This window comes from Zonotrichia leucophrys, chromosome 17 (genome assembly GCF_028769735.1).
Source record: "Zonotrichia leucophrys gambelii isolate GWCS_2022_RI chromosome 17, RI_Zleu_2.0, whole genome shotgun sequence".
Lineage (NCBI taxonomy): Eukaryota > Metazoa > Chordata > Aves > Passeriformes > Passerellidae > Zonotrichia > Zonotrichia leucophrys.
In genome coordinates, this window is record NC_088186.1 from 2,702,576 (window position 1) to 2,770,618 (window position 68,043).

The 68,043-nt window shown below is 54.3% G+C and overlaps 3 protein-coding genes and 1 long non-coding RNA gene across 10 annotated transcripts; 2 read left to right on the forward strand and 2 right to left on the reverse strand.

The window, feature by feature from the left end:
* The first annotated feature begins 27,022 nt into the window (after positions 1 to 27,022).
* Positions 27,023 to 42,399, forward strand: EGFL7 (EGF like domain multiple 7). 7 transcript variants are annotated; one of them, XM_064727501.1, is made up of 10 exons: positions 27,023 to 27,161; positions 30,091 to 30,159; positions 34,630 to 34,798; positions 36,200 to 36,316; positions 37,243 to 37,355; positions 37,935 to 38,030; positions 39,165 to 39,329; positions 40,071 to 40,135; positions 40,369 to 40,525; positions 42,114 to 42,399. In XM_064727501.1, exons 3-10 carry the CDS (start codon positions 34,719 to 34,721, stop codon positions 42,134 to 42,136), a joined length of 816 nt encoding a protein of 271 aa, XP_064583571.1. In that variant the 5' UTR covers positions 27,023 to 27,161; positions 30,091 to 30,159; positions 34,630 to 34,718; the 3' UTR covers positions 42,137 to 42,399. The 7 variants fall into 7 exon arrangements, with proteins under 7 accessions (XP_064583571.1, XP_064583578.1, XP_064583576.1 ...); XM_064727508.1 differs by lacking the exons at positions 27,023 to 27,161; positions 30,091 to 30,159 and adding an exon at positions 30,329 to 30,705; XM_064727506.1 differs by lacking the exons at positions 27,023 to 27,161; positions 30,091 to 30,159 and adding an exon at positions 31,045 to 31,177.
* LOC135454901 (uncharacterized) lies at positions 27,155 to 32,435 on the reverse strand. Its single transcript, XR_010442219.1, has 3 exons — positions 32,303 to 32,435; positions 28,711 to 28,848; positions 27,155 to 27,461 (listed from the first exon to the last, which is right to left on the reverse strand). It is a non-coding gene; the product is annotated as an uncharacterized LOC135454901 (long non-coding RNA).
* A 456-nt stretch (positions 42,400 to 42,855) lies between the features above and the next one.
* Positions 42,856 to 51,182, reverse strand: AGPAT2 (1-acylglycerol-3-phosphate O-acyltransferase 2). Its single transcript, XM_064727500.1, has 6 exons — positions 50,927 to 51,182; positions 47,332 to 47,465; positions 46,759 to 46,934; positions 46,518 to 46,613; positions 44,959 to 45,031; positions 42,856 to 44,502 (listed from the first exon to the last, which is right to left on the reverse strand). Exons 1-6 carry the CDS (start codon positions 51,112 to 51,114, stop codon positions 44,351 to 44,353), a joined length of 819 nt encoding a protein of 272 aa, XP_064583570.1. The 5' UTR covers positions 51,115 to 51,182; the 3' UTR covers positions 42,856 to 44,350.
* Positions 51,183 to 61,407: 10,225 nt separating this feature from the next.
* Positions 61,408 to 67,915, forward strand: DIPK1B (divergent protein kinase domain 1B). Its single transcript, XM_064727647.1, has 5 exons — positions 61,408 to 61,614; positions 63,841 to 63,975; positions 65,147 to 65,254; positions 65,380 to 65,556; positions 66,138 to 67,915. Exons 1-5 carry the CDS (start codon positions 61,552 to 61,554, stop codon positions 66,948 to 66,950), a joined length of 1,296 nt encoding a protein of 431 aa, XP_064583717.1. The 5' UTR covers positions 61,408 to 61,551; the 3' UTR covers positions 66,951 to 67,915.
* Positions 67,916 to 68,043: the final 128 nt, after the last annotated feature.

A 68,043-nucleotide genomic window follows, 5' to 3' on the forward strand; every position in this document is an offset into this window, starting at 1 on the left:
GAGGGGCTGTGCTGCTGCTCTGCTGGAGCTGCCTGCCTCACACAATATGGTTTTAATCACGTGCAGTTTATCCTTTTATAAATTGCAGATAAGGATTAACTGCTTTATGGAGTCCCTGTAAAACACAGTCCATTAATGGGAGTGAACTGAGGTTTGGGCGCCTGGATTCAGCCTGCCAGGCCAGGCCATGGGCTGCCAGGTGTTTCCTGACCTCCTCCTGCGTGTCTGCAGCAGATAACACCTCTCCTCAGGGCTTCTTCCCCGGTTTATGGTGCAGATAAGGGAGTTTTGGGGTGTTCAAGGAGAAGTGGCTGCCAGGTGATGCCATGCTGAGAGTAGGTGGCTCAGACTTGGGATGGACATGGGATCTGTGTGAGAACAGCTTCTCCCAGCTGGTTTTGGGGCCATCCTACTTCAGCACTGGGGCCTGGGGATCTCCTGAGAGCCTCCAGACTGATGGAAACGGCAGCTGCCCCGAGCACAGGGAACAGGGAAGTGACACCGGGCAGGGAGACGCGGCCCCAGCCAGGAACAACAAAGAGCAGGACACAAACACATCCAGAGCAGGACACAAACACATCCCTGCACCACCCACCTGCCTCTCCAAGGGCTGCACACAGCAAAGCCCGGCTGGGAAACTGCTCCCAAAGCGAAGAAATCCCAAAGTTTGCAGCCTGCACAGCGGGAAAGAGGCACAAAATATTTCTGACTGCGCTGAAATGGTGACAGAGGCTGCAGGAAGCATCCCATGGGGAACCCACCAAAGGGCAGCAGCCACTTCTCCTTCTCTGCCAGCCCCGAGTGAGCTGAGACAGAGGGGCAGGAGGTGCTGAAGGGCTCGGAGGGCCCAAGGGCTGCACACAGCAAAGCCCGGCTGGGAAACTTCTCCCAAAGTGAAGAAATCCCAAAGTTTGCAGCCTGCACAGCGGGGAAGAGGCACAAAATATTTCTGACTGTGCTGAAATGGTGATGGAGACTGCAGAAACCATCCCACCAAAGGCAGCAGCTACTTCTCCCTCTCTGCCAGCCCTGAGTGAGCTGAGACAGAGGGGCCGGAGGTGTTGAAGGGCTCGGAGGGCCCAAGGGCTGCACACAGCAAAGCCCAGCTGGGAAACTTCTCCCCAAGTGAAGAAATCCCAAAGTTTGTAGCCTGCACAGCAGAGAAAATAATAGTTAGTCCAAAAAATTGTGACTGTGCTGAAATGGTGATGGAGACTGCAAGAATCATCCCATGGGGAACCCACCAAAGGCTGCAGCCACTTCTCCCTCCCTGCCAGCCCCGAGAGAGCCGGGACAGAGGGGCAGGAGGTGCTGAAGGGCTCGGAGGTGACTCAGGTGTGACTCAGGGCACAGCCACGCCGCGCTTCGCCCCAGCCTGCGCTCGCCGCTGGCGCTGGGGGTGATGCGGAGCCGCTGGAGCCGAGCCGCGATCCGAGTGTGGGAAAAGCGCAATCGCTGCGAACAATCGCGGGCAGAGCCGGCAGCAGCACGCAGCGAGCCAGAGAGGAATTCGGAGACACATTCCAGCGGGAATGACAGAGGAGGGGCTGCGAGCTGCGCCGGGAGAGCAAAAAAAAACATGCTCCGATTTGTTTGGGTTTTCTTTATTCCCTCTCTGCAGAGCTGTCCCGCCCTGCCTGGCTTTCGAGTAAAGCGCTGGGTGCTGCAGGCACGGAGGGAGCCCGGGGTGGGGACAGGGACACCCATCCATCCCCTGGCTGGCACGCATGCCGTGACTCAGTTTCCCCCGAAACAACAGCAACACATCTCTGCGCCTTGGAGACCGGCGAGGCTTTGCCTTGGAGGGGACCAGCTCGGGGACGGGGACAGGTCTGTGTGTGCCTCACAGCCAGCAGTGGTGGCAGCTCCAGCTGCAGGCAGGCCTGGAGACCCTTTGGTTTTGGTTACAATGCATTATAGACTTTTCTTTTGGTTACATTGCATTATATACTTTTCTTTGCTGAGCATCTTAATACAGTAGAACCAATCTATACCTTAACTTTTATCTATAGCCCATCATAATACAATTACCATATTCATGTTACTGTTCTCCAGTCACTCAAAGTCAGTACCTTACAGTTTAAGCTAGAAGTTGTTTTTCAGTTTTCTTGCAGTGGAAAATTCTGAGACCTTTTTTCTACATGCAGCATTTGCTGACTTGTTTGCCTGTGCTCTCTTTCTGCTAAACATCTTATTTAGGGTAGGTTTATCTTTTGCTCTAAGTCATAAAAACTCTTTCTAACTAAGACACATTTTGCCTTCTTGGTTATCCAGTGAGACTGGCTCAGCAGTTCTTTTCTTCTATATATTTTCTTTTCTTCTATATGAAAACTTACTTCCATCTCTATTCCTTCATCAGACTACATTCAAAAATCTTCCTGTTAAGCACACATATCTGTGAGACTCTTGTCAAACTTTCATCCTTCCCAACACACACAGGGCCACATCCACATACTCAGTGCCCATCTCCACCCCAGCAGCATCCCCAGCAGCATCTTCCTCCTCCCCGCGGTGGGCAGAGGCTCCTGCCGGGCACAAGGAGCAATAATTGTCAGGGTGTCAGGCTGCCCTGGGCCCTGCTTCACTCCTTGCTGCCGGCACAGCAGCCGGCCGGGAGCTAAAAGCGCTCAATTGTTGGCTGATGCTTTTCTTTGAAGCGCTCATTCATCCTCCAAGGTCTGTATTGATTGGGGACTCCAGGAAAGCATCTGCCCTTCCCTGCCTTCATCAATGACTTTCCCACATTAATCCACCTCGTCCCTTGATAACCACACTAATTACTCTCGGCTAGGTTGACTCTGGCAGGGCACTGGGAGGAGGAACCTGCACAGCCTGGCTGTGCCTTAAAGCTGCAGCTCAGTGCAGAGCCAGCCCCACGCTGGAGGGAACTGGTCATACTGGGAGTGTGAGCACACCCAAGGGCAGCACACCAGCTGTGGGGAGAAGGGTTTGCTTTTCATTTCTGAGGCTTCTGGACCTGCCAGGGAATCCCTGGTGATTTTTCCGGGATGGTGATGCCGGTGGGATGCACACCCACCCACCCTGGGGCTCCAGGGGCGCTCTCTCTGTGCTGCAGGGTTTTAGACCACCACAGGAGGTTCACACTCTCAGCCCGGGGTGGTCTAGGCACGAGATGAGATCTTTTCCATGCCTCCATCTGGGTTTCCTTGAGAGGGAAGAGAGGGACAGAGTTCCTTGACCTCACCACACTCAGGCTGAGCTGTGGCTCAGGAGCAGCCCCGTGGGAAGGAGCTGGATGGAGGGAATCCCACATCCAGTGAGGAAATGATTCCTGATATCCAACCTGAACCTCCTCGGGTGCAACCTGGGGTCCTCCCAGCAGGAATGGTGCTGAAAGGGGAGGAAAAAACCCTCCTGCAGTAAGGAGAGAGAGAAAACCCTCCTGCATGGTCATGGTGGCAATGGGGACACGGGTGGCAGGGGGACATGGGGGGCTCTGCTGGGCCCCCACAGGGGGACAGGACACCCCAGGCTGGCCCCCAGAGTGCCCCTGCACCATTCCTGAGGTGGAGCCGCCATCTAGTGACACAGGGATGGGCTCCCCCCACATGTCCCCATGGCAGTGGTGGCCCTGGCTCCGTGTCCCCGTCCCCACCATCCCCAGCTGCTCAGGCATGGGGGCACAAAGCCAGAGCCAGGTGAAGAAGCAGGATTGGGGTCCCTTCTCCTCACTCTTTCAGGGTGAGGCAGTGCCTAAACCCCAAAGCGCAAAACAGTGTTGGGTTATTAATTTATTTAATAATAGAACCATTAAGGTTGGAAAGGCCTCAAGGATCATGGGTAGCACAGCACCAACCTGTTCACCTGTCCCCAACATCCCACACACCTTTTGGACCCTTCCCAAGCAGCCTCTTCCCCCCTGGACCAGCAGGGATTGCAGCAGGGAGACCCCAACCCTTTGGATGCCCACCCCTGTCCTGTGAGCAGTGACAGCCAAACCTTTCCTGTCCCCTCCCATGGCATTCTGAGGCCTCCCCACCTCAAGCTGCTCCTTCAGCACATTCAGCCCCATCATCATATCCTTAAACTCCCCCCACCATCCTCTTTCTGCCTCAAACCCCAAACAAAGGCAGTGGCCGTCCCGTCTCTTGTCCCTCTGCCATTCTCCTCCCGCTGGCTGCCGAGAAAAGGGATTCAGCCGTGCCCGGTGCTTGTGAAAAGCCCCCGCCTGCCTCGCGTTTCATGAAGGAAAATCTCCTTGGGAGAGCAGCCAAACGTTCCCAGCCTCCTGCTGGGTGTTTCAGACGGGAGAGCTGGGGATGGAGGGCAGCCCCGCGCTTGGGGGAGTGTGGGGGGACAGGGATGGGCTGTGCACGGCCACCCCAGAGTGTGCAGGGACACAGACCAGGGGGCACTGCGGGGTTTGGGGGACAGGGATGGGCTGTGCACGGCCACCCCAGAGTGTGCAGGGACACGGGGACAGGGGGCACTGCGGGGTTTGGGGGACAGGGATGGGCTGTGCACGCACCCCAGAGTGTGCAGGACACCGGGACAGGGGGCACTGTGGGGTTTGGGGGACAGGGATGGGCGTGCACGGCCACCCCAGAGTGTGCAGGGACACCGGGCCAGGGGGCACGCGGGGTTTGGGGGACGGGATGGGCTGTGCAACGGCCACCCCAGAGTGTGCAGGGACACCAGGCAGGGGGCACTGTGGGGTTTGGGGGACAGGGATGGCTGTGCACGGCCACCCCAGAGTGTGCAGGGACACCGACCAGGGGGCACTGCGGGGTTTGGGGGGACAGGGATGGGCTGTGCACGGCCACCCCAGAGTGTGCAGGGACACGGGGCACTGTGGGGTTTGGGGGACAGGGATGGGCTCTGTCACCTCTCAGGGCAGGGATTTGGCTGGGGCTGGGGCTGCTGAGATCCCACACATCCCTCGGGACAGGATGTGGGGACATGGGGCTGGGTGCCATCCCTCTCCTCTCGTCCCTGCAGTTCCTCCATTATCCCCATCCTTTTCATCTCCTTTTCCTTTCTCTCTGGGTGCTGGGTGTAATATTGGTGTTAATGTTAATGTTAATGTTAGTATTAAAATTAATATTAATGATGTCATTATTAATTTTATTATATATAATCAACTATTATAATATTATATTATATTATTTCATATTATTTTAATATAAAATAAATTATATATTTATATAGTTCATTAATTATATTATATTATATTATTAAATCATTGTATTTTAAAATTATTATATTATATTTAATTTAATTATAATAAAATTATATGTTTATTAATAATAATAATAATAAAAAATAAAAAAAATATAAAAAATAATAATAATAATAATAAAGTCTCTGCCCCTCCACTGCTGTCCCTGCCATCCCTCTCCTCCCTGCAATTCCTCCATTATCTCCATCCTTTTAATCTCCTTTTCCTTTACCTTTGGCTGGGTGCTGGGTATAATATTAATAACGTTATTTTTAATTATATTATATTTAATTAACTATTATATTATTCTATTATTTTATTATTATGTTATTTTATAATGTATTGGGTTTAATATATGATAAATTATATAGTATATATTTATAAGTTATACTATATTATTAATGAATATATTGTTATATTACATTTATGTTATAATAGAAAATTATATTATTAATTATAGATAATAATAATAATAATAATAATAATAATAATAATAATGAAGACTCTGCCCCTCCAGTGCTGTCCCTGCCATCCCTCTCCTCCCTGCAATTCCTCCTTTATCCCCCTCCTTTTCATCTCCTTCTCCTTTCTCTTTCCTCCCGCTCTTCTTCCCACACTCCCCCTCTGAGCCCCTCTCCTGGACCACACATCCCCACGCACTGCAGACCTTTCAGACCCAGCAGCTCTTTCAAAAGCATCCAAGAGGCCCCGGGGGCTCCAGCCCACCAAATCAAACTCAAATTTGCAGCTTATATGCAAACATGATGTGTGTGGAGGCCGGGGCTCTGCTGGCACACACGGAGAGTAAACAGAAACACATGGCTGAGCCTGGAGCTTTGGGGAGGGATTTTAACCAGAATTGGGGAGGGATTTTAACCAGCAGTGCCCAAAGGGGGTGAGTCACATCCATTCAGCTCCAGGGGCACTGCCAGGCTCAGTTCCCACGCCGTGTCCATGGCCAGGCTGCTCTTGAGGGCTCAGAGGGAGAATCTGGGGGGAGCCAGAGGTTTCTGCTCTGCAGCTGAACCGAAAACCACAAGGGCAAAGTCAGACAGGCTCAGACCCAAAGGGAGAATCTCTGCCATGTTTCCTTTTCTGGTTCGTCGTGCAAATGCTGTGTTGCACACGAAATTAAAACCTTCCTTTCCTTCTTGGGGCTGTTCAATATCCTTTAAAGGCCTTTTCTCTTTCTTTTGAGGCTGGGAGCAATTTCTCAGGGAGAACGCTGCTCACCAGAAGCACGTTTCATATCTGACAATGATGAGACAAAAAACATTGAGCAGCTCAAGAATTAAACTTGTTGCTGGCAAGGCTTGGTGCAAAGTACTTCAATGTTTTTATTGCATCCATCCTTCCTCCTCTTTCCCTGTGAAGCTGCTGCCTCAATTTGAGGCATGCCAGCAGACAGCTTCACACATTTTCCAACTTTGAACCTCTTATTTGTGAAACCAAAGAAACTCTTCTCTTGCAGAGCTCAGCTCCTGCTAGCGTGGCTCTCCCACTCCACCTTCCTGTCGCCTGCTGCTACTCCTTGCTTGATGCATTTTCTCATCTAAAGGTTTCCTAAAACGTGCTTTTGAGGCTTAAGAAATGTAAATGTAAATAATAAAAATGTCAGTAATAATAATAAAATAATTAATTTCCCCTGCCACCCTGGGGGCTTCCTTACAGCTCTGCCTCCAAAGTGGATTTAGCCGGAGCCTTGGATGAGAAAGATGCAAGGAAAAGCTCGCAGGGACGCCAGAGGAGGGCAGAAGGAGGCAGAGGGACAGAGCATGGCTCCTGTGCTCAGCCCAGTGTCCCAGCTGTGTCTGAGCCCTGCCTGGCCTGCGGGGACAGGGGGTGGCTCTGCTGTCACATCCTCACAGCCCAGGGATGCCTTTGGGGAAGGGATTCAGCACAGAAGGAAAGGGAGATAAGGGATGACTCCTTTCCCCTGCACATCAAAGGGTTTGGGTTTATCTCCAGGTCCTGCCTGGTTGGGGCTCCTTTCAGCCAGGCTGGGAGGGGATGGGCTCAGCTCTGCCTCACTCGGGGACCTGGCCAAAATCTGGGCACTGGGCAGCCCTGGCAAGATTTCTGTGCCCCTCAGGTGTCCCTGAGCCCGGCCTGGGAGCTGCTGCTGCCCTGAGGTGAGGGGGAAGTGTCACAGACATCTTTTATGAAAAATCCTTTCCTTAGGATTTTACTCCTGAGAAGCTGAGAGGCCTCAGGAACAAAATGTAAACATTGATTGTCTGCTGCTGTGGAATGCAACAGGTGCATCTGTGATTGGTCTCATGTGGGTGTTTCTAATTAATGGCCAATCACAGTGAGCTGGCTCTGACAGAGAGCCCGAGCCACAAACCTTTGTTATTATTCTTTGCTATTCTATTCTCAGCCAGCCTTCTGATGAAACCTTTTCTTCTATTCTTTTAGTACAGTTTTAATGTAAAATATATCATAAAATAATAAATCAAGCCTTCTGAAACATGGAGTCAGATCCTCGTCTCTTCCCCTATCCACAAACCCCTGTGAGCACGGTCACAGGGAAGGGACAGCAGGGAGCTGTGGCTCCAGGTGAGTTTGAGGTTGGAGGTGAAGCTCCTTCCTGCCATTCCAGACGGGATCGTGGGAAGAGCTGGGGGCTGTGGCAGCAGGAGATGGATGGGCTCAGGGTGGAGGGGGGAGCTCGGCCCATTAGGAGAGGATGAAGCACAGCAGGGAGGTTAAAAGTCAACATTTCCCTTTCCCAGCTCCTCCAGGTCACAGGGAGCTGCCCAAGGTTATCACCTGGGGAAGGCAGTGAGGGCTGGGGTGCTGGGACAGGGGGCTCAGCCCCACTCAGGGACAGCCCCATGGGGCTGTGGGGACAGCTACAGGACAGACACCCTCTCCCCAGCCTGGGGAAGGGCACACACAGCTCAGGGACACAGAAATACTGAGGGGGGACAGCAGGGAACACTCGGGGGGCTCAGGATGGGCTCTGAGCACAGCCCATGGGGTTGTGCTGTCCTGCTCCTGCTGTCCCCACTGCTGCACCAGTGCAGGCACAAATTGTGCCCTGAGCCCTCTGCGTCCTGCCCGAGCTTTGCTGCGTGTGGGATTCACATTCTCTGAACCAGAGAGGAGCAGCGAGAGAAGCAGAGAAAGGAATGATCTAAACAATTCTTATCTCATTCCCTGCTCCTGTGTTGTGCCAAAGTAGAATGGAAGATGGAGATTGTTTACCCAGAGTGATGGTGTTTTGTTTCCTTGGCCTGTCAGGGCCAGGTGTGTGTGTGTGTGTGTGTGTTTGTGTGTGGGGACTGTGGGCTGACAGTCACGAGATTCTGGACAATTGTGTGCAGTTGGGTGCTTGGGCAGATTCAGTTAAGATGTAATGTAATATAATGTAGAATAATATAGTATTTAATAAATAAATAATATTATATATTTATTACTATTCTCTATAAAATTATTTAATTATTATTTATTATTATATTAAATATATATTTCATATAATAATTATTAAATATATAATATTGCTATAATAATTATAATTATAATTATAATTATATGTGTAATTAATATAATATAATATAATATAATATAAATTATCTATATTATATATAATTATTAATATATATAATATCATATATTATAATTATATTGTTATAACATTGTTATAATTTATAAATTTATTATTATCGTTATTCATATAATATATATTAATTATTTGTTATTGTAATAAATACTATATATTTATTACAATAATTATAGAATATATAATAGCGTATATTTATTATTATATATTATTATAATATAATAAATATTATATAATAAAGTAATTTATTAGCCATCTGATATCCATGGAATGAATCCTCCTCATCATTCCTCCCTGCCATGGGGTTCAGCTTGTTTACTGTAGCTGGGTGTGAGATGGGGCCCAGACTCTGCTGCAGCGGCTGTGGTTTGATGTCATTAATGTGACAAGCTGGATTAATTAAGTGTGTTTGCAGGCATTCCTGCCTTTCCCAGGGCTTTCACTTCAAAGGGAGGCAAACCCCGAGAGCATCTCCCTGCTGAAACACCTCTGGGAGCCTTGTCAGGGCTTTGTGGGAGCATCCAAACCCTTCCTGCTTCCAAACCTGAGCCCACACAGCCTTGGGGACAGGGCTGGGGCCTGGCTCCCTCCCCTGTGGGTGCTCCCCACTGCCCACGGCACTTTGTGTGCCCCCAGCTCTGCCCCAACACCCCAGGCAGCAGCTCCTGGCTGTGACCTGTGAGTCTGGAAACTCCAGCAGGACAAAGTGACTTCTTTTGAATCCCCAGAAGAAGTTTCACGCTCCTGCTGGGTTTGTCCTCACGAGGTTTTGGAGTGTTTGGTAGCAAAGTGAGGCTGTTCCAGAGCTCCCCTTGCATCTGTTTCCTTTGCCTGTGTGTCCGGCAGAGCCTTTTGCCCCAGTTTGCTGATTTTGTGACCATGGCCTTCAAACTCCCTCTGGAGAGGACAGCAGCTGCGAGAGGAGCGCTCACCTGCACTGGGAGGGAGGAAAAGTGTTTTAAAGCTGGGGGAAATGCTGCTTTTTATGTCGAAATAGCACCTGGGAGCATGTGGCCATGGCCCAAGGAGCCTCCAGGCCTCCAGCCTGGCAATGGCAAAGAGAGAGGTGACAGTGGTGACAAATGCCTGTGCTGCCTCTCCAGCACATCAGGGATGATTTGTTCCCAATTTGATGCTGTCCCCAGGATGAACAAGGAGAGGGGACAGGTGACACGTCCCTTCAGCAGGGAGCTGGCAGCATCAAGGGCAAGATTTGATATTAAAGAAGCAAAAGTTGGAACAGGGAGTGCTCAGCTCTCCCCTCCCTTCCCCTGGCAGCTCAGTCCTTATTCAGCCCCACTCCCTTTTCCTTCTGGGATAAACCAGGAACGGCTGGATTGGGTTTCCTTCACTTTGCCATTGATGTGACCACCCCACAGAGGGGGAAGATCCCAATGTGTCCATGCTGGGCTGAGAATCAGCTCCTCTCCAGGAACACTCTGGAAAATTCACTTCCCAGGGCCTCTGCATGGGGAGGAAAGCGGAGGCACCGTGGTGGCTCCAATTACAATGTATTTAACATTTCTGAGCTCAGGGGGCCTCACTGCCTCACAAGTGGGTCAGCCCTGAGCTGCAGTGCCAAAGTGGCTCCAGGATTAAGTGTGGTGTAACTGGAGCCCTGTGCTGGGAAGGGGGATTTGTGTGCCTGTGATTGCACCGAGCTCCCTGACCTGTGCACAGGGCTCAGCCCTGGGTGGCACCGTGTCTGTTCTGGGGGCTGAGCCCTTCTGCAGAGCTTTTGATGATGTCCCCGAGGTGCTGCTGGGTGGTCTGGCCTAGCACTGTTAGATGAGAAGATCTCCACTAGCAAAGCCTCGAAATAAATGGTTATCACAGCTCCTTCTGGCAAGAAAGATCACAAATGTTGGATTTTTCCAAAGAAAGTTGGATCTGGCTGATGCTGGCTGTACTGGTACCCACTGCCCTTGTCCTTGCCCCATCCCCAAAGCTCTGCTCATGTTTTTGTCCCCACTGCAATAATGTCTGTGTGGGGTTCCCTGTGGTGCAGCTGCTGGGGAGACCTGGGTTTGTTTCTGGAGGGATTTCTGACTTTTGGCACTCCTGCTACAGAAAAATGAATCAAAACCAGAGCTGAAGTACCGTGTCACCCCAAGAAAAGCAGAGTGAAACACCCATCATCCTGGTGTGATCAACACTGACTTTACACTTTGAAATGTTGAAAAGCTGGGAAATGAGCAGCATCGTTTCCCAGCAGGGATGAGAGGTGGTGGCTCTGACAGGCAACAATGACCCAGGCTGGGCCGTTTCCTTGAATGTGTGTCCATGGTGCTCTGCACAGCCTGGAGCAGCAGTTCCTGCCCTCACAGACACCCCACCTTCCCCTGGTTGGCATTTTGGGAAGCCCAGCCCGTGCCATTGTGCCAGGAAGGGATTTTGAGAATTTCTTTCCAGCTGTGGAGGGAAAACAAAACCCTTGAGCTTTGAAATCTGGGGGAAGTGCAAGTGAGAAAACAACTGCAGCCTGTATTTCCTTGCTCAGAGAGGAGAAAAAAAGGGGTTGTAATCAAAGACTCAGCTCTGCTGGGCTTTGCTTTGTCCTGTGGCTCTGCTTTCCCTCCGAGATATCAGATCCTGTCCCCTGAGGCTGCTGGCAGCTGTGCCAGCCGGGGAGGCATGGTGTGACCATGGTGTATGTGCAGATGGACACAGTGACACGCACACAGACACATTGACATGCACACAGACACACAGACACACAGACAGACAGACATACACACAGAGCAGCTGCAGGCTCAGGGCTCCAGGGGCAGCCCCAAGCCAGCCTCGGGCTGCAGCAGAGGCATTTCACATCCTTCCTAGCACAGCCCCAGGGGTCAAGGACTGCAGGGAAGCGTGAGCTGCTGCAGCAGGAAAACAGGAAGCTCTGGTGGCACGGATTTGTGTCACTGAGCAGCCCCAGGGAGCTGTGGGGCCGGGGGTGGCTGCATCACCACACATGGGGTGTCCCTGTCCCTCCTGCTTTAGCCAGGGTGTCCCTGCAAGGACAGGGTGACACGAGGTGTGCCATCCCCCCTGGCATGCCTGCATCCATCCCAGGGGCTCAGGGCACTGTGGGGACCACCAGGGAATGGGTTAGGGTGCTGCTGTGATGGGGAGCAGCACGTGGCTGTGTCAGCCCTGCTCAAAGTCATCTGCAAAAATGCCAGGTATAAACCATGCTTGTGTTCCTGGGGAACAATGCCGCGTGCATATTTGGGGCTGGAAGAGCATCCTGGAGAGCCTGGGAGCCCTTGGAAAGCTCAGGATTGGCAGCTGGGTGTTGTTGGAATGGGCCCCTGGCTGGGTAATAATTAGCATTGACTCCATAATTTACAGAAGGTTCATCAATAATAATCTTTATTAAGAAACACATTGCTTTTATAGACAGTTACGATACAGGTGGACCTAATTGGTCCTTGAATCCAAACACCATGACCACCACTGGCAAATTAAGAAACCACGCTTTGGAAAACCAATCTCCACAGCATATTGCACATGTTCACAATACCAGGTGCAGCAAGTGAAGACAAGGATTGTTTCTCGTTTTTTTTTCTGATCTTCTCAAAGCTTTTTCATGAATGATGGAAAGGGAAAATTATCTGTTCCCTGGGAGAGTTATCTGTTCCCTGGGAAAGCGATCTGCTGCTCTCTGTGGCTGGGAAGGTGGAATGGACACTTGGTCGAAGGAGGAATTCTGCCCATCTCTGTGGTCACCAATTGTTGAGGGTCCCCAGAATGAGGTGAGAGATGAGAATTGACTCCAAGTTCTCTGAAGGCTGATTTATTATATTATGATATTATATTAAAAGAAAATTATATACTAAAGAAAGAGAAAGGAGTCATTAGAAGGCCAGACAAGAATGATAATAAAAACCTGTGACTGACCAGAGAGTCCAACACAGCTGGACTGGGATTGGCCATTAATTAAAAACAATTCACATGGAACCAATCAAAGATGCACCTGTTGGTATGCAACTTCCAGACCACATTCTAAGCAATCACATAATTACTGTTTACATTTCTTTTCTGAGGCTTCACAGCTTTTCAAGAGAAAAATGTCAGAAAATATCATGGTGCCACATATCCAGCTCGTGCTGGCTCACGGGCACCGCAGCTCCTTTTGCTCCTTTTGCCAGGTGAGCTGCAAAGGCTGGGCAGGACCTTTGGGGGCTGCTGGCTGCCTTGTGCCCCCTCTGCAGTGCCCACACGGGGCCCTGCTCCTGTTTCCTGCCCGGGCAGGGCGGGTGATTGATGATGGATGGCTGCCCCAGCACGGCGCTCTGGGCGTGCCAGGCGGAAATGTCTGCTCCGAGAGATTGGATAACCCCTGGCCTGCTTCCCTCCCAGCCTTCAAACGGCCACGGCTCCCAGAAGCACCATATCCTCTTCCTCCCTCCCTCCCTCCCTGGGCTGCACTTTGGTGGCTGATCTTTATTTCTTTTTTTTTTAATTTTTCGTTGGTTGGTTGCTGCACAATCTGTAATCGGTTTGTTGTAATCGATGGAGATGATGGATATCCCATTCCTGCTGTTCTAGAAATAAAGCTGTGTTTAACTCAGAGGAACTCCAGGAGTAAACAGCCAGGGAAGAATGGAGGAATAGCTCGTGGATTGAAATCTGCAGCCAGGAGCAAATATTTATGGCTGATCCACAAACAGCCGTGCAGGAGCTGTGGGCCATCCATGGGGCTGGGAACACAAGGACCTGTCTGTGAGGTGCTTACAATTATAGAATCATGGACTGGTTTGGCTTGGAAGGGTCTTAAAGATCATGAATTTCACTCCCTCCATGGGCAGGGACACCTTCCACCATCCCAGGGTGCTCCAAGCCCTGTCCAGCCTGGCCTGGGACACTTGCAGGGATCCAGGGGCAGCCTCTGTGCATCCCCACCCTCTCAGGGAAGAATTTCTCCCTGATATTGAATTGAATCCCTCCTGTTCCAGTTCAACACCATCCTCCCTTCCCTGTCCCTGCCTGCCTGTGTTCCCAGGCAGGCAGAGCTGGTGGCAGTGGCACTGCAGAGTGCCCAGGTGTGACCTGGCCCACGGAGCATGGCAGGAATGCGTGTGCTCCCTCACGCACCCCTGCAGCTCCTGCAGCACAAACCGCTTCCAGGAAACGGCCGGGGGGAGGAAACGAGCACTAATGAAGGATCCCGTGGTGAAAAATGTGTTCCTACAACCGTTAGATTATTGTGTCCTTGAGAGGCAGGGGAGGAGATAAGGAAACAGCCCCGCTGCATTCCAGCCTTGGCTTTCTGGGGACGCTGGTGCTGTGCTGGCCACGGGCCCTCTCTGGGGGTGCCACATGTCCCCCTCGCTCCTGTCCAGCCCCCCGTAGCCCCACAGTGCTGTGGGAGTGAGGAATCTCCCGTGGGGCTGATCTGTGCTGGGCAGAGTCACAGGCTGAGCTCTGCAGGGTGACAGCATCCCAAAGCCAAACACAGAGCCCTCTTTTGGGAAGGGATCTGGGGGAAAATACAGCCCAATTTAAGGGAGTGCTCCCTGCTTTTAGATCGGAAGGATTTTTGGGGTTTGGGCCTGGGTGTTACCCCAGGCTGGCTCAGTGGGCACCACATGGGGACAGGCAAGGAGTTTGAAACGTCTTGTGGCACCTTCCTGGAGCATCTGGTGGGGCTGGAGGGGAATTGTGCCACCCCAGGAGCCTGAGGAACATGTGGCACCCTGCTCTGCTGCCTCTCGGGCTGCCCTGAGCTCCTGAGCTCATTGTTTTCAGTCAGCTCCTTCATCTCCTGCACTGGGGAGTGACTCAGGTCAGGGAACAGGGGCGTGTGGCCGTTCAGTGTCGCAGACATCTTTTCATGAAAAATCCTTTCCTTAGGATTTTTCCTCCTGAGAAGCTGAGAGGCCTCAGGAACAAAATGTAAACATTGATTATCTGCTGCTGTGGAATGCAACAGGTGCATCTGTGATTAGCTCATGTTAGTTTGTTTGTAATTAACGGCCAATCACAGTCAGCTGGCTCAGGCTCTCTGTCCGAGACAGAAGCTTTGTTATCATTCTTTGCTATTCTACTCTTATCCAGCCTTCTGATGAAACCTTTTCTTCTATTCTTTTAGTATAGTTTTAATGTAATATATATCATAAAATAATAAATCAATCATTTTGAAACATGGAGTCAGATCCTCATCTCTCCCCTCAACCTGAGACCCCTGTGAACACGGTCACAGTTCAGTTCCATGCCAGGACACTTTCCATGCCCTCCATGGCAGTGCCCAGCTGCAGTTCCATTCCATGCCAGGACATTTCCATGCCCTCCATGGCAGTGCCCATCTCAGAGCAGCCCCTCACCCCGGGCTGCTGCAGCACCCACATCCCCGGGGGCAGCCAGCAGGAGCAGCAGGGACATTCCTGTGGAGATGGGACGTTTGTGCTCAGGAAGGCCTGAAAAAAGCCCGGGACAAAGGGGGGAAGTGCTGGTGGCTGTGTCTGGAGTTATCTTGCTGCTGCACTTGCGGGGGCCGCTGAGTGACAGCGCTGCTGAGAGGGGCAGGAAACACTCATCTCCTCATCTGCCCTGCTCCCTTCCTGCCCTGCCCTGCCCTGCTCTGCTGGGGAGGGGGGACAGAGCCCTGAGCCCCCCCCGGGGGTGCCCAGCATCGGGGGGCACTGCTGGGGAACCCTGGGCCAGCACATCCCAAACCCCCTCAGCCAAAACCCCAAAAACCGTGGGGCTGTGCCCTGTGGTGGCATCGGTGCCTTGTACCCAAAGCAGGTTGTTCCAGCAGGTGGGGAACTGGGGAAACAGCCCCAAAACAGCTCCAAAACAGCTCCAAAACAGCTCCAAAACAGCCCCATTCCACTGTTTCTTCCCTCTGTTAGTCCATTTGAATTCTCTGGTTTGGCTCCTCAGCAAGGGAGGGAGGCTGTGGGGTGGGAAAGGCAGGGAATTCCTGGTGGGAATTCTCTGATTTGGCTCCCCAGCAAGGGAGGGAAGATGTGGGGTGACAGCATGAATGGGAAAGGCAGGGAATTCCTGGTGGGAAAGGCAGGGAATTCCTGGTGGGAATTCCTGGGCCAGGGGACACAGCAGCCTGGCCATGCAGGAAGCCAGCAGAAAATGCAGCTGGGGATGCCCCAGCAGAGCCCTAGCTCAGGGTGCAGGGCCATTGTGCGCTCTCCCCTCGAATGGGAAGTGAAAGAGGAGCACTGAAAGGATGTTTGGCTTAACCCTGTCTGCTTTGGAGAATCCTGTGATGAAATGTTGCTTTACAGCTTCTTCCAGAGCCTGCCCTGCCCTGGATGCCAGCACTGCACCTGGGGCTGCAGCAGGAACAAAGGGATCTGTCTGCCCTCCCTTCAGGAGTGGAAGAATCCCACTAATATTTTGGAATCTCACTGATATTTTGGAATCTCGCTGATATTTTGGGTTGGGAGGACTAAGGACTCATTTTTCCATGGTGGAAAAAAAAAAATAAAAGTGGTTTTCTTTTTGCTAATAGTATTTAGCACTCCTTGAGCCAAAAGCAGCCCCAGAGGAGCTGGCTGGACTGAGCTCTGGCTTCTCCTGCTCAGGGATGTCCAGCCTGGTGTAACAGGCTCCCAGTGGGATGGGAATGGGGATTTCTGCTGCCCATGTGCTCAGAGCTGTGCACAAACCCCAGGTCCTGCCCTGGAGACCCAGAGGAAGGGGTTTGTACAGAACAAGCATGACAGGAATCTGGTTTATCAGCAGAGCTGTGCTGGTGCTTGAGGTGCATTTCAGCTTCCTTCACACATGGGTGTTTTACAGCTGACAGGGATTTCAGGGGCTCCTTTTTGGGGGGCTGCAGCCAGGCCCTGTTCTCAGGCAGCGAAAACACCTGAGAGAATCCACTTTTTGCTGGAGAATCCACTTTTCAGGTTCTCCTTTAATTATTTGCAGCCACAGAGGCTTCCACGGTGACTCACAGTTTGGAAAATGTGGGTGGTGTGTTTTCAGTGCCTTTTAGATGTCACGGAGGTGCCACAGCCCCGACCTGAAATGGAGACACATTCCTGGAGCACAAACAGCCCTGAATCCCTCTGTGGCCAGAGAGGGGCTCTGATTTCCCTCGCTGCCCCCACATCCTGCATGGAAACGCCTCTCTCCGGGCTGGTGGCAGCTCCCTGTGATGGAAATGTCACAAAGCTGCTCCAGCCCCCGTGCTGAACAGCTCTGCACACCAATAACAGCCTTTTCTGGGGCCAAGTTCCTAAAGTCCAGCAAAAACAGGGCTTTGGCATGGAAATGCTGAGATGACATTAATGGCAGCGTCCTGAACGCAGCTCTAATTAAAGAGAGGAAGGAGAACTGAGGCAGGATGTCCTGTTTGGCTGCCCAGGATGGAAAGCTTGTCACAAATAAAGTGCATTCTCGTGCTTTGTCGCTGTCCCTCTGCACGAGGCTTTCCCAGATTCTGCAAATGTTCATTTTCTTATCTCTGCTGTGCTCTTGTTTCTTTGCTTTTCAAAGAGCTCCTGACAAGGGTGGTTTTTTGTTCTCTCTCTGCCCACCAAGCTCTCCAGCTCACCCACCAAATAAATGTCATCTCAAACACCAAGTGAATGTGCTTTTTTATCCCTTGAACAAAATCACTCGGGCACAATTGGCTCTGTGCAAAGAAATTTCCCTATTAACACAGCAGAACAAGCTCTGGCAAGTGAGCAGGGACAGGCAAATCCAAGCTGGGAGTGAGATGGCAAATGTTTCCTTTGGAAAACAGGCTTTAGTGACCTGGGCTGTGTCACAACCAATCTCTGAGCTGCTTCCTACGGGAGAAAAATAAATCAAAATCAAAACAGAGCAAAGAAGAAAAGGAAAGGAAAGGAACTCAGAAATAACAGGCCAGTGATTTCACTCAGTGTGCCGCAGGAATCCTGATCCAACCAATTTTTGTGCTCATATGGAACCTGCTGAGAGCTGCTGGCTTTGTACCTGGGACTAATCTCAGCAAAGCCCAGGTTTAGGGCTGACACTCGAGCTCAAAGCACCGTGCCAGCAGCGCTGTCCTGCAAATCCAGGATTACAAACCTGGAGTGTTTATGGAAAATAGGATGATCCAGCCTGAACCCTTCGTGTGTGCAGCAGGAGGAGCAGGGCACGTCAGGGTCCTGCCCCAATGGCTCCGTTTGTGGCTGATCCAGATGTGATCTCTGCTGCTGGAACTCTGCCCTGGCTGATCCAGATGTTATCTCTGCTGCTGGATGATACCAGCCTGCCCTGATCCAGATGTTATCTGCGTCGGGACTCCCATGCCTGCCTGATCCAGATGTTTCTCGCGCAGGAACACTGCCTGCTGATCCAGATGTTTCTCCTCATGCTGGACACACGCTGGCTGATCCAGATGTTATCTCTGCTGCTGGGACACTGTGTCTGGCTGATCCAGATGTTTCTCCCCAGCAGGAACACTGCCCCGGGCTGCCCTGCCCATTTCCACAGAGCACAGACCCTCCCTGGGCTGCTGCCAGCTCCAGGGCTGCTCTGGATCTCTATGAATAAAGCAGCTGAAGGCTCCCCAGCGGGCTGGCACAGCCTCCAGCAGCAGCCCTGGGCCCTGGGGGTCCCACAGGCGCAGAAGGAAAATGTTCTTTTGCTGTTTGGTCATTCCCAGTGTTCCTTCTGGGCTGGTTTATCCTCTTTGTTGGGATATTTGGGGCAGCAATCCCAATGTGTGCTCAGCCCTTTCTGGGACTGGTTCTGCTGCTTCTGGTGGGTAAATCAAGGCCTGGGGAGGCAATGAGCTTATTGCAGCCCCACAGGGCACTTGGCAGCCCTGCAGGTGCTGTGGGCTCACAGCTCCAGCTCTGCCACCGTCCCTGGCCTTGCACAAGCACTCAGAACCTGTCACAATCTGCCTTACCTTGGGAAGAACCTGCCTGGAGCCGCTGCAGACCCCTGGAACCCCAAACCTGGTGTTGTGACCCTGCTAAACCCAACTTTCCATGAGGAAAACAAAACCCCTCCACACCCAGCTGGGCTCTCCTGGCTCTGGTGCCTTCCCTGCAGCTCCTGCATTCCCGAGGAGCTGGGCACACATGTCCTGCCTTGTCCCCACCCCAGTTCTGTCCCCAGCCTGGCAGCACCACGGGAGCTGCTGCTGTCCCAGGCACTGGGGGAAAGTTGAGGCTCCTCATTCCTGCAGTTAATGAATTACCTTGGTGCACCAAGGCAGGAGGTGCAGCCCCTGCACGCTGGGAGCTCAAGGGGAGCAGGAATAAGGTTGGAAATCCACGGGGATGGCAGATTCCCCGTGCTCAGTGGGATCCTGCCTTTGTCCCACTGCTGTTCTGCTCCCATCCTGGGCTGGATGTGGGGATGGGCTCCCAGCTGGGCTCCCTCACGTAACAGAGCCATGAGCAGGGCCTGGAACCTCACTCAGGCTCCAGCTGGAGTCTCGGGTTTTGGTTGTTCATTGCTGCCCCGAGATGTGCAGGATGTCTCTGTTTCTGAAGAACGAGTCTGGACTCTTCACTTTTCGCTCTTGAGGTTGTTTATTAATTCTTATCTATAAAATTTTCTTTTTCTGAGATCTGCTCAGCAGGGCAGCCACAGGCACTCTGTGTTGTCCTTTTATACTACAAACTACCTATAACATATTTACACTTAATTCCCAATACCTATCACCTGTGTTAGACAGTGCACTTCTACTCTAAACCAATCCCAAAGTGCCAACAGCACTGCAGAAAATGAAGAAGAAGAAGAAGAAGAAGAAGAAGAAGAAGAAAGGCTGGACACGCCCAAGTTCCTCCATCTTGTCCCCATAACCACCACACCAAAAATGCTAAAATCTACATTTTCACCCTGTGAATATTTGTTATTATACTATTCAATCCTCTGTGACTTTCATGTCCTCATACAAAGCTGGTAACTTGCTCTAAGGGTAAAATTCAAGTCTTCAGGTGCTCTGGGCTGTGTGCCAGGGTCTCTGAGCCCCCCAGTGGGGTCCTGGCAGCTCTGGACACTGGAGGGATGCACTGAGTTCCAACACTGGAGGGGTTTGGTCAGGAAGTTTTGGCAGTAAAGGGTAAAGGGAGTGTGGCTGCTGCACGGGGCTGGAGGTGACAGCATTTCCTCCAGGACTGACTCATCCCAGCACTCCCAGATGCACCTTTGCCTGGTGCCAGGCCCTGCAGACACCTGACCCCAGCAGAGGGGATGCCTGCCTGCTTTGGGACCGGCTGTTTGTCCCTCTGGGTCTGTTTGCTCTGGTTTGTCCCTCCGAGTGCTGCTGGGGGCATCCCTGCAGCTGCACTCGCTGAGCGTGGACAGCCCAGAGAAGAAAAGTGGAAACCTGCCAAAATACACTCAGAGACCCACACTGAGAGGTGATTTCAGCTGGGAGGTGTCTGTGATATGCTGTCAGGAGGGTCACCAGCTCCCTGAGATAAAACCAGAAAAACGGCAAAGAGAGAGCACAAAATGACCATGGAACGAACCATCAGGTGTGGTGGTGTTTGAGGGTCCCCAGGATGAGGGAAGAGATGGGAATCTTGATTCCATGTTTCAGAAGGTTGATTTATTATATTATGATATATATTGTATTAAAAGAAAGTGATATACTGAAACTATTCTAAAGAAAGAGAAAGGAGGTTAGACAAGAATGAATAATAGAAGAAGTAGAATACAAGAATTAGAAGGTTAGACAAGAATAAATAACAAAATCTTGTGACTGACTCAGAGTCTGACACAGCTGGCTGTGATTGGCCATTAATTAAAAACAATTTCACATGCTGGGTAAACAATCTCCAAATCACATTCTGAAGTAGCAAAACATGGAGAAGCTGAGGCTTCCCAGCTTCTCAGGAGAAAAGATCCTGGCAAAGGTATTTTTCAGCAAATATGTCAGTGACAATTGGGCAATCCATCCTTGCTGGAGAGATCACAGGGCAGCTCCTCCTGAGGGGATTTGGCCATTTTGCCTGAGTTCCTCTCCTGCCAGCACTCGCTGACATTCGCTGCTGACACTGCCCAGCCACAGCTCCACACTCCCAGCAAATATTTTCCTTGGATGGGAGGAAAAACTGCTCCGAGGAGCTTCTGTGGGTGTGTGGGAACGCAGAGTGGAGCTGGATCCCCTGTGCTCCCTCGGGATCACCTGCAGGGAAGGGATGCTCTGCAGGATGCAGGGTGGGAGCTGCAGGGCTGGCTCTGCTCTGGGGCACAAACCCCTCAGGCAGGTCTGAGCCTGGCTTTGGAGCAGGTCTGGCTGATATTTGTCCCTATTTTGCCAGGATTGCTCTGGCAAGAGCTGGGGACCATGGGGAACCCCAGGCTGTGGCACTCACCTTCATCCCAAAGTCCTTAATGGGATGCTCAAACATCCCAACAAGGTTCAGCCTCTGTGTTCTGCAGCTCTGGGGCTTCCTTGGAAGCTTGTCTTGGAAATCTGGCTTGCACTGGGAACCATGGGGGCACCACAGGCTGTGGCACTCACCTTCATCCCAAAGCCCTTAATGCCCTTGGGGATGCTCAAGAATCCTAACAAAGTTCAACCTCTGTGCTCTGCAGCTCCTTGGAAGCTTGTCTTGGAAATCTGGCTTGCGTTGGGGGGAAAAAATACAGAGAAAAACACTCTGTGGATATTTAAAGCCCACTAAATGGAGACTAGTGCTGAGGACTGAAATGGTTTGGGTGAGACCATGGAGATGAGACCACACAGAAAATGGTTTCATGCTTGGTCAAGCCCCTGAGAGCTCAGTGCACTTCCCCTGCCCAGAGAAGCTGGGAGAGGCTTTGTGGTGTACAATAAAAGGACCAGAATGGGGCCAGTGTGAGGGGCTGAATCAATGCACACATATCTGTAAATGAGATTTTGGGGGAGCAAGGCAAGGGGATCCTCTAAATCCCATCCACCGAGTCTCATCCAGCCCAGCAGCACTGGGGAGGGACAGCGAGGAAAATGTCAGATATTGCTCAGCACCACCCAGGGCCTGTCCCTGGTGGGCAGGAGCTGCTGACAGGTCTGGGTGTTGCCCTGCACCTGGGATAAGAAGCGGGGAGCAGCCGGAGCCGCGGCGCAGTCGCTGCAGGAGCCTTTGCTCAGGAAAAACCCTTCATGGCTCTGTTTGTGCAGGCAGCTCTCAAGGCTCAGACCTTTATTCTTTCAGGCTTTTAAACTAAAGGTCATTTTTCTCTTCCCTTCCAGAGCTGGGGGTGGGGGGGAAAAAAAAAAAAAAAGAAAAAAAAAGTGAATTCCTCTTGACGCAGATCCCCTTCCCCTCTGGATGGGAGTTCAATTGTTCTTGCAAGCAAACTCCAAATCTGCCCCTCGCATTCACTTCCTTTTTCCTGCCCGAAAGGAAACAGAGATTTCTGACTGTGTGAACTGGTCCTTTATTTAAGGATACAAGAAAATAGCTAAATGCTAATTCAGTGTGGATCTATGCACTTTAGCATGCGGCCAGGCAGAACAAAAGAAAGAGAAACATGTCCCCGCCCTTCCCAGCTGAATTGTAAACTGCCCACTGGTTTCAGCATAATGGGTATTTATGAAAGTTATCCTAAAACATTTACTCAAGTCCAATGCAAACCCAGACCCCTCAGCCAGGAAGTTTTTAGCTACCAAAAATAATCACCAGTGCCTGGTTAATATTTTTAACGACCGCGCGTTCTTGGGAATTTCCTCTTCCCTCCGTGGAGATAAGTGATTAAACAAAATAAAGGCAGTGGCCATTTTGACAGACTGGGACGTGTCAGAGAGGAGAAATATCAACAGCTCTTTTTAAAAAAAAAAAATCTTTTTCCTAAGTCCTGACTTCTGCATTCACTGTCTGCCTTTTAGGCTGAATTCCACTTCTCTCTTATGCTCTGAAATCCAGCGGAGTCAGCAGAAAAGCCATGGAAGTTTCCTGGGTAGGACTTTTAAGCCAAGGTATTAAACCCACTAATGGGACACACTTATCTCTTCCACGCATTATTAATTTTATAAAAAGGCCGTGGAGCTCTGTTCAGCTGGGGCTTGCTTGGCTGGATCATTTCTGTGCAACACCATTAATGTAATGTCCTGTCCTTTCTTCAGGTCCTCTCCATGGAGAGCTCCTCTGGGCTTTGTCCCTCACAACCAGACCAGAACCAGCCCTTGGGGTGCATTTTTCCCATGCACAGATATTTTTTTTTTTGAGGTAGAAAATGTTTTAATCAGTTGCAGGTGTTTTGTTCTGTGATTGGGAAGGTTAAAAATGTCAATTTTTGTCATCTACAGTGAGAATTGAGAGTTGCTGGGAAGGAGATGGTTGGCTCCAGGCAGGGAAGAGGAAGAGGAGGGCTCAGCCTTCAGGACTCTGCTGAGGATGGAATAGCCCAGAAGTCACCTTTGCAAGGACATGGAGGGATAGGATAAGGAGGCATAGCTTTTAACTGAAGGAATATCGATTTTTATTAGATATTAGGAAGAAATTCCTCCCTATGGCTGCCCCTGGATCCCTGGAAGTGTCCAGGACCAGGCTGGATGGGGCTTGGAGCAGCCTAGGATAGGAGAAGGTGTCCCTGCCATGGCAGGGGTGGAATGAGATGAGTTTTAACATCCTTTCCAACCCAGATCAGTCTGGGATTCCACAAAATCAATGTCAGGTCTGTAGGAGTCCTTACCTGATCCATAATTTGCTGTTACTTTTGGCAGAGAATTCAAAATACGTGCTTTGGATCTTTGGCTCTGCATTTAGGATTTGGGCTCTGTGGTCAAATAATAGCAAAAATAAATTAATGGTTGTCAATACACCCACAGGGATGTTTCTGGTGAGGCTCTGGCACAGGCTGCCAGAGAAGTTGTGGATGGAAGTGTCCAATTCCAGGCTGGAAGGGGCTCTGAGCAACCTGGGACAGTGGAAGTGTCTCTGCCCAAGGCAGGGGGTTGGAAATCTTTCAGGTCCCTTCCAATCCAGCCCATTCTGTGATTCTGTGAATAAACCTCCACAGAGCAAAGCAAATGACAAATCTGATATCCTCTGATCACACCTCCAGCCCTGAGCTGCAGTTTCTCCCCCAGCCTTTGCTGCCCGTGTTCAAGACTTGCACAATGTTAAATTTCTGCTCCCTCACTTTCTCCTCTTCTCTTACCAGGCTTCCCTTGAGCTGTCTGTCAGGAGAGAGGGGTGGCTGAGCCTCAGAGTGCACATGGAGCATCCCAGAGGTTGTGTGGGTCACTCTGCCCACCTGGGTCCTACATTGGTGTCCCAATCTCAGATTTAAACCCCTCCATTCATGTGGCCCCTGCTCAGGGCTCCAAACCTGGGTTTTCCACACGTCCCATTTCACTCCTGCAGTCAGTGTGGGCTCAGGGGGGTGGGTGATAGGATTTGTAACAGGATTTTGGAACAGGATGGCGTCCCCATGGTGTCCTCTGTGTCCTGCTCTCATCCCAGGACAGATGGCACAGCGCCAGGCAGGGCTGCTGCAGATGGTGAAATTGGGGTGTGGAGCTTTAGGGAGAGCTCTGGAGGTGTTCAGCACTGCAGGGCTGAATCTGTGTGTGTGCGCTGATGGTGGGGAGAGGTCTCAGCCCTGGGTCTGAGATCCCTCATCCCACAGGTGGCACAAACCATCCAGGTGACCCCTGAGCCTTTCCATAGGGAGCTGCTGCTCAAATCCCATCACTGAGAGGAAAAGAGGGAGATTGAGCCTCCCTGCAGTCAATGTGAGCCCTCAGGGACTCGTTTGTGAGATTCCCTGGATATCTGTGCTCCCAAAGATTCCCTCAGCTGGGAGTGCTGCACTCACACACAGGGCACACAATCACCTGGTGCTGGGCAGCCTCTGAAGCCCTTTCTGCCAAGGAAAACAAGAGGGGGCTTTCTTTAGCCATGCATTCATATAAATAAACACAGGGATATTTTGCAGCTCCCAGGGGATTTGCCCAGAGCTCAGTTCTGCTGAATCAGGGTGGGAGTAACTCTGTGTGCTCCCCCGAGCCTGCGCACGAGTTTTAGTCTGGATTGGGGTTCCAAAATGCCTGGTTTTGGTGTGGATGGAAGTTCCAAAATGCCTGGTTTTAGTCTGGATGGAAGCTCCAAAATGCCTGGTTTTAGTCTGGATGGAAGTTCCAAAATGCCTGGTTTTAGTCTGGATGGAAGTTCCAAAATGCCTGGTTTTAGTCTGCATGGAAGTTCCAAAATCCTGTTACAAACTGAATTGTTGCTGCTTTGGCTGCCCAGAACTGAGGTCACACACACCCCCACACACAGAGAGAAATTAAATTTGGAATACAATCAGTTTTGCACACAAATGGGTTTGAAATTCAGGGCATCAGGGCAGCTGTTTCCACACTTCCCTGCTGCCTGGCCCTCTCTCAGGTGATGTCCTGCAGGTTTAGTGGCCCAAGCCACACACCTCCCTCTTTCCCAACCCAGCACAGTGTGACAGGGTGACAATAACCCGAGCACAGCCTTGTATCCCAAGTTTTGTTGGGTCACAAATACCCCAGAAGGTGCTCCAATGGTGGTCAACATTGACATGGCCCCTCTTGAGGAGGTGGCCACCAACCCTGCCATGCATGCCACATGTCCCTGGTGCTGTGGGGGTCCCCAGTGTCCCCTTTTGTGGGGGAACTGGAGCGGGAGCTGCCAAGATGTGCCCTGGGCTGGGTCCCACCCATCCCAGGCCTGCTGTGAGCTCAGGAGCTGCCTGGGCCAGCAGCCCTGTCCCTCCCCTGTCCCCAGGGGTGGTGGCTGCTCCCCTGCGTGGTGGGCTCGGCCGTGGGGGTCCCGCCCCGTGCCCCTCTCCCCCTCGGGGCGCCCGTGTTTGTTCTCCTCGCGGCGCCGTTATCAGCTCGCAACACACACAGGAAGTCCTGTCTGGGATTGTCCATCCCCGGCCTGATTTATACAGGAAGAAAAGCATAAAAAGCCGCCCTTCCACCTCGGCAGCCACCTCCTGCCTGTGCACAGCCAGCAGCCAGCCATGGGGACAGCGGGGACAGCGGGGACAGCGAGGCTGCTGGACACAGGGTGGCCGGGCAGGGATGGACACCAGGAGCCACCAGGAACCACCAGGGGACAGGGCGGCACCCAAGGTACCACAGAGCCCCAGGGGGGATGGAGGGATGGGATGGGATGGGATGGGATGGGATGGGATGGGATGGGATGGGATGGGATGGGATGGCATGGCATGGCATGGGATGGCATGGGATGGCATGGGATGCATGGCACAGGGAGCTGGCACTGTAGGCAGCAGGAATGTGTCCTTGTGAGCTCTGTGGGCAGCAGGAGTGTGAGCTCCTTGTGAACTCTGAGTGGGTTTTGGCCCTGCTCGTGATGCTGGGAGCCTTGGGGATGCTTGAACACCGAGCACGGAGTGAGCAGGGGTGCAAGGCATCCCCTGGAGCACACAGGTGTGTGCAAAGCAAACCTTGGAGCACACAGGTGTGTGAGGCAGCCTCCACCTGCTTCTGGCAGCCACGTGCTGAGCAGGGCTTTGCTCTGAGCACAGCCTCCAGCACTGTTGTTTTTAAGTCACCCCACTGGCATCCAGGCTGTTTTCACGGGGAGGAGAAGCCAGTGGGTAAATTTTGCCTCCTGTGCATGCAGAGGCTGCAAACACTTGCACAAATTCCTGTGAGATAGCTGGACATTCTTGGCTAATCTCTTCTCTTTCTGTGACTGCCTCCCTTTTCCCTGTGCCTGCTCTGTGAATATCCTGGGTACATCCCCAGGCTGCCCATCCTCCCTGCTCTGCTCTAGTGCTGCTGAATTCACCCCAGACCGGGTGGGATGTGGGGCAGGGCAGGGATGTGTGCAGGACAGGGATGTGGGGCAGGACAGGGATGTGGGGCAGGACAGGGATGTAGGGCAGGACAGGGATGTGGGGCAGGACAGGGATGTGGGGCAGGGCAGGGATGTGGGCAGGACAGGGATGTGGGGCAGGGCAGGGATGTGTGCAGGGCTGTCCTGGCTGTCCCACCAAGGCTTTTCCTGAGGAGCAGCCGAGCCTGGATCGTGCTGGTTGTGCACACCAGGAGCTCAGCAAAGCCTCCCAGTTTATAACCACGGTGCTGGGTGCTTTTCATGCTGTCTGTGGGTCCTGCTGTCCTCGTCTGTGGCATTGCACAGTGCAGGCAGGAGGAGAACTTTATTCCTTTGGGATAAAGGAGCACCAGGCACTGTCTGGCTGTGCAGGAATACGGAGCAGAATCACACCAGTGAGGGGCTCTTGGTAGAAATAACCCAGCACATTTTCCCCCAGGGTCCAACATTCGTGGAGCAGCGAGCAGAGAACCAAACACAGAAAGAAACAGCGAGCCTTGGCCAGTGATTCAATAAATTTCCAGCTGGATTGGGAAGGTCTGGCAGCGCTTGGAAAGCTGATGTGGCTGGAGCATCCTCATCCTCTGGGCAGCAGTGGGAACGCGGATCTGCCCCCGCAGGCTCTCCTGTCCCTCCCTGGATGTGCCGATGGAGCTGCTGCCCCTCTCTGCTGTTCCAGCTCTGCCAGGTTCCCCCGGAGGTAAGGACGAGAAATGGAATCCGTCCGAGCCTTTTCCCAGGCTCTGTGCTGCAGATGGGGCCGGCCCCGGGCAGGCAGATTTACAAACTGCAGCAAATTGGGGTAAACGAGCCCGGCCCGCTGTCCCAGCAGCAGGAGGGCTGGGAGGAACACCGGGGAAGAGGTCCCAGACCAGGCTGGGAAACAAAAATATCTCTGCAAACAGAAGGGGGGATCAGAACTGTTCATTCCTCTGTCCCAGAGTGAGCTCTGGGATCCCTGTCCTGCCTAGGGCAGGTTCCTGCAGCTGGAAAATTTCCCCTGGAAGAGAAAAGATAATGAGAGCAAGGATTTCTTGTGGGAAAGGCTCTGTGCTGAGCTGCTCCCTGGGATGGGGAAGGGGCTGAGCCATCCTGCAGCTATCCCACCACACTTCCCATGGCCTGATTCACTGGGAAATTTCACTGCCAGGTTTTGGCAGGGAAATTTTACAGAAAGCCGCAAAATTCAGTTTATTCTTGGGTGGGATGAATCATTTCCCAGTTTTTACGCTGCAGCCATTGCTTCTCCTCTAAATGTAAATAAAAATTCAAGTGTACATGGGAGGGAAAATAAAGCTGGCTATGGGGTGTGCCCTGTTCCTGCATTTGTGTTTGCACAGCTCCAGCTCAGCTGCTGGTTGTCCCCATGGGCACCTTAAGTTGTAACACACAGGTCCTGAGACAAATAATGCTTGTGAATCCTCACTCAGGCCAACAATTAAACCACTTTGTGGGGCTCAGGTCTCGGTTTTAATATGCAGACTCCTGAGCCACTGGTGGCAAGAGTTATGGGTCAAGTCCTTTTCTTGGTTTGACCTGGTTTTATCCCACTGCCATCAGTGGGCTCCTAGATTTCCACTGAGATAGCTGCAGTGCAGCTGACGCAGCTGAGAACAATGTGGGCCAGAGGAGAATGGTGGGAGGTCATTTTCCTCACAGAGCCCTGCAGAACAGGGGCTGCTCCAAAGTGTAAAGTTTACAAACAGCCTCATGAAGTCCCGGGCAGAAGAATTTGTCCTGGAACAGCAAAAGCCATTCCTCCTTTTTTCTATTTTTGAGAAGCACCAAAAATTCCCTTTTGCTTTAGCCAGTGGCTCCAGCTCTGTGCCAGACCCCCGTGGAGCCCATTGTGCACTGCAGGTGTGGGGTCAGCCACGGCTTGTGGGGGCTGAAAGGTTTTGCATCTGTATGAGTGTCACTCTGCTGCCCGTGTCCCCATCCATCTGTCACTGCAGTCTGGGAGAGCTCGTGTGCCTGGGCACGTCCCATTTGCTGCCAGGGGCTGGAAATGCTAAAGAGCAGGTTCCTGACGTGGGACTGTGGTGCTGATCCATTAATTCTCCACTGTTAATCCTTCCTTCTTCATGCCCCAGACACCTCCCACCCTTCTACCAAACAGGGAAGCGCTCCCAGCCCTCATCTCCAGCCCTCAATCCCCCACGGATGCTCTCAGGGGGATGTTGGATGCCCAGGCAGGTGCAGGGGGCTCAGCTGGCTCTAGGAAATTGGGATGTGGGTGAAAATCTCACCTGGTGCTCAGCCTGAGATGTGCTCAGCCCTCGCCGTCCCTCCCAGCTCACGCTGGTGGTAAAACCAGTGGGAGACAAGGAGGTTTTCACATGGTTGGATCCAAGAGGGAGGCTGGGCAGAAACATTTCTCTGCTGGCCTGGAGACAAGCATTAATATTAGATGTCGTGGGAGTACACTTGTGGTGTGCAAGGGAGAAAGCTGTGGGGGAAAAATGGGGGAAAAATGTAAAACGTTGGGCAAGGGAGGACTTTGAATTTGGGCTGCCACGCAGACAGGAGCCTGAATCCCCTGCTGCCTTTGTCAGGAGCTCATCACACTGACATTAACAGTGCCAGCAGGTCTGATCTTCCCCCACCCTGCACTGCCATAACTCCTCTGCTTCCAAGGGAACCTTGCCAGGCCTTGTCCTGGGGGATTTCCCTCCCAGCATAATGAATATTAGCACAGAAGACACAGAACCCTCCCTGAGAGCGGAGGATTAAATGCTCTTTTAATGGGCTGTGTGCAGTTCTTTAGCAGCTGACACGGGCACTTTGCTTCAGCAAAGATTTGACCCAATAAATGGAACTGGAAAGGAAACTTTCTGCAGTTAAAATACTGGCAGAATTTTAAAATGCTCAGTGCATTTAAGGAGTGGCTGCCTGTGGCTGAGCAGGCTCCAGTGGGGTCCCTGGAAGGAGCGTGCTGGAGCTGAAGGATGAGTCCATCCTCTTCCTCACCATCAAATTTGCACTTGGAATCCCAGGGATTCATGCAAAGGTTTCCTGGGAAGTGAGGGATGCTTGTCCTTGAATGAGGGTAAATGGTAAAATAGAGTGTAATGGTAACATAGAGTGTAATGGTAAAATAGGGTGTAATGGTAAAATAGAGTGTTGGGGAACAGCAGATGGGATCACAAATCAGGGATACATCTGGGAGAGTGTTCCAGGTGCATTTCTGTTCTCCTGGTCCTTGGGAAATCCCAGCCTTGAGCTGCTGGAGGGGATAGACCCTGCTCAGCAAATCCCTTCTGCTCATCAGCCCCTGCTCGTCCCCCAGGCTGCTCAGCCCTAAAAGGTGCAAAGGCACCGTGGCTCTGCCTGGATTCCCATTGGGATCATAGCAAGGTGAGGGAGGATCAGGGCCATGGGATGCTCCCAAACCCCCTGTGGGATGGGGATGGGATTCCTCGTGCCCTGCCATGGGTGTGACAGTGTCTGTGCCTCTGTGGCACAGCAGCAGCGTGAGCTCAGTGCCACAGGGGCTCTGTGGCCACCACCCTGCAGGGATTTTGGGAGTGTCCAGGGAACACCAGGTCCGTGGTGGGTGAGGGCTGGGTCTCTGCTCTCTGCCTGCCTGACCAGGGGAGTGTAACAGTGGGCTTTTTCTGTCCTCACAGAGAGAAACCAGGATGCTCCACAAGCAAAGGATCCCTGCCCAGCACACCTGATGGAGCACCGTGGGTGAGGTGAGTTGTCTCAGCTGCAAAATGAGACCCTGTGTTTTCAGCATGGCCACACAGAGAGGCTCTGGCTTCCACGTGCATTTTGCAATTATTAGACAATAATTCAGGCTCTGTTCATCTCCCCCATACACCAGAAAAAAAAACAGTAACGCTCTCTCATAACAAGATAATTACTGTGCTTCCAAAGCTCTTGGGAGACGTTGCCTGTGCTGATGAAATTAAGGGAGCTGAAATCATTCCCCAGAGGTAGGATGGCTCCAGAGGGTGAACAAACCTGTGTGAGATGATTTACAGCACAGAGCTGCACCTCCACCAGCACCAGCAAACCTTTCCCTGCTGCTGGGAGGGATCTCCATCTCCAGCAGCACTTCCAGAGAGGATTCCCCTCTGCTCCCTTCCCACCAAAGCTCCTTTCACACTGAGAGCCCCAAGCACCATCAGCTTCCCCAGAGCTCCAGTTCCACCAGCAGCCCCAGCATATCCCTGAGGAAACAGAGGGGATGGGCCAGTGATCTCACTTGTTCTCTTGGAGCCATTCTTGTTGAACTGGTAAATATTTCCTTTAAATGCTTACATGCTTTCAAAAAATTTTACAGGGCTTTAATGGGAACAAATATTCCCAGGGGGCTGTATCCTGCCATTCATTTGCACATCAGATCCCTGCTATCTTTAAGAATGGTTCTGTGCATGGGCAGGCGCCTAAGTCACTTGAGAAACAATAACCCTCTGTGCTTTAATTTTCCAGACAAAAATGTAGACAAAACAAGTGGCATTTTGGCACAAACCGAGCAGCTTTGATAAAACACTGGGTATTTAGGAGGAGAAGCCTGTAGGCAGCTGGGCTGGGGCTGTGCTGGGGCAGGTGTTGGGTGTCACCCTGGAGAGTCCCTCTGCAGCTGGGGGGCTTCTGAGGAACTTCCTAAGCATCCTTTGTGATTTGCTGGAAACCTGGTGGTTCCTCACCGGCTCCTGCAGGACTTTGGGATGAGCTCAGGGGGATTAGGGGCAGGGTCTGGAGCAGGTCTGTAACCCAGGGAGAGGCGATGTCTCCGAAAATTCTCTGTGGTGGGGAGTGCGGAGCAGGACGGTCATTTTTAGTAAAGAGAATTCAATTTGCCGTGGGCACTGCACTGGTGATGGGCCATCCCCCGGCGGGTCTGCGGGGCCGGGGCTGAGCCGCGATCTCTCGCTGTTGATCCCCAGCCCACCCAGCCGGGCTGGGCCATTGGGGGGCTCAGGGACCGCGTGTGGGGGGCCCTGGGGCCACAGGTAAGGCTCCACACCCACCCGTGTCCCCGCAACCCCGTCCCCATCAGCGACACTCGGCACAGCACACAGCGTGTCCCTCACCCGGGCGGGGCGCTGGGGGCTCCTGCCGTGTCCCCGCATGGCTCCCGCGGGTCCCGGCGGCGCTGCCGTGTCCCGGGCAGCCGGGGGCAGGCGGAGATCCCCGGGCCCCGGCCGGGAGGCTCCGCTTTCCTCCCCGCCGGGAGCTCATTGGGCCGGGGCGGAGGGACCGGCTCGGGCCGGGGGAGGAAACGCGCGGGGGGCGCGGGACGGAGCGAGTCCGCCACCGGCACCGGTGAGTCCCGGTTAGGGGGGCTCGGTACGGACCGGGGGGATCGGCATTGCCGGGCGGGCTCGGCACGGCACGGCACGGGGGGGGCCTCGGTACGGCCGGGAGGACTCGGTACAGCCGCAGCCCCGGCGGGGACGAGCGGGGGACGGGGGTGCCGGCGGAGCGGGGCTCGGTACCGAGCGCGGGGAGCGGCCGGGGGAGATGGACCGGCGGGAGGGATCGGGGCTCGGGGTTCGAGCTGTGCGGCCACGGGAGCATCCCCGGGACATCCGCGTCCCCCCGGGACACCCGTGTCCCTACAGCCATCCCGGGACACCCGTGTCCTTATAGCCCCCTGGACACCCGTGTCGCCGCAGCCCCCGCGGTCCCGGTTCCCTGCATAGTGACGTTGTCCCCGTGTCCCCGTGCCCCTCCGGACAGTGCCACAGCCCCCTCGGCGGTGTCACCATGCCCGTGTCCCTCTCCATCCCGCGGTGGAGGGGTCTGAGAAGGAGAATCCATCCCCTGCTGCTGGTGCTGCCCCTCCCGGCACGGTTCGGCTCTGAGGGCACGGGATCCCGGCTTCACCTGCACAACCAGGCCGGGCTGTGTGGCAAAGAGCAGTTTGTGGTCCCGGCAGAGCCATCGCATCCTCGCCCGGGGCTGGATTCTCTCCTCTCATCCCTCCGCAGCCAGAGCGATTCCTCCTGCTGCCCTCAGCTGGAGTTTTGGTTCCGTGGGCAGAGCTGCACAAAGCGCTGCTCACCTGCGCCGTGGGTTGTGTGTCCCCTCGGCTGCTGTGGCAGGTGAGAGGCAAGAGCAGAATTTGGGGGATTTAGGAGAATTTGGGGAATTTATGAGAATTTTGGGAATGGTTCTGGCTGGTGGGATGGAGACCCCCAGACTCGCAGAGCACGTGGTCCAAGGAGGGTTTGCTGACCCCTAAGACATAATTTCACTTGTCAGACCACGGGGCTTCACCTCTTCATTTGAGAGGCTTAAAAGGCAGAGACAAAAAAAGTTTTTATTTTTTTCTTCCTTAAATTCTGTGCTCTAAAAAAGTATGGAATGGATGGTGGCAACAGGTTGGAGGATCCTCAGCAGCTTTAAAGAGGTTGATTTTTGTAAACCCATAAAAAATACGAGTCTAGACTGTGATATTTTCTACTTTTACAGCTTTTTCTGGTACTAAGCACCCATAATTTTATGGCCCTCGAGGTAGGGCAGTGCAGCTCCAGTTCAAAGTGAAAAAACAAACTCTGCATTTCAGGCTCGTGCCCTGCGTTTGCTGCCATCCCCACAAGGAGAGCTCCCATGGCAGCCACGGGAATCCTGTGGGAGGATGGGGATGGTTGGCAGAGTTTGGCTTCCAGAATTCAGGATCTGGGGTTGCAGGGAAGTTCTGTGTCCCAGTATAGCCCTGGGAAAAGCTGGCTGATGGAGCCAAGGGGAGTTGGTGTGTGTCTGTACACCAGTGTCCTTGGAATGTTTCCAGGAGGAATGGGGACAGGGAAAGCTCCTTCACTATTAAAAAAAAAAAAAAAATCCTGCAGGAGAAGCGGGATTTGCTTTCCTCATGGTGGAGGTACCATAACTTCTTCATTAGGAAATTAAACTAATTGCAGTGTTTGAAGAAGAATGGAGGACTACAGATTTTAAAGCATGAAAATCCTCCTTGCATCCTCAGGGCTGGGCTTGCATGGAAATCTGCTGGGATATTTGATATTTGACATTTGATATGAAGGAGGAAGGCACCAGGCTGGGTTCTCTCCAGATGTGAATCTCCATTTCTCCCTGCTCAGATTCTTCTCCTGGACCAAGGAAAAAGGACAGTCCTTGGAGAAGGGCTTGGGGACCAGCATGTCTGCAGATTTGCCATGGTTATTTGTAAAATCCTGTCTCAGAGTTGGGATTTCCCAGTGGAGTTTGGGGATCAAACTGCAATTTTCCAGTCCAATCCTGCCCCACAGCGTGTGGGGATTTTAGAAAGTTGATTTGCAGCTCACCAAATCTGCAGTCTCAGAAGGAGGTTTCTTGTTGTGTAGTCTCCCATTTCAGAAAATTTAATCAGAAGATTCTTTAATTGGTGCATATTTAAGGTGGGTTTCTTTATTTCTTCCTCCTTCAGCTGCTGCCCTCCGGAGGCCAAGTGCTTTGTTTAAATGAGATATTGTTTCAATAGGATATTGTTACTGACCCTCTTCAGCTTTGTTTTGTATTTGTCCTGTGCTAGAAAATCAAAACCTCTGGGTTTGTGCTCAGAGCTCACTCTGCAGATGGTACATATGGCCCTTACAGCACTTTTCTCTGTCACGAATTTGTGTTTTAAAGAGAAGAAGATCAGATTTCAGTGTTTTATGTGGTGGGAAAGCACAGCTTTACAATGCTGTGTGCATTAAGAAATGACAGGCCATTGTTTTACCCTCACTGCCTGGAACTGGCAGCGAGTTGGAGGCAAAACACATCCCCTCCCTGCCCCTCAACACAGCTGGGCAGCCCCTGGTGCCCTGAGGGCATCTCCAGGCAGCCCCCGGGGTAAATCAAGGGTAATTCCTGAATTAATGCTGTGCACAGTGGTGAGATGAGCAGGGCAGGGTGGGTTTGTGCCTGGGGCAGCTCCCACCCTGCCAGGGTTGGTCCCCACGGCTCTGTTGGGTGTCACCAGCTGGGCAGGGACACCTCATAAAATGACCTAGTCTGGAAAAGACCTTTGAGATGAAGTCTTTTGACCTAACATCACGTTATCAACTGCACCATGGCAGTGAGTGACATATCCAGTCCTTTTTTAAACACATCCAGGGACGGTGACTCCGCTGCCTCCCTGGGCAGCCCATCCCAGTGCCCAATCTCTCTTTCAATTCAGAATTTTCTCCTGCAATGCCCTCCCACTGACAGCGGTGCCCTCCTGCCCGCAGGGATCCCCACTGAAGGACGAGCCATGCAGTAGGAAGGAGCCAGCACATCCCAGGGAACAGCGGAGCCAGTGCTGCAGGAGGAACGGGACATGTGGAGCCTCAGCTGCCTCCTCTGGGGACTCCTCCTCATCCTCAGCACCGCCAGCACGGAGGGCTTTGCCCACACAGGGTAAGGCTTTGTTTTGTCTGCAGCTCTCAGGTGTGTTCTCCATCCAGGCCCTCTCTGGGGGGAGCAGCCCTGTGTCCTCTCTGGGCTGCTGAGGAGGTGGGAAAAGCTCTCCCATGCCTCAGCAGCCTCTTGCTGGTTGTTTGCTTTCTCACTGGAGCTAAAACATCTCTCAGAGGAAATGTCCCAGCTCTGTTTAACTCCAGGCAGGGACACAAAGACACTCTGGGCTTTTTGTCCAGGAGAGTCAAAAGCTCATCAAGCCCTGAGCTGTTCAGGAATTATTACATTCTCTTTCAAGCACATCCTTCATGAAAATATGTGTGAAATCCTGCTAGCACACCAATCAAGCCCTGTGAACGAGCTGTCACTGGAGGATGCAGCTCCCATCAGAGGAGGATGCAGCTCCCTCTCTGATGGACACCCAGGCACAGGTGTGGAAACCCTGGGCTGGGCTTTGTGCTCCCCAGCAGGGGCAGCTCCAGCAATTCCCCTTCCCTCTGTGGGAAATGGGTCTGGGAGAGCTCCCAGCTCAGCTCCTGCTGCTCTGAGGAGCCCAGAGCTCACTGCCCCAGTTTCTTCCTGAGCCGAGAGGAGCTGGAGCTCCAAACCCTCCCCCAGACACAGCTCACATTTTCTACAAAGTTTGTTTTTACACTGAAATGCTCCTCCAGTGTCAAACCTTTCACATTCTGTCCAGGATTGAAACCGCAGCTGAATTCCTCTCTCACACGCACGGGCTGCAGCTAAAACTTTGTTCTGGATTTTACAAAGCAAACAATTGCCATTTAAAAATTGCATCTTCTATAACATTAATCATGAGGCTGAGAGGAGTTTTCTGGAGTTAATGGAAACCATCTGATGTCCATGCTAATTCCCAGGCTCTTTATTTTAGTTTCTAATTGAACTGGGAGGCTGAGACAAGGAGATGGGTTCCTCAGTGGGACTGACCTGCTTGGGCTGGAAATTGTTGGAAAAAAGGATGTTTAACCAAGACCACTTTGGCTGTCAACCTTGGGAAAGTTTTTGCCTGGATAACACTTATCTTAGCAAGGCTGGGGAGTGCCTTTTGTCCAACCTCTAATTTTTTTGCGGTGAGCCTGACCCTTCCTGTGAAATCATTAATTTCTCGGTGACCACAGGGGCATCCGTTTCAGGAATGTCTCAGAAAGGAAAAATCCACCCAGAAAGTGAGTGATTTTAGGGGAAGGGAGACAATGGATGTAATCATCCCTAAATCTGGGTCCCTTGGGACGGGAGAGGAAGCGCCCGCGCCGCTCCAGAGTTGTGTCACTGACCCCAAACAGCTTGAAGTGGCTTCCCAGGTCACTGGGGCACCCCAGTGCAGGGAGGGGAGCTGAGGCCGTGTCAGGCTGTGGGACTGACCCAGCTCTGTGTGCCCAGGCGCAGGGTGTGCTCAGCCACGGCGACACCGAGCGCCCACACCGAGTCCCACGTGCAGCCCGTGTACCAGCCCTACCTCACCACCTGCCCGGGCCAGAGGCTCTGCAGCACCTACAGGTGAGCCCTCCTGTGCCAGGGGCAGCACAGACCCTGCTGCACCCACAGGCGGGGGGATTTTGGGGATTCTGTCCTCTCACAGGCGTGGGGATGCTGGGGATTCTGTCCCCCCACAGATGTGGGCATTTTGGGGATTCTGTCCTCTCACAGGCGTGGGGATGCTGAGGATTCTGTCTCCCTACAAGCATGGGGATGCTGGGGATTCTCTCCCCCCACAGGCATGGGGATTTTGGGGATTCTGTCCCCCCACAGGCATGGGGATTCTGTCCCCCTACAAGCATGGGGATGCTGGGGATTCTGTCCCCCACAGGCATGGGGATTTTGGGGATTCTGTGCCCCCACAGGCATGGGGATGCTGGGGATTCTGTCCCCCACAGGCGTGGGGATTCTGTCCCCCACAGGCGTGGGGATTTTGGGGATTCTGTCCCCCCACAGGCATGGGGATTCTGTCCCATGTGACCGTGCTCACAGGGGTCTCAGGTAGAGGGATGAGATGAGGATTTGACTTTATGTTTGAAGGCTTGATTTATTATTTTACGATATGTATTACATTCAAACTATACTAAAAGGATAGAAGAAATTATTTCATCAGAAGGCTAGCTAGGAATAGAATAGGAAAGAAAGAATGATAACAAAGCTTCTGCCTCAGACAGAGAGTCTGAGCCAGCTCACTGTGATTGACCATTAATTAAAAACAACCAACATGGGCTAATTACAGATCCACCTGTTGCATTCCACAGCAGCAGATAACCATTGTTTACATTTTGTTCTTGAAGCCTCTCAGCTTCTTAAGAAGAAAAATCCTGAAGAAAAGATTTTTCATGAAAGATGCCTGTGACAGTCCCCCCCACAGCCATGGGGATCCCAGCCCCTGGGAGCAGGGCAGGGGTTTGGGGTGCCCTGCTCAGCCCAGCCTTGCCTTGCAGGACCATCTACAGGGTTGCCTACAGGCAGAGGTTCAGGCAGCTGCCCCAGCCCATGGCCTCGTGCTGTCCTGGATGGAGCAGAGCAAACGGCCACACGCTGGGCTGTAACAGAGGTAAGGAGCTGCTGGGTCACCCCGGTGCCACTGCCTGTCCCCAGACCCCTCATGTCCCTGGAGGGAGCCCCAGGACCACATCTCTCATTTACCAACCCTCTGCCTGTCAGCGGATTCTCCCTGAATTAAATTTTCAGCATCACAGCCAAATGTGGTTCAGTATCTGATTAATTCCCAGCTTTTCTCTGCTGCCTCTTGGGCCTTTTTCCTTTGGGATCGCTTATTACCTTTATAGTTACCAGAGGATCAATAAAACAATTCCTTCCCATCTAAATCAGCAGAAATGGATGAGAAACGCTGTCAGGAGGCAACAAATACAAACCACAGCAGCCAGGCTGTCCCCAATGGGCTCAGAATGTGGCACCAGGTGCTGCTGCTGCTGCCTGTTGCCCTCTTCCTTCCCATTTTGCTGCCTTCAGCTTTGCTCCAGCTCCTCTTCCTCCCACCCACCCTGAGCCCTGTTCCCTCTGGGCAGCTCAGCCCAGCTGTGTGCTGCTGTTTTGGGGTGTGCACAGCCCCAGGGGGCAGGGAGGGAGCTGGGGAGCAGCTGGGTGATGCTGTGCTGTGTTCCTGCCACAGCTGTGTGCTGGGAGCCGTGCCAGAACGGAGGGAGCTGTGCCTTCCCTGGGAGATGCTCCTGCCCCCCTGGCTGGACGGGGAGAGCCTGCCAGACAGGTACTGGCCATGTCCCCCTGTCCCTGCCCCTGTGTCACACCTGCCCTGCTGCTGGGAGAGCTGCCATGGGGCTCTGGGTGTCCTCTGCCCCACACCAACCCCTCAGGGGAACAGGGACCTTGTCAGAGCTTATCCCTTATCAGACCTTGGGCCATGTCTGGTTCTGTCCCTCTGCACACACATGACACTTGCTCCAGGGAAGGATGGCAAGTGTGGCTCCCTTTGGCTGCCTCAGTGCTCCCTCCTGTCAGCCCCATTTTCTGTGCCTGCTGCTCTGTGCTGGGTCAGAGCTGTGAGCCTCTCTACAGCACAGAGCCCTTGTGGGCCCAGCCTGGGATTGTGTGTTCGTGATCATCCCTCCCAGGCTTTGTAAACTCTTGCTGTAAACTAAAATGCCCTTTTACTGCAGAGACTAAAAATCCATGCACCAAAAATATCTGGGGGTGGAGGGGAAGCCTGGTGGTGTCCAGGCACAGGAACAGCCCCAGTGCTCCTCACAGCATGGAGAAAACAGGCAGTGTGGTGCACACCAGTGCTGCAAACCCCTGCCACGGCATTTCCCAGCTTTTCCCAGCTCTCCAGCCTCCTGTAAGGCAGAGGAGGAGCGTGTGGCATTGACCCATGCTGGGCCAGGCAGGGCTGAGCCCATCGCTGACAGCTCCAGCTCTGAGGGAAAGGATTTTCCCACTGCCTAAAACAGATTTGCCCGGGCGTGGGAAGAGCTTCAGCTCTTTCTGCTTTGTGGGAACAGCTTTAATAACTCCCCCGTGTGAGGAGAGGTTACTGGGTTCTGTACACACTTGAAAGGCTGATAGCTCCTCGCCACAGCTGGCTGGAACCAAAACCCTGGCCGTAAATCCGGGATGAGAGCGAGCACTGCCTGGCCAGAGCTGGGACATTTCTGACCACAGCTTCTCCTCCTGGTGGTATTGTGGGGGGAGCAGGAGGAGGGGAGGAGGCCAGACCCCCTCCAGCTTAGCCCAGGTTTATCCAGGGCTGTCCCAGGCGCTGAGACACCCAGAGCTGTGCCTGGCCAAACACCAGCTCACTTGAGGGGCACTCCCTGGGTTCCATTGCAGCCCCCCTGTGCCCCTCACCCTGTCCCCTCCTCACTGAGCTGTTCCTGTGTTCCAGATGTGGATGAATGTGCCAGCCAGAGCCACGGGTGCAGCCAGCTCTGCATCAACACAGCCGGGAGCTTCCACTGTGCCTGCCTGGATGGCTTCAGCCTGGCTGCCGATGCCAAGGGCTGCCAGCCCCTGGTGCCAGCCCCTGGGACAGACACCTCCAGCCACGCAGGTATCCTGTCCCCATCGGGCTCCAGTGAGAGCTGAGGGAACACTCAGCATTGCAGATGGGAGAGGGGACAACAGCCAGAGCCCCTCAGCTTTATTCTCGCTGAGCCAGGAGTGCTTCTCCCACCCAAACAGCTTCCCCTGAGCACAAATCCATCCCTGTGAGGGTGGCAGGGCCTGGCTGTGGCTGGAGCTGTCTGGGATGTGTCTGCTCTCTCCCTCATCATCCTGGTTCCTGCAGGGCAGCTCTGGAGCCACGAGGAGCGGCGCTGGTGACGGCCCATTATTACTTTTGGTACGCGCTGTGACACTTCAAACTCGTACCGTGAGTAATAATGCGCTGTGGCCAGCACGGGCATCACACAGCAAACATCTGGGACAGCCTGCACGTGCCCCACCTGCCTCTGCCCCTGTGCAGGGCCCTGACAGGGACAATCCCCTGTGCCCACCGAGCACAGGGCACAGCTGGGTGTTTTGTGGCAGCATGGGCACAAAAGGCCAGGATCCAGCAGATCTCTTGTCCTTAAAGCATCGCCCCAGTGCCTGAAACCCTCCCCGCTTTGTTGCAGGTGCTGCAGCAGCAGGAGCAGCTGGACCAGATGCCAGCAGGTCCAGCTGGTGCTCTGGGGGTGGAAAGCAGCAGGGCTTGGCCAGAGCCCTGCAGCCACGTCTTCCTCCCCAGCAGCTTCCACCTCCCTCAGCAGTGGGCTTTAACTCACTGGCATCCCCTGGGTCACTTTTTCAGGTGCCTCCAGTGAAATGAAGGAAGAAATGAAGGACCTGAGGAGCAGAGTGGAAGCTCTGGAGCAGGTGAGTGGCAGCACATCCCCGTGCCCTGCTCCCACCCGGGGCTGTTTGCAGCCAGGGTTTCCCTCCTCCCCGGCTCTATGTTTAACATCCCAGCTGTGCTCCCCGCAGCAGCCGCCGGCAGCGCCCACGCCACGGCTTTTCCAGCCCTTTGAACACAACCACAGCCCCTTGAGCCCTCCCTGGTGGTCCTGCTGGCTGGGGGGATGCACTCACAGCTCCCCTTCTCCCTGCAGAAGCTCCAGCTGGTGCTGGCCCCTTTCCACAACCTGATGCCGCCTGAGGATGTGGGTGCAGACCCCATCAGCCGCCTGTCCCACTCCCTGCAGCAGCTGGACAGGATTGACTCCCTGAGCGAGCAGATCTCCTTCCTGGAGGAGAGGCTGGAGACCTGTAAGTGCCTGGAAAATCAGTGGGAGAGGATGTCCACGGGGAGCAGATGTGGGCCAGCGAGATCAGTAACACATATGCCACTGTTAATCTGGATCTGCCTCAAGCTCAGCAGCCTGTAATTAATAAAGGATGAACACAAACAGCCCATTAGCTTCATTTCAAAGCTGTTTCTGTGGCTGCACCATCTGACTGCCCACGTAGCAGCCAAAAGTTGTAGGATTGGCACATGGAAAGGTGGCCATGGGGCAGGGCTGAGGGAGGCACTGGCAGGCAGCACCTCACAACTCCTGTCCCTTTCTGGTAACTCGGTCCTTAGGAAAGATCCCTCAATTCTTAGGAAATTAACAGCCCAAAAAGTCAATCAGGGAAGTTTAGGGAGCGTGCAGAAGTTGGCAGATTTATGAGCCTGGGAAGTTTTAGGCATTTCTTTGGAAGTTTACAGACCAGTAAGGGCACCAGAGAGGGTCTCTGAGGTAGCAAAGTGAGGAAGGGCCCCCAGTGAGAGCTGTCATGTGTGAAATGGCTGCAGGTGGGGGTCCTGCCTGGTGTCCCCACCATGCAGAGGGACAGCATCCCCTTGGGTCCCTGTGGTGCTCACCTGGACTCCAAGCAGAGCACAACCATCTGAACTCTTTTCTTTTCATAGGCAGCTCTTTGCAGCTCATTTTCTCATTAAATAATTCCAGAAACTAGGCACGGCTGGGGTGTGCAACAGCAGCTTGCTGAGTCTTGGAAAGACTCAGGAGAAACTGGTTCAGGGCATATTCAGTCCCAGTTCAGTGCTTGCAGTAATGGCTGAGAGAGGAAAAGAATTCAAAGAACTTGTCTGAAGACAAAGTAGCTGCAAATAGACACTCAAAAACCATCTCAGAAAAGGGTAATTACCAGAACCACTGAGTGTTCCAGCAGGCTGAGTTTTCTAGTAGTGCCCTGCACATATTATTAGTGACAGCACAGAGGAATGTGAGCACTATCACAAGGTAACATGGATTCATTCCAAGGGATGATTCCAAAGTCCTGAAATTAATTTCTGCCAAGTCTGTCTCAGCAAGCAAAACCTGTTTTTGTCTCTTTTCATAGTCCCTGTAGGACACAAAGCTGTCCTGTTGTACCCCAGCGAGCTCTGGGGCTCACAGGGCATCCCATGGAGTCACTCAGCCATCCCTGTTCTGTGCCTGGTGGAACATTTCCCAGCTGAATGCTATCCTTCAACTGCACTCCCCAATTTACTGCTCAGTGGGGATGTGTGCAATGACCAAAAACCCCATTTTCTCTTCTTTAAACCACCAGCAGAGGCACCAGGTCAGAGCTCTGTAAACCATAATGATTTTGGCCCCTGATCCAGCACAGGCTGTTACTGTCACTGGATTTGGGGACATTGTGCACAGGGCCCAGCCAAGGACTGTGACATGCCAGGGAGGTGACAGTGACACTCACGGGTATGGGTATGAAGCCAGCATGGGGCTGTTTGCCAAAAGGAAAGCACCAAGTGTGGGTGACATTGCCAGAGGTTCAGCTCAGTCTCATTCTGCCAGGCTAATGACTGAAATTATCTGGCTGAATTTATTTTTTTTTCCAATCTTCCCAGGTTCCTGCAAGAACGAACTCTAGCAGAGTGCCTGGGGACCTGGAGCAAGCTGAGTGCACCCACAGCTCTTCTCTCCCTCTCCAGCCCCAGGCTGGGGATGAAGCCTCACCATCACAGGAAGGCAGAGGCTGGCAGGAGAAGGCAGGAGAAGGCTGGGCTCCCATCAGCATCTTCATCATTCTCTGTTGCAGCTCACCTCAGCAGAGACCACACAGTTCCTTCCAAACTGGACTCTGAGCCCTCTCCGTGCTGGAGAGGCAGCAAATAAATGCCTTACCTGGTGCCATGAGTGCCTGTGTGTCACCTGAGGCTGTTCAGTGCCCCTGGCTTTTCCTCAGCACTATCCTGGGCTAACAGCTCCCAGGGAGCAGCAGGCACAGGGCTGGCTGTGGAGCACACACCTGGCCCAGCTCACGCTCCCTGGGCTTGCTGTCACAGGGAGAAGGTGGGGACAAGTCCCTGCAGCCCCAAGCCAGGTGTCACAGCAGGGACAGTGCCCCTGGTGCCTGCAGAGCTGGGTACAGGAGTGGGTGCCCATCCCTGCAGCTCCCATTCTGCTCTGCAGGTGGATGGTGCCTCAGCAGTGAGGCTGGGTGAGGCACAGCCCTCCTGCCTGGGGGGCACAGGGTGGGGACAAGGACCCCCCCTGCCCATCACCAAACCCACCCCCTGCAAGAGCTCAGGGCTCAGCACCCCACATCCTCCTCCCTCAGCCCCCACACAAGACAAGGAGGCTCCTTTATTTAAATAACCAAAGGTGTAATTTCCTTTTTTTTTTTTTTGGTTGATTTTTTGTAAAGCAGATAACATTCTCAGCCCAATTAAAAGTGAACAGCAGACAACTGCACATAGAGGCACTGCTCCCTCCTCCCAGGAGGAGTCAGACATGGTTCCCTTCCCCAGGAGCCCTCCCAGGGCCCTCCTGGGTTGACCCTCCATGACAGCCCTTTATCTGCCACTCTCACAAAGTGCTGGTTTGGTTCCCATCCTCCCACCCCGACCCTTCCCATCCCCTGAGTCTGTACTAAGGCCCCTCCAATGAAGCCCCTGGCAACACCAGCTGGGCCCCAGGGCTCCTTCCATGGAGCTCCCTGCCTTTCCCAGCTGAGGCCACACAAACACAACTGCACCAGAGCACGCTGCAGGAGCTGGGTGTGCTGCTTACCTGAGTACCCCACCTGGTTTATCCCAAGCTCCCCTGTGCCACGAACAGGAGAGCTAAAGCTAAAGAACCATGGACCTGACCCAGCCCCCAACATTCCACAGCTCCCGGTGAGGGATGCAGGAGCTCAGTTGCTCCATCACCCCAAGGCACAGGGGAACCCGTTTTATCTGGCTGGGAAAGCGGTTTATATCCCCCAAAGGGGGAGCTGAAGCCTTCCCAGCCGTGTTCCAGCTGCAGCTCACCCACCCTGTGGCTCTGCAGGGGTTTGACAGCCCTGGAGAGCAGCGGCTCCGCCCCGCAGAGCAGCACGGGCGCGGGACAGGCACCATCTTTCGGCCAGCGCTGACCATGACAAGTGACAAACGGAGCGCGACAGAGCCCTTTGCCTCCAGAAGGGGCATTGCAGGGATGTGACCAGGCTGAGCCACCGCCACGGCGGGGAGCTGGCGGCAGTTTCCCAGCGTGATGCTGCTGTGACACAAGGGCACCTCAAGGGGACAGGCCTGTGTGTCCCACTGGTGGGTGGGAGTGCTCTGGGCTGTCCAGGCAGGACACCACACTCCCAGCACTGCTGAAAAGCCAAAATCTGGATTTTTCACCCCAGTTCTCAGCCCTGCTGGAGCATCAAGGTTGTGCTGATACAAACTGCTGCCTGGTGGGTTCCACCTGGGACATCACAGGGCCACCTCAGGAGCTGAGCCTGCAGGAACACAGCTGCAGGGACAGTCACACGAGGCAGAGCTCAGGCTCCAGGCAGGTTTTTTGCTGTCACCCCAAGCTAGCTGCAAGAGCTGGGGGAACTCACCTCTCTAGTCATTGAGCCCTTTGGTAGCACAAGTTTGATGCCTGAGAAATTCAGAAAAAAGGAGATATTGCAAAGTGAGAAAATGAACCCATAAGAGAAATCCACTCAGAGGGGAACCTTAGTGCTGGCTTGACACCCTGTGTGTGCCAGTCTGTGGTGCTCCCAAGAGTTAGAAATCACTGCAGAGAAGATCTTTCAGTATTTGGCAAGAACAGACAGTTAGGTCCCTTCAGCCACCACCACACGGTGACACCACTGGAGAAGGCTCTAGGATGAGTCCTTTGCCTGGCCTGGGTGGCCTGACAGCCTGAAGAGGGTCTCCCTCATGGTGCTGAAGCATCTGTCAGAGAGCTCGGTGACATCGTCTGACGTCAGCCCTTTGGTCTCTATTGGAGGCAGAACCTCGACCTTGATTTTGCCTGGGGACAAGAGAGGAGCCTGTGAGAAACCCACACACCACAGGAGCTCTGTTCTGTGCCTTGTTCCCACCCTGGACAGCCCCAGCACAGCCCTCAACCCCTCCCAGGGCTTCAGGCATCCACCCCTGGAGCACAGGCAGAGTTAAACCCCAGCTCCAACAGCTGTGCCACCCAGAATAATCCCCCTGTGCCCCAAACTGCCATCCCAGCCAGAGCCTGCCCAGAGCAGGAGGTGGCACCCAATTTTTAATGAAAACATCCCCCAGTGTATTTAATTACAGCCCTTCCTGAGTTAACCCAGCCCAGGCTCTGGTGCCAAGTGCTTTGAACTGCCTCCAAACATCTCCCAGCAGGGTTCCTCCTGTTCACCCCAGCTCTGCTTCCCTCCCACACCCCTGTGAGCCAGATCTCCACACAGGACAACAGCAACCCTGTCTCCAAGTGACTGTTTGTTACCTGATGTAAACAGTTTTGTCTTTGGGTTATAGAAGCTGGTGAAGGAGGAATACACCACAGGGATCACTGGGACCTTGAGGAAGGGAAGAAAAAGAGGAGTTAGTGGCACTTCAGCAGCTCAGGGCAGGCCAGAGACAGGCAGCAAATCCCATGCTGCAGAGCTGACCTGGCCTGGCTCTCAGACACACAGGGCACACACAGCCCCACAAGCAACACCCACTCCCAAAGGGTAGAACAATCAGCAGTCAAATGGAATCAAAAGCACTCCCCAAAGACTCGAGGCACAGGGATACTCAAGGAACCAGGGCCAAGTTCCACCCCAGCCTCAGCTCAGCACTGGCTTTTAGGGCTCCTCTACCCAAGTGAGGCTCCAAAGCCCAGGTATTTTCTGTCCTGCAATCAAACACTGCAGGCTGCCTGTTGTGACAGGCCCTGCCTGCTGTACAGGCACGTGTCTGGGGCAGGGTGGCTGCTCTGCTCTCAGTTTCTAAGAAAAGGAGTCACCAGTTGTTATCAATTGCTCCCGGGGAAGCTTCACATAGACACAGGGCCAGGAGAGCAGGCAGAGCTGTTGTTGCAGTGCTGGTAACACAGCCAGGATCTACAGTTGGTGACTCAGGGGGGCGTAGCAGAGGCAGGAACCAGTTCCATGTCATCCTTTCCTCCAGCAGCTGCCAGGCTCTGCCTTGGCTGCATCACCCAGGCAGGAATGGGGATGGTACAACACAGGCTACACCCTGGGCTTGGCCAAAGGAACCCAGTCAGAGAGCTGGCATCTCTTCCCTTTCCCAAAATCCCTGCTGTAGCACCTTTCCTGGGGAAACCAGTTTCCTCTGAGGCCTCGAGTCATCCCAGTGTCTGGCACACTGCCCCAGCACTGTGCCCAGGCAAACACCCTGCTCCTGAGACAGCTCTGGCCTAACTGCTCATGGATGCTGTCATTTTGGAGAGAAAAGACACATCAAGAACTGCCATATGGCTGCCAGGGAGGCAGCAGCTATTTTCACACAGAGCAAGCCCAGATGTTGCTCTAAAGCACAAGAATTAACAATCCTGAATCATCACTACGCAATTGAGACCTGGGGGATTGAGAAATGAATCGTCAGCTTTGGGCTTCCCCAGGAAAGATCCCACTGGGCTCCCTGCCAGGAGCGAGCTCTGGGCTGCAGCCATGCCCCCAGGAAGCCCTGGGCATTGGCACTGCCCTGCCATGCTGCCAGGAAAGCCTGGAAATAGGGATCAAGTGTGCCTGTCCCTGACAGCCCTCCCTCCAGAGGGGACACCAGGGCTGAGGCAGGCAGGAGAGAGGACAGGGCAATTCTCCACTGCCCACAGCCATTCATGCTCATTCCCAGAGGGGATGGAAAAGGCCCTTGGCTGCTGCAGGGCAGCACTTCTGACACCAGTGGTTTTCCTGACTAGGTGTTACCTGGGAACACAGCTCATCTGAGAGCAAACCAACCACACACTGCACGATCAGTGTGCAGTGCCACTGCAAAATCACTCAGGGTTCCCATGCAAAGCACTCTTAGTGCAGTGCAGGCGCAAAGCACTCTTACCTGTGCCTGGACAGCGAGGTGAAATGCTCCTTTCTTGAATGGCAGCAAATCCCCAGTGCAGTTCCTCGTGCCCTCTGGATATACCCAAACCTTCACCTGCACATGGAGAGACAAGGCTCTGCTCCAGAAATCCACCTGCAGTGGTGGGAGACACCAGCCAGCTCTGCCAAGCAGAGCCAGGAGCACCAGGAGTGCCACAATGCCCCCATGCCACCCCACCCAGCTCCGCAGTGACACTCACATTCTCAGCCACCATAGTCTTGGCCACCTCTGACATGACCATCTTGGCACTGCTGGTGCTCTTCCTGTTGATGAAGATGACTCCACCCAGGTACATGATGAGCCCCACGCTGCCCATGTACATCAGCTCCTTCTTGCCCACCTGGACACAGTTGTCGGGCAGGACCTCCATCAGCCCTAGTGGGATGGCAGAGGGCAAGACCCAGCAGTCACCCCTGGGACAAGGACAGGACAAGGACAGGGGCACCAGGGACAGGCTGCTGCCTTGCTTCTCTCCTGGCTTCTGAGAGCAGGAGGCTTGGCACACAGCAGTTAGTGGGCAGGGTGGCTGCAGGTGACAGCAGCTGATTCCCCAGCCCCAGGGAGTCCAGCAGGGCCACTGGCACATGTGCTGGGCCAGCAGAACCTGGGGGGGCTGCAGAGGTGTGGGGGTGCTCAGAGTGACAGGAGACCCTTCCCACAACCAGCACTGATGGGGAAGCTGCATCAGGGCTGTTTGTCCAGGAGATACAAGCAGGACTTCTCCCAAAGGTGAGCAGGAGAAATGTTCTCTTCCCTCCCACCAGTTCCTCACCCATCATGTCGAGGACGCTCTGATGGTTGGACAAAATGACAGCAGGGCCTTCTACCTTGAAGTTCTCCAGTCCCTTCACCTCAAACCTCAAGCCGAAGAAATACTTGAAGGTCTTGACAACAGCTTTGATGATTCTGCAGAAGGAAAAAAAAACCAGTCAGCAGCAGAGTAGAGAGGCCAAGGCCTGCAATACCCAGTGGGGGTGGAAGGAGACAAGAAGAGCTCTAGGACAGAGAACCTCCAGTCTTATTTGTGCTGTGGTCCACCCAGGTGTCTGCCCTGCATGGTCCCACGTGCTGCAGGAGTGCTGTTCAGTGCCAAGGTTCTGGGCTGCCCTGGTGATACCAGGCTCTTCCTCCTGCAAGCAGCAGGGCCCCACAAGTTGCTCTAACAATTCTCCCAGGAGCTGCCACTCCCCAGCACACCTGACACCCAAGGAAGGCTCTGCCAGGTCTGCTCCTTGCAGTGCTGGGAGATGGGGCTCAGTGATACAAACAAACCTGGGGTACCCAAGGAAGGAGGGGAATGAAGGTGAGAAACATTTCCCTGCACAAGGCAAGGATGCAGGCAGCAAACAGGATGCTCCCCACGTGGCTTGGCAGAGGCTGGCTGCCCCCAAGCAAAGCCATGCTGAAGCTTTTGCCCTTCCCCAGTGGATGTACAGGTCTGACAGAGCTCCCAGCTTTTCCCAGCTGGGACACTCCAACAGCCATGCAGGCACTGGAGCACATTTCCTTGTCAGCCCACAGGAGCAGGGCCCATCTATGTCACCCCCTGACCGGGGCACTTGGGGACTCTTCAGCTAGGCCAAAGGACACAGGCAGAAGCTGGCAGAACACAGGGGCTATTTTGGGCAAGGGAACAGCCATTTACAGGACAGGTGGCAGAGGAGCCTGCATGTGAACAAGGCTTCCAGGAACAGCCACCAGCCTGGATCTGCTCTGCCCTAGAGCTGATTCAAGCTGACTTGACCTCCAGCAAGCACCTGGATGTCCTGCCTCAGGGCCACCTTCTCCCCTGGCAGACAGGGGATGAAGCTTTCCCTCCTGCAGCAGGAGAGTAAGGGACAGCCAGCTTTGTCCCCACCACAGGGCCCAGCTTGGGAACTGTGCAGCACCATCCTGCTGAGAGGCATCTTGTCACTCAGGTGGGAGGTGAGCACCTGGACAGCATCTCACCCTGGCTTGGCAGCAGCTCCCAGCATCTGCTCTCCGAAAGTCTCCATAAACTCTTGAGCCACAGCATTTCCCCCAGCTTGCTCCTACCCACAGCAGGGTTCACATCTCTGTGGGGTGTCCCCCCATGCAGACCACCTGAGCTGGCTGTGACACTGGAGTTCAGGCCAGGCCAATGCCCTGAGGTGACACTGTTATCAGTCCTCATGTCAACTTGCTGCAAAGAGCCACACCCAGGGAAAGGACACAGGGAGGAATGCAGAGCTCCACAGCCCGCTCCAAGGTTACGGGGTGCAGGCTGCTCCAAGGTTACAGGGCTGCAGTGCAGGTGAAGAGATGGGGGTACAGGTGATCAGAGGCAGGGTGACACGAACCAGAGAGGTCATGGGGGATGCCAGGCCACCAGGGTGACCTAAATCACACTTCTCCTCCCTTCTGACTGCCAACCAAAAAAGAGGTCACCGCTCTGGAAGTCACAGTGCTCACTGGCTGCTGGGAGAGGCTGGTTACACATTACTCAAGAGCAACCATCCAGCTTCCTCCTGCCAGCCCGAGGACAGACTTTCCTTGCACAAGATGTGGCGTGAGCCACTGAAAGAGGCAAAGGGGCAGAGCTCAGAGCAGACAAAGAGCAGGGGTGACCTGCTGGGCTGGCCACGTCACCCACAGGGTTAAAGGATGGATCTGAGTCCCCACAACCCCACAAGTGACTTCTCTGTCAGAATCATTGACTCAGACGTGGTGCAGCCACAGCTGCAGAGAGCTGTAAAACCAGTGCACTTATTGCCAGAGACAAGGAGCACAAAAATGACAGGGAATGGGACTTTTCAGTGCATCCCTAACAGTCTGGGTATGAAAGCCAGCAGCCCCCAGATTCACGTGCTCTGCTCCACAGCCAGTCACAGAGGCTTGTTTAGGATACTCTGATTTTCAAGGACTACTGAAATCTGCTTACCAGATTGGAGGCTCGTGCAAGATGTTTTACCCCAGATAAACAGTTCTATCTCTATCAGACACCCTGGGTAACCTCTTCCAAGTCACACCAGCTCAACACTGGAGCCAGCAGCACATCAAGAACGGGGTGTTCTGCGCCAGGCAACAACACCATTATCACTGTCTGTCCACCAGCACATGCTCTGCTCCAGCCCCCTTTCCCAAGCTGGAATAAGCAGCCTGGGATGTTGGAGAAATAAGGAACTCACTGCATCACCTCAGCCATGGACCTCCCAGCGGCTGGGATACATCACCAGGATCTTCAGCCAGTGCCACTATAGGGAAACAACAGGCTTAAGTTACAGGAAAAGGGTGGTTCTGGCCAAAATTTAGCCTGGGTTTCAACAGGAGGAGTTATCCAATGCAAGTTCTTGTTCCCAAATAATTCCTTGAAGTTTACATAAAGTTTAGAGGGTTTATTTTTGGGGGGAAATAAAAGGATAGCGATTCCATCACTGACATCATAAATTCTCTCTCTGCAGAGCTAGCTGAGTGTTGGAAAGCTGCTCCTGAGTGAGCCAAGGCAACCAAAGCTGGAGAGAGAGCCAGGCTGGAGATCACAGAGCAGACTGCCTGGGGCCATGGCACCAGCTGGGACCGGCAGGGCACAGCCCTCAAGGCACCACATCAGCTCCCTCCGCCCTGAGTCCTACATGTGAAAGCCACACACTGCAAAGCAAAGTCCAGCTCCACCTGCTCGGATGCTGCCAACCTTTGATCCTAAAGGTTGTTAAGGCTCTCCTTTCCGCTGCATCCACACATGCTCAGCAGAGGTAAAAAGCTGCCTAGGGGAGAGCACAACCAGGAAATGAGCTGTCCTGTGGTGCCAGCAGAAGTGCCAGCTCTGTCCATAGAATGTACCTTGGCACGGAGAGGGGGTGCTGGATGATAGCAGACCCTTGGCCCTTGTCACAGGTGTCCTGTCAGGGGACACAGGGCCGGACAACAGCTGCAGAGAGCCGTGCCCCGGCAGCACATGGCACACAGCCTGCCAGCCTCTGCTGCCGGGGCAGGAAACAGCCCAAACACAAGCACCCAACTGTCAGGATCAAAAGGAACCTTCTAGAGACCGGCTCCATCTGCCACGGCAGGGTCACCCAGTGACACAGGTGTGTTTGGAATGTCTCCAGACAGGTAGATTCCTCACACTCCCTGGACAGCCTGCTCCAGCGCTCTGCCACTCTCAGCAAACACCGCTCTCCTCCAGCTTTCCCTTAAAAAGCCACCACCGCCACCTTCCAGGCGCTTCATCCCCAAACATGCCCTGCCGAGGGCTCTGCCACAGGCCAGGACAGGCACCCCTGAGCCCAGAGGAGACACCCGGGGCTGCGCTGCCACCGGTGTGACAGAGGCCGCCACCACCCCAGGGGCTCCGGGCAGCGGCGGGGCGGTGACACCGCCGTCCCCGGCCCCCGTTCCCCTCTCACCTCATGTTCTTGACGGTCCGGCCGCCGTTGATCAGCAGGCAGGCTACGGCCGCCAGCGCCGAGGCCACCAGGCACAGCACGCAGTAGAAGCCGATGCGCAGCGCGAAGTTGACGGTGGGGCTGAGCTCCATGAGGACGTGGAGCAGCAGCAGCACGGCCGTGCCCCATAGCAGCCACCCCATCTCCATGACGGCTCCACCCGGACCAGCCGCTACTGCTGCCGCCTCTTCCCCGGGCAGCCCGCGCTGAGCCCGCCTTATGTGGGCGGCCCTGCCCGCCCTGCCGCTCCCCCGGCGGGGCGGGACGGGCGAGCGAGCGGGGAACGTTCCGTGTGGAGCGGGCATTCTTCGGGCCGCTGGGCGGGGATCGCCGTGGCCATGGCGAGGGGAGGAGGGCGGTTGGTTCCCTCATGGGGCACTGTTGGGGTTTGGTGCCCTCACCAACCACTGTGGGGGTTTGGTCCCCGCATGGAGGAAGTTTGGGACTCTCATAGAAGCATGAGGAGTTTTGAGATTCCCTCCCCCCATGGATTTCTGGGGGAGTTTTGTCTCCTCGTGAAGCCCTGTGGGGGGTTTGGTCCCCTCACAGAGCTCTGGGGATGTTTTGTCTCCTCGTGAAGCTCTGTGGGGGGTTTGGTCTCCCCATGGAGCCCTGTGGGGGTTTGGCCGTGGCAGTTTGGGACCCTCATGGAATCATGTGGAGTTTTGGGACCCCCATGGAGCCCTGGGAATGTTTTGTCTCCTCATGAAGCTTTGTGGGGGATTTGGTTCCCTCATGAAACCCTCATGGAGCCCTGTGGGCCTTTGGGACTCTCATGGAGCCCTGTGGGGGATTTTCACTGCCTGTGTGGCGCCATGGAAAGGCTTTGGGGTCCTCCCTGCTGTGAGGGAGTTTGTGTCCCTCAGGACACCGTGTGAGGGACACAAACCTCATAGACCCTTACCCACCTTCTCTGCTGGTGCTTGATGATGGTTTTCCAGCAGTGAAAACATGCTGAGTGGGATGGAGCTTTCCCTGCTGGCAGCAGGGTTAGGATAGGATCAGGCCCTGAAGCTCTGTGGGTGCAAAGCTGATGTGGGAGATGAAAGTGTCTGCTGGAACCGACACAAAACCATTCATTGAGCTCGGCTGGTTTTGCAACACTTTTTATAGCAAAACGCAAGTCCTGCAAATCTCCGCAGAGACTTCAGTGGGGTAAGATGTGACCCTGTGGTTCTGAGCATCCCCTTGGCATCCACAGCTTTACAGCTCTTGGAAAAATCACGGAAAAGTGTTAGCCCTGTTAAAATAACCATTGTTCCCTCAGCTGTCCTTGGATTCACCAACAGAAGTTGCGTGCTGTTCCCAAACGAGCTGTCACCAGAAAAAGGAGAGCTCACTGCACTTTCCCTACCCCACAGCAGCTTTAGGGTTGGGAGCAGGAGACAGGCTCCTTCTCTACAGAGAGCTCCTGGCTGGCACTCCCTACGGCTGCCAGGCAATGACATCTCAGAGCTGGTCTCATGATTCCAGCTAATGCCACAAAGAACCCTTATTGTATTAGCATCTCCACACAGCATGAGATTAATCCCCTCTGCCTGTGTCGTGTGGGCTGCTCAGGGAGCCTTGCTCCAGCACCGTGCCAGCCAACATATGCCTGGGAAGTCACCGAGACCTTTGCAGCTGAGCACACGCTGGGCCCGGAGCGATTCTGTGTTATCCTCGTGACTTTTCACTTTGATGACACGGGAAGAAAGTCCCTGGTGATCTGTCACTGGGGCGTTGCACGGGCCGATCCACGGAGCTCATGAACGCTGGCTGACGTTGGGAATCTGAAATGTAAATCCCGGCAGGGCCGTGGTGCCGGCGGCAAGCGCAGTGAGCAGATCCGGCGTGGTGGGGCTGGTGCAACGCTCCACGTGCGGGCTCCTGGAGGAGCTTGGCTGCCATCCCCTTCTCCCCACGCTCTCCAGCACGTTATCTGGAGTAATGCAAATGAAACATTTAGTATTAGTCTGCAGCTCAAGGAAGGGGAGCGCTTTCTGATGCCAGATTAGAAGCCAGACATGGGCCTGCCTGCGAGCAAGCAGAGCTGTCATGCTGAGTTATTTCATAAGGCAGGCGGTGGTGCTGCCAGATGACGACAGCCTGTGCGTTAACATTTTCATAACAAACTGCCTGATGGAGGAGGCCCGAGAGCCTCTGCCCGCTGTGCAACACGAGCATCACCCTGAAACATGGCCATTTTGGGGTAGAGGCAAAGGTGACCCCATCCCTGTCCTCCCAAGCTGCAGCAGCCAGGATGAAGCAGTTCCAAATGCTCAAAAAACCCTGATTTGCTAGATTGTGCTGTGTGTTTTGCATATTTAACCTACTGACTGGATTATTTAAACATGTTAAAAGGGTACCCTGCCGGTAGTGTAGCTGAGCAGAGCCCAGAATCCTTGGCAGGAGCAAGAACACATCCAGTGCCAAGCAGAAGGGTCTACATAGCATCACTGCTGGTGGGATTTCTGTGCCTGGCTCCATGAAGAGCCATGAAGCTCAAAGCATTACCCTTGTCTTACAATAATCTGGCTGTGTTCTTTATCTTTTATTTCCCTAAATTTATTGCTTCCCTGGCAACAGCATGTGACCTCCCTGTGGATGACTAGCTTCTGACTAGAAAAGAAACAGAGCCAGGGAGAACATCTCCCACATATGGAGAAGGGAAGAGAGGGAAAGCACTCAGAGGGGTAGGAAGGAAGGAGAGATGTGTCCATCTCCTGAATGAGCAGGTTGTAGAGCAGCAGGAGGCTCGAGGCTGGGTGGGTGCTCAGCAGGACCCTCTGGAGATGCTGGCTGTGCTGAAGGAGGCTGGATTTGTGGAAAATCTCACTCATGCTGCCTCACCCTGCCTCTGCCCTTGGCTTCCCACAGCGCCTCTGGCAGATCTACCCATCGCCTGCTTCCCTTTGCCTCCTGCCAAGGGCCGTGTGTTGAAAGCAGCAGCTGGGTTTGGTGACATTAAAGTGGGGGGAGGAGGCAGCAAGCAGCCAAACATCCTTGTTGGTGGCCTTTTCGTGGCACGCATGTGTGAGGCTGGGAGCCCTCACAGGAAGGGCTGACAGCATGAAGCCGTGGGCTGTGCAAACTCCTTGGCACCTCGTGCTGCACAGCAATCCCCGTTGCTTGGGGACAGTGAGGTGATCCACACATCTGCTATAACTCCTTCCAGACCTCTGTCAGTCTGTCCATCCATCCGTCCCTGCATCCATTGATCTATCCTCTTCCCTCTTCACCTATCTGAATTAACAGCTGGCTTTGGGAGATGTGTCACTGTGTGTCACCTCTGTCAGGGTACACAGGACAGTCCAGCATCACAGCGCTGATGTGTTTGCCCTGTGTAACACTCTCACACGGGCAGGGCTGCAGGCTGGGAACCTGGACCTTGTTTGCATCCACAAGCAAGGCTGCCCCAAGGGCTGACATCACTGGCTGGCATCATCTTTCCTGGAAGTGTTGCCCTGGCAAAGGCAGAGAAGAGGTTTCCCCTGCTTGGGAACACCACAGTCTGCTTGGCGAGGATGATGCTAAGAGCAGTTTGTGCAAAGGATGTGGGTGAATCTCATTTCCCTGTCACCTAAAAGGGCACATGGGAGGTGAAATTTTCCTGCTGCTCCTTGTGTGGGAGCTCACAGTGAGCCCACAGGCACAGGGGCAGAGCTTCAGCCTGACCCTCAGCCTCCACGCTGGCTCCTGCTGCTCCATGGCCACACTCGCTGTGCTCGCTGGGCTCCTCGGTAATCACACGTCAGCGCTCTGGTGACAGCAGAGTAAACACTGGGGAGGAACCGGCTGGTGACTCAGCGTGGCTTCAACGTGAGCGCTGCAGCTCCCTGCTCACAACACAGCCTTGCACAAGAACCAGAAGCATGAGATTGCTAAACTGCCCGCAGGCACAGCCTCCACTGGCCTCTGGTAAGGCAAAGAGCCCAAAGGACTTTGACTCTGTGAACATGCAATTAAGAGAGAAACGTGTTTTAAAAGGCTATTAAATAATCTCAACCTTCCTTCCTTCCTGTAACCTTTACTCACCTACAAGTAACTCTGTTAGAAAGGTAAGACTGCATCTGCTGGAGTGTTCACACCAGCCAGGTGTGGATCTGAATCCATGCAGGACATCAGGCAGGATGCTGAGCCACAGAGGGATGCCACACCAGCCCCCCACAGAGTGCCAGGGCTCTCAGTGAGGCTGAAAATTGGAGTTTGCAGAGTGAGTGTGCATCAGGCAAGGATTGCAGCTGGGGTTAACACCACCAAGCCCCCCAGCACTGACTTATTTTTTGCTTCTGGTAGACTTAGCCAAAAACAGGAGGTAGCTAAAGCACGAGACTTCCAGATCTTACTGTTGCATTTACGTTTGAAACCACAGGCTGGAAATCCCCCTGCACCTCACGATCTCTGCACCATGCTCGTAAATGAGGGTGTGCCCAGTACAGAACATCTTGTCTGGCTGCAGCTCTCGAGCTCTTTCAGGCACAAGGATGTAAAATTGGAATCACTTTTTTTTTTTTTTTCAACTTGCACTATGATTAGGTTTTCTCCCAAATGCCATGTGTAAATAAAGGAAATCAAATTGTTTCTGATGGATTTTGTGCCAGTGAAAGGGACTGGGTGGTTGACCTGGAGACTGATGGACTGAGCAGGGAAGGCAGAGCTGTGAGCCGAGGGCTTCTCTTGGTGGACAACCTGGGACTGGAGGGGGGGTTTGTTGCCTCTCCCACATCAGAGGTTCTCAGCTCAGGGAGCCCCTGCTCATCATCAGCATGATGTGTCCCACCTGGATTGGATTACCATTAAGAGTCCACCTGGGCTGGAATCCCATAAAAAGTCCACCTGGTCTGGATTCCATGAGAAGGCACACCTGGTCTGGATTCAGCTGGTGGTGCTGAGTTCTGGGTGTGTCTCTGGGGTTGGACTGCCAGGTGTTTATGGGCTGTGTGTGCCCCACCTGTGCAACCTGAGCCAGCAATCTCATCCCCTCCTCTCCTGCAGCCCTTGATCCCTGTGCTGTGGATGTGTGGCTGTAATTACAGGAACGAGGAAGATCCTGTTTCCCTGGGGATCTGCAGTACTGACCACCATAAAGTGGGACACGGGGGCTCTGGGAGTTGAGGCAAGGTGTGCTTAGAAAGGAGTCTCCATCCCTGCCTCCCAAAGGACATTTCCTTTACTCTGCAGCATCCCATGGCACCTTCTGGGTGCAGGCCCTGTTGGCTGAGCCGTGCTCTCTCCCCAGGCTGAGTGTGGCATTCCCGGGCTGCCAGACCTGCCAGCACTGTGTCACAGGGTGTGCCCGCTCTGTGGCACACAGCAGGACTAAAGGGCCTTTGGGCTAAGTGCAGGTGTGCCATTGGTGTGTGTCACAGGGCTGCTCCTGCAGCTGGGCTCAGCCATGGGCAGCACCAGCACCTCCCCAGCCCAGATCACCCCGAGGCCGCTGGTTGCTCTGCTGGTGCCAGAACCACCACCTTTGAAGATGATCCCATCCTCCTGCTCCTGAGCAGGTCTCCTGCCCCCTTCTCTGGTCTCCAAGGGAAAATGGGCTCCAGCACCTGCACAGACATTTGCTGGGGCTGAGCACAGGAGCTGCTGGAGAAGGAAAAGGCGTGTTGCCACCACGGAGCAGTGGAAATGTACTGACACCGCTGGGCAGGGCGGGAGGGAGTGGAGCAGCCCGGGGTGCTTTCAGCACAAAGACTGTTTTCTTGTGAACAGCTCCAGTCTTGCCACAGGAATGAATTTGGGCTGGGGCTGAGCTCACACAGGGCTGGATCCCAGAACAGGCTGCTGGGATTGGCTGCACCACGGCCAGGCAGCAGCTTTGTTTAGTAGAAGCACAACGTGAAACCAGCACCCAGGTTGAAATCAGTGCCTGTCTCTTCCTGTGGTGCCTGTGTGGGAACAGAGAGTCTGGGCAATTGCTGGGTGGGATGCTAGGGTACCTGGAATTGGATGCCACAAGCTCCTCAGGTGCTGCCCTCTCATTGCACAGCTCTGATGGAGCTGCCAGTGTGTTGCAACTGGCTCAGGATCTCCTCCAAGTGCCAGAGTCCAGCACAAGGTGAATTCTTTTCCTGGCACACCTCCCTGGAAATAAACCACACACACCTCAGCGGGCTAAAATCCACACGGGGAATATGTCTGCATGAAACAAACAGTTGCTCTCTCTGTTTCCTCTGTTATTGATTAATGCCTCTTAATGACTCTGACCTCAAAAAATCTTGTAGTTGCCGCCTGTCACAGGAGATCAATGGAGCAGCATTAGCAGGAGATACAGGCAAACTGTCCCAGGTGAGCTCTCTGCCGAGGCCAATCTGGGAGCAGCGCAATCAATAGTTCAGCATGACCTCTCCCTCTTGCTTGCTTTTTTTCTCCTTGAGCTGGTTGGGCAATAAAGTCTGCTCTGAGCTTTCACCAGGACTAGATTATAACTATCCAAATTGATCTGATCTGTAAAGGATAAAAGGGCCTCTTAAGCCAGCTGTCTGCACTGGCAAAACTCAAGTGGCTGAGCAGACAGGGTCAGACCCTCATTAATTCCTGGATGCTTGAGACCCTGCTCATGCCATGCGTGAAGGCTGGACCACAGCGCTGGAGGGAGTCAATTAGTCATGACAAATCCAATCCGACTTCTCCCCCAGAGCTTTCCCAGTCACTTGGCTGTGCTGCTGGTGCCTTTTCATGAGTACATCGTCATTGAAGCCACCATGCCCTGTCCCTCCCATGCTCTTTTTGTGATACCTCCTTGTTTCTCTTATTACCCTTTCTGCAGGGAGAAATTGTGCTGAGGAGGGAGAGCCCTTTGTTGATTCACACACTGGGAGATGCTGCAGTGAGCAGATGTGTCCCAGGTGGAGCGTGGGACAGAGGAGGTGAAGAGGGGATTCTCCTTTGCTCAGACAGCCACTGCCTTCTTGAAAACCTTCTGCACATCAACCCTCCAAACTACAGCCTCTCGCCTCACTGAAACTGATACACAGGGAATGCCTGGAAGATGAATGTTGACTTAAAAACCATGTCTAGAGCTGCTCATCCCACCTGTGCATCTCTGTCTCTTCTGAGGCCAGCTGAGCCCCGTGCCTGCTCCAAGGAATGTCTCCCTGGCCAAGCCTGACTTTGGGAGCCAAATGCCCAGGGTGAAAGCCGTGCCCTGGCTGTGGAGTGGAGAGGCTGGGGGCTGGCATGGGCACTGGTGAGGGAGAAATCCCTGGGCTGTGTCTCCCAGAGCATGACCTGATGATGAATAACTCCATAATTAAAGCCACTGCAGGGATCTGCTTGCTCAGCCCCCATCTCCAAGCTCCTTTGCAAGCTCCCTTTCCTCCCTGGCTGGGAAGCGCCCACGGTTGGCACATGATGGAAATCCCAATGAGAGAAGCTCCCCTTCCAGAGCCAGCACCGCAGGGCTCCCAGCCACAGCCACCACCCCTTGCCTTTAACCCCAGCACTGCCTGCAGAGCTTCTTCTCTTCCTCCTCGTAGTTCAGGGCCAGGGACATCCCTGGGGTGTCCCCAGCCCCAGTGGATGGTGGTGAGTGAAGGATGAGACCCCCAAACAGTTCCCAGCAATCCAGGAGCTCTGTGGGGGCTGCAATCCTGGCCCAAAGCATCCAACGAGCCCCAGCACCCCCATTCAACCCCCCTTAACTTCGTAGTACTTAATTACAAGTAGCGGGGATTCGGAGAGGAAGCAGAGGGGGCGAGCACAGGACAGATTGGAGGGAAGATTGTGCTGGGGGTGGCAGGGCTGTCAAGCCAGAAACACAAGAGCTGATTAGCATTTCTAATTATAACCGCTGCGCTGAGCCCGGCAGGCCCGGCAGGCAGCAGAGGCAGCTGACGGGCTGTGCAGAGCCAGCTGTGGATGCCACGCAGGAAGCGCGGGCGATCCGCTCAAATCCTTCAGAGATGCACAGAAAAGAGCATTAAAGCCTGCATCCATCATCTCCGGGGCTGCGGCACTGCCTGGGAATGCCGGGTGCAGAAATCCCTCTGGTGTGTGGCCATGGGGCTGATCCTGATGGCACAGGAGAGGGGACAGAGCATGTGCCCCTATTTTGGTTTGGGGTCCTGCACCCCCCTGCTGGCAGCAGCATTGCGGGTGATGGCACTGGGCTGTCCCCAGCTGTCACCCAACGCTGACATCCCACCCAGAGGACGCTGGGCAGCTCAGGGTGCTCCGGAGGGGATGGGCAGCCACCCTTGGGGGTCCCTGCTCACGAGTCAAGGCTGCCCTGCACTGCTGTTAGCTCTGGCTGGAGATCATTTACTCATTATCATTTAGTCAGACAAACATTGCGGGCCAGCAAATGACCGCTGCAGGGCTGTGCCTGCGCGGGAGCTGCCATGTCCCGAGGGCACCGTGCTCTTGGGGACGTGCCCGCAGAGCCACCGCCTGGCAGGGAAGTGAGCAGAGGCCAGCGGGCGGCACGCTGCGGGCTTAGCTGGGATTAGCAGGGCTTTGACCAGGAGAAACTGAAGCGACTTAATCAAGGCAGCGAGCGAAAGAATTCCCAGGGAGGAGCTGAGCACTGGCTGATCCCGGCATCTTCTGGATGCTGACAGCGCCTGCGGGAGCATTTTCCCCACCTTCGAGCTACAACAGCTCTGGGTGCCTGCCTGGTGCTGGAGCCCCTCCTGGCAGTGCCAGGGGAATTTTGGAGAGGGGAGAGACCCCTTGCACAGGGGCAGCAGCCCAGGCAGTGCATCCCAGTTCTATCCCAGGTGCCTGGGATGGAAACCAGAGATGGGCACCATGGGGAGAGATCTCACTTCCCTTCTGTGTTGAATATAAGGTACCATCACACCTGCAGAATTTTTATTACTCTTTTGATTGGATTAATTAATCATTCTGTGATAACTGCTCATTAGGCATTCTAACAATCAATACTAATCACTTAATTACTTGGCGTATTACAGCTTGGGATGGTCTGCTCATTCCTAATTAGATTCGCTGGACAATCCACCCCTGAATTTTGCAGAGCCCCACAGCAGAATTCTGTGGATTTCCAGGCATCCTCAGCCCTGGCCAGGTGTGCCATTCCCTATCTCCATCGAGGGTTCTTCCCCCACTCTTGCCCTCCAAAATCAGGGTTCAAGTCAGAAGGAGCTGCATGAGCAGGGTGAGCAGGGAGTGTGGAATGCATCCAGCAATGCACCTTCCCGTCCCTGCTGTTTCCCAAATTACCAACCCCACCAGCAAAAATAAATCTCAGACTCTCTTCTTCTTTCCTGTCTTAATTAACACTAAAAAAAAGAACCTGCTGCAGAACCATCCTGGCTTCAGTGGGATGGTAAAACCTTCCCTGACAGGGGCTGTGGGTGGCTGAGGTGACTTCACTGTCCCTGTCCGTCACCGCTGCGGGCAATGCCAGCCCGGCCCACACAGAGGTCAGGGCTCAGCGCTGGAGCAGCAGGGACCTCCTCAGGGTTAAAAGCAGGCAGCAAACACGCTGCAGGATTTGGGAGGCTTCAGGCAGTTTTGTGTGATGCTCCTTATCCATCACCATTATTTGGATTAGTCCAGCAAAGGCTTTTGCTCATTAGGCCCTGATAACTCGGTGCTTGGCGCTCACACTGAGCGGGGATCTGGGCTCGCAGTGACCAGCTTGTTTTCAAGGGTCATTTTGAACCAAATTTAAAAGGAAGGAGCAACCTGAGCCATGAAAAGGGGGCAAACGGATAATCTGAAGATTTGCTTATAGCAGGCAAGGAATTATTTTAACAATGCCCTCGTGACTGAGTCTCCCAGATCATTTCCCATCATATTATTTGCTCTTGGTCCCCCTTGCTCTAACTTGCCTGTGCACACAGGATCCCCCTGGGTGGGGCTGTCGCTGGCCTGTCAAAGTCTTGCTGTGATGTTTCCCTGCCCGGCTGCAGTGCTAACAGGGAGGACCAGCCAGTGCTGCTGCTGGGATTCAGGGTGGGAAAAGACACAGCAAGAAGGAGAAGGAGCGGCGGTGATGGCAGGGCTCAGGCATGAGGGGTGCAGCCCCGAGCTGTGCTCACAGGTTATCTGCTATGGGTAACGAGGAGGGAGTCTGGCTCTCTGCCACCAAAAATGGGTTTGAATAAACCTGGAGCTGCTGTGAGTGCTGGGGGCCAGGTGGGATCAGCATCTCCACAGACGGCTCCCTGCTCTGCCAGGATCATCAAGCAGGGCTGTGTGGTGGGGTGAGCCCGGGGATGGGATCCCCGGGTGGGTGGAACCCCGGAACATGGGATGGGCACGGCCATGAGATCCTCAAGCGGGATGCGCGGCTGGATGGGGCATGAGCCCCCCGGGCGGGATGCCCAGATGCGCAGCGCTGGGTTGGATTGACCAAGCGGGGCCGAGCGGGGCCGTGGCCGCAGCACCCCCGGCTCCCCGGGCTGCGGCGGAGCTGCGAGCGCCGCCCCCGCCTCCCGCACCGCCCCGCGCCGGGCGGAGCCGCCGAGCCCCGCGGGCCGGGCCGGGCGCTGCGGCGGAGCGAGCGGCGCGCCTGGGCCCCCCTTGCCGGGACCCCGGCCCGCCCCGGCCCCGGCGGCGCTGCGGGGGCCGCGGCCGCCCCGGCCATGCCCCCCGGAGCCTGAGGCCCGCGGCCGCGGGGCGCCCGCAGCATGCGGAGGATCCGGCGCCTGGTGCATCTGGTGCTGTTCTGCCCCTTCTCCAAGGGCCTGCAGGTACCGGCGGAGCGAGGATGCGCCGGGATGGAGGATGCGGGCTCGGGGATGCGCCGGGCCGGGGGGATGCACTGGGATGCGGGATGCCGGCTCGGGGATGCCCGTCTCCGCATGCTGGCACCGGCCGTGCACAAAGGGACGCTCCGCCTCGGCTCCCCCGACGCCGGTGGAAGGAGCCGGGGCCGGGCACCGGCACATCGGGGGTCTGGAGCAGCAGCCGGGGCCGCAGCGGTTGCATAACCCGCGCCGCGCTCCGCCGTGCCGGAGCCGGGGAGCACCGGGGCAGCCCAGCCCGCAGCGCTCGGTGAAGCCGCCGATGCAGCAGGGCAGGGATGGCTCCTTCCTTCTCTTTCTTTATCTTCCGTCCTCTTCCCATCCCTGAGCTTCCGAGGGCCGGGCACCTCCCTCAGATCTCCAGGGATGCTGGGGCCGGGGATGTCAGGGATGCTGGAATGGGGGTTCTCTCTGCAGCCTGGGATGGGAAAGCCTGGCTGTGGCAAGGATCCTGGACCAGAGGGGTTATCCCGGAGGGGATGAGAGAGGGGATACCCGGTGCTGGCAGGAGGTGGGTGCAGATCTGGGAGTGCTGTGAAACAACCCCCGTGTTCCCAGGGGAGCCAGAGGGATGGAGCAGGATTTTGTTGATGCTGCATCCATTTTGCCTTTGAAGTCAGCCCCAGCCCAAAGTCACTTTCATATCCTCCCTAGTCACTCTAAAACTAAACACAGCAACTCTCACAGGGTAACACCCTTCAGTGCAGGGAAGGCAATGGGGAGAGAATCTCCTCTGCCTTGAGACTGAGGCTCTGGAGGAACCCTCAAAATCCAAAATCCAAGCAAATCTCAGGGGAACCTCTCATTGAAATGCATCCCCCACTCCCACATTTCTTTCTACCCGTTAGGGGATGATGAAGCCAGAGATCCCCATGCCATGCCTGACTCCCCTTCTGCTACAGGATGGATTCTAAGTCAGAATAAGTAAAAAGTGACATTTTGGCTATTCCAGGGTTCTCCAAGACATATCTCTAGTGGGAAGTCCCTGGAAAAGTCCCTTTACTGAGTTTTGGGGGGCTCCTGTGCTGGGGGGATCTCAAGGTCTCAGTGTGCCTGACTTCAGGGCCATGAGCCGCTTCTCAGCTCACAGGAGCAGCCACCTAGACTTTGTCTTTGCCAAGTCCTGGCTGTGCTTGGCTTCTCTTTAATTTAATTTCACGTTAATTAGCGGTGCTGTTGCTTCACAGGCAAGCTGGGCACCCTGGCCCTCTTCACACTTTAGGGTTTCCAATTAATGGGAGAAATGTCACGATCTCGAGGCAGACCTGTCTGCTCTCACCCTCACTGCCCATTCCTGTGGCTCCCACAGCTCTGACAGCTCCTGGAAAGGGGCTGAGGAGGAGCATTTTGGAGGTGGGGAGTGGTTTTGGGCTACAAGACCCAAGCCAGGATCCCCAGCAGGTTTTAAAGGTGCTGCACCCACTCAGATCCAGCCCTATCCCAGCTGCAGGTCGTGAGGAGGGAGGAGGGTTTGGAGGTGGTCAAAGGCCAGGGATTCTGTAGAATTACCTACAGAAAAGGGATGGAAGGGTTTGTTTAGTGCAAGGATTCATTCCCTGCCCTTTGGAACTGCTGGGATCTGCTCTGTTACACGAGCCAGGTGAGCAGCCTCTCTTGCAGGAGGCCAGATGGCAGCAGTGCTGCTGTGCCAGGGTCAGGGGGGAAGGAACAAAGCCAAAAACCCAAAATCCTGCTGAGAGCCTCTGAGTTGTTTGCACAGAGCATCACCTGTGAGCTCCCAGGTTTGTTACTCACCCACTCCCACACAGGAACTGCTGCTGGGAGCTTCCCCTGCCCGTGGGGCTTTCTAAAGGGGGGGTTCTGCTGAGAGGGATCCCCCAAACAGGAGCAGAGCCCCTGCAGCCCCACTGGGATACCCCAGCCTTGCACAGGGCAGGAGAGCGGGAGGATGTGGCCACAGCTCCCAGGCATGCACGGCATCCAGCTCCTTGCAGCCCAGCCTGCTAATCCCCCTGCTTTTAGGGAATTTTAAGTGACCTACTTGCAGCAGGAGTTGCATAAGAGACTGATGAATATATATAAAAAAGGCTGAAGGTTTCCCCAGCGCTCAGGTCGGTTTGTGTGGCACAGCCGTCCTTGGCCAGCTGTGCTGCCCTGGGCAATGCCCTGCCCTTCCAAAAGGCTTTCAACAGCGTTTCCTTTGCCTTGCAGGGCCGCCTCCCGGGCATCAAGGTGAAGTACCTGCTGGTGGTGTGGCTGGGCATCTTCGTGGGCAGCTGGGTGGCCTACATGCACTACGCGTCCTACTCGGAGCTGTGCCGCGGCCACGTCTGCCGGATGATCATCGTGAGTGGCAGCACAGCCCCGCGGCTCCTGTCCTGTTTGGGCCCCCAAAGCTGGCAGGAGGAGCCCTCCTGGCAGCTGCTGTCCCCAGCATGGCACAGGGCTCGGAGCAGGAGGGGTGACCTTACCCTGCCAGGGTGACGGTGAAACAATTCTGTGAGATGGCAGAGGGAAGCAGCCAGGACAGGCGTGGGTACATCCATGTCTGTGCAGGTGAAGCTGGAATGGCAGGGCAAGGAGCAGGATCTGTGGGCAGGGACAGCATCACACCAGTCCCCTCTGCGCTCTGCAGAGCAGGAGGAAAAAGGGAGCACTCGGTCCATGGTACCTGTCTGTGGCTGCTGAGCAGCCCTAAGGAAAGCAGCAGAGCTCTGTGTGGCTGCCTGGCTCTGTGTGTTTTGCCCTGTTTGGGGTTTGTAGTGTAGTTCCATGGGATTGTATTATGTTCCGTGTTCCCCATAGAATGTCTCCAGGAGTGCTGTGTGTGCCTCTGGCATGGGAGTGGGTCTCAGCCCAGCCCAGGAGAGGAGGGGGAGCTGGGCTGTGTCAGAACAAGCCTCGTTGATCAATCCCTCAGCAGAGAAGGGAGGCAGGAATTGCCATAACAACAGCAACGATCGTTTAATTTGATTTTCTGCCTGACTCCGACCGCGGGGTCTTGGGCGCTAATTCCTGCTCAGAGCTGGGGCTTCCAGGCTCCGTGTCTGGCCGTGTCCTCTGTGAGCAGGTCCAAGGGTTAATTCCCATCCACAGTAAAAAAAAAAGGGAAAAGATGCAGTGAGTGTCTGCAGCTCCAGCTTCCAGCCCTGAGGCTGCTGTGCTCTCGCTGAGGAGCTGCAGAGCTGCAGCCTCTCCTGCCAGGGATGTCTCCAGCTCCAGCCTGGCCATGGATCAGCCATGTCTGTTCATGTCCCTGTCACCCCCTAGACTGGGGCCAGCCTGGTTCTGCTGAGCATCCTGAGCCTGTGCTTCCTCACCCAACTCCACGCTGCCCTCTCCTCCAGTCAGGAAGTTCTCCCAAACCCCTGGATTTGCAGCAGCAGCATCCAGGAACAAATCCCTGAGATCCCCCCAGCAGCACAGGGGTCCCTGCCAGCCCAAGGCACTGAGCCATCCCTAAGGGCCAGTAGAAATCTGTCCCTGCTGAGCTCCTCTCTGTCCTTGCCCTCCCCAGTGTGACCAGTACAAGAAAGGGATCATTTCTGGCTCCACGTGCAAGGACCTGTGTGAGGAGCGCGGCCTCCTGTTCCAGCACTGCCTCTCCTCCTCCCCCAGCCAGCAGGTAGGTCTGTGCCCCCCAGCCATGCCAAGGCTGGGCACAGCCCCAAACCCTGCACATCTCCCCTGTGCCCATCCCAAACCAGCACCCAGCTCCCTCCTCCTGCTGTGCCCCTCCCTGTGCTCCAGGTGTACAGAGGGCTCTGGAGGGACAGGGAGGTGATCATCAAATGTGGCATCGGGGAAGCGCTGAGGGCCGAGAGCCGCCCGGACTCTGTGCCCAGGAGGGACGTGGTGCTCTTCGACAAACCCACCCGGGGAACCTCCATGGACGAGTTCAAGGAGATGCTCCTCAACTTCCTGAAGGTCAGTGCAGGGCCCTGTGGGATCCCACAGCCCTGGCATGGCTCTGGAGTCAGAAACACCAACTGTGTTTTTCCTTCCCTTTGAACGAGAGCTCCTCCATCCTGTGTCCCCCATCCACTGCTGGGTGTCAGTGCCATGCACTGATGAGCGGGGTGCCAGTGCCATGCAGTGATTAGTGGAGGAAATGAGTTCTTATCTGTGAGATTTCAGTAGCAGCATCTCTGGAGGTGGCTGTGCCACGGCTGTGGGTGGCATCTATGCTGGGCAGAGCTGATTTGGTGGTCCTGGTAGTTACCCCTGTTGGGTGGCATCTGTGCTGGGCAGAGCTGATTTGGTGGCTCTGGTAGTTTCCCCTCTTGGGACCTCTGCAGCAGTGGTGGGGTTCCAGCTCTAGAGCAGCCCTGAGGCTGGTAAAATTCTGCTGGAGCTGGATGCCCACATATTGTGTGGCATTTTCTGGAGTGTCACCATTTCCTCCTCCTCCCCAGCTCAGTTCTTTGCTCCCCCAGTTCTGTTTTGTGATGTGACACCCAAACACAGAGAGCTGTGAGGGTCTGATGCCAATTTTGTGCTGTTTGCAGTCCAAGCTGGGGGATCAGCCATCTCTTCCCGCCCTGGTGAGCCGGATCATCACCATGGCAGACGTGAACCGTGACGGGAAGGTGTCCCTGGCAGAGGCCAAATCCATCTGGGCGCTGCTCCAGCTCAACGAGTTCCTGCTCATGTTCTCCTTGCACGAGAAGGAGCACACGGCCAAGCTGCTGGGGCACTGTGGGGACCTTTATGTCACCGAGAAGATCCCCCACACCTCCCTGTACGGGGTGGATGTCCCCCCTTTCCTGCAGTCCCTGCTGCCTTCCCTCGCCCACCAGCTCATCCACCAGTGGTTTGCGCCGGCCTGGCCCCGGCGCGCCAAGATCGCCATCGGCCTCCTGGAGTTCGTGGAGGAAATCTTCCACGGGACCTACGGCAGCTTCTACATCTGCGAGAGCAGCCTCAGGAACGTGGGCTACAACGACAAGTTCGACTTCAAGATGGTCAACCTGCGCAAGGTGGCCACGGAGATGACAATCAGAGGCTTCCTCAAGGGCCGGCACTGTGAGCAGAACGGGGACTGCACCTACGGGCGGGACTGCACGGCCACGTGTGACAAGCTCCTGAAGCAGTGCAAGAGCGACGTGGTGCAGCCCAACCTGGCCAAGGTGTGCGGGCTGCTGCAGGACTATCTGCTCTATGGAGCTCCCCTGGAGCTGAAGGAAGAGCTGCAGAAACAGCTCCGAACTTGCATGACTCTCAGTGGCCTGGCCAGCCAGATGGAAGTGCACCACTCCCTCGTGCTCAACAACCTCAAGACCTTGCTCTGGAAGAAGATTTCCAACACCAAATATTCCTAACGGGGGAAGCACGGCCCTGGAATTTCCATCTGTGAGTTTGGAGTGAGGTCCAAGGGCTGAAGGCCTGTTTCTCCATCCTCTCCTCCCCAAGGAAAAACACACCCTGCACAGGGAGTTCCAGAGCTGCAGCCCCTTCTCCTTCATGGAAAATCAACATCATGACTTGCACCACCCAGCAGCATCAGGGATGGGTCGGCAGGAGCAGAGCTGGGACACGGAGCTGGGCTGAGCAGGCTTGGGGGAGGAAGGAGACACGGAAAGGGATGAGGAAGCAGAGCCCAGCTGGATGCATCAAACTGTTCCTTGATGAGCAGGAAAGCAGAGCAAAGCGATGGGAATGAATCATTCATGCTGTACTTGTCACATCTCCTTTTGAGGAACGGCTCTGATGTAAATAAACAGCTTTTACGTGAATCACACCCGTCCATCAATAGCCAAACAGCAGCCTGTTAAGTACCAGCTTGTTTGTGATCTAAAAAGGAGGAAAAGGTAGATTTCCCCTTTCAAAAGCCTCTCCTTAAGTGTCTGAGTCATCTGCCATCAGCTCCAGCTGTCACACAGGAAGCAGATCAGCTGTCTGTTGCACCGTGGAGAATCGTGGCAGTGCTTTGGTTCCGTTTTTAAGTGCCTGACCCTGCCGGTGATGCCGAGGCTTGTGAGAGGCTCCCCCCAGCTGCTCCTGCCCCCAGTCCGGAATTGGCAGCACAAGCCATTCCCTCACGTGTCCGCTCTGGAAGCGGCCGAGGCCAAGGATGGCTTAAAGGCAAAGGGCTAAACACGAACGTTGTGACCCCTCCGTGTGCTCGGGTGTCACTGCCCACCACGCTCAGAGCAGGGATAAGCCAACCCCTCCGTTTAATTCTCCAAAAACTAAGCTGGGCTTGCCCTGCAGAGGTTGAAGGTTAATACCAGAATAATCCAGTGCTTCTCTCATTATTAAAATGAATTTCCAGGCAAAGCTTTTAGCAGGTCTCCAGATATTTTGTTTTGGCCGTGTCTGTGCTCCCAGGGCTCCAACTATGGCTGTTTCCTTGGAATGCTCAATTAAAGCAATCTTACAGCTCTGGGCAGGGAGGAAGAGCTGGATAAACTC

Coding starts and splice junctions, on each gene's coding strand:
- EGFL7 (XM_064727501.1), top strand. CDS start 34,719: ATGTGGAGCCTCAGCTGCCTCCTCTGGGGACTCCTCCTCATCCTCAGC. Junction 34,799..36,199: donor GAGGGCTTTGCCCACACAGG/GTAAGGCTTTGT, acceptor CTGTGTGCCCAG/GCGCAGGGTGTGCTCAGCCA. Junction 40,136..40,368: donor GAGTGGAAGCTCTGGAGCAG/GTGAGTGGCAGC, acceptor TTCTCCCTGCAG/AAGCTCCAGCTGGTGCTGGC.
- AGPAT2 (XM_064727500.1), bottom strand. CDS start 51,114: ATGGAGATGGGGTGGCTGCTATGGGGCACGGCCGTGCTGCTGCTGCTC. Junction 46,935..47,331: donor GAGCGTCCTCGACATGATGG/GTGAGGAACTGG, acceptor CCATCCCACTAG/GGCTGATGGAGGTCCTGCCC. Junction 44,503..44,958: donor GACAAAACTGTTTACATCAG/GTAACAAACAGT, acceptor TCTTGTCCCCAG/GCAAAATCAAGGTCGAGGTT.
- DIPK1B (XM_064727647.1), top strand. CDS start 61,552: ATGCGGAGGATCCGGCGCCTGGTGCATCTGGTGCTGTTCTGCCCCTTC. Junction 63,976..65,146: donor ACGTCTGCCGGATGATCATC/GTGAGTGGCAGC, acceptor TGCCCTCCCCAG/TGTGACCAGTACAAGAAAGG. Junction 65,557..66,137: donor TGCTCCTCAACTTCCTGAAG/GTCAGTGCAGGG, acceptor TGCTGTTTGCAG/TCCAAGCTGGGGGATCAGCC.